General features: G+C 38.8%; 4 non-coding genes across 4 annotated transcripts; 2 read left to right on the top strand and 2 right to left on the bottom strand.

Moving 5' to 3' along the window:
• Positions 1-4,862: 4,862 nt before the first annotated feature.
• Positions 4,863-4,970, top strand: LOC148573610 (small nucleolar RNA R71). Its single transcript, XR_015905671.1, has one exon. It is a non-coding gene; the product is annotated as a small nucleolar RNA R71 (small nucleolar RNA).
• Positions 4,971-40,389: 35,419 nt separating this feature from the next.
• Positions 40,390-40,497, top strand: LOC148573609 (small nucleolar RNA R71). The gene has a single exon (XR_015906000.1). It is a non-coding gene; the product is annotated as a small nucleolar RNA R71 (small nucleolar RNA).
• A 9,908-nt stretch (positions 40,498-50,405) lies between these two features.
• Positions 50,406-50,513, bottom strand: LOC148573608 (small nucleolar RNA R71). Its single transcript, XR_015906483.1, has one exon. It is a non-coding gene; the product is annotated as a small nucleolar RNA R71 (small nucleolar RNA).
• A 15,499-nt stretch (positions 50,514-66,012) lies between these two features.
• Positions 66,013-66,120, bottom strand: LOC148573607 (small nucleolar RNA R71). Its single transcript, XR_015906441.1, has one exon. It is a non-coding gene; the product is annotated as a small nucleolar RNA R71 (small nucleolar RNA).
• Between the last annotated feature and the right edge of the window lie 5,969 nt (positions 66,121-72,089).

Raw genomic sequence — 72,089 nt, 5'->3', positions numbered from 1 at the left:
AATTGTTGCTTGTCCCCAAGCAACTGAAAATCAAATAGGATAAAAAGAAGAGAATATACTACAATTTCCAAACTATCAATGAAACAGAGCTTCAATCATATGAGCGGGACTTATAGCTTTTTGCCTCTTGAATAGTTTTGGCATCTCACTTTATCCATTGAGGTTCAGAATGATTGGCATCTATAGGAACTTCAGATTTTGAATGGTGTTATTGACTTTCCTAGTTCAGTATGATGATTCTTGAACACAGCTTCTTTATGAGTCTTGGCCGTGGCCCTAAGCACTTTATTTTCCAGTATTACCACCGGATAAATGCCACAGACACATAATTGGGTGAACCTTTTCAGATTGTGACTCAGCTTTGCTAAAGTCCCCAATTAGAGGTGTCCAGGGTTCTTAAGCACACTCTTTTTTTGCTTTGGACCTTGACTTTAACCGCTCAGTCTCAAGTTTTCACTTGACACCTACACGCCACAAGCACATGGTTAGGGACAGCTTGGTTTAGCCGCTTAGACCAGGATTTTATTCCTTTAGGCCCTCCTATCCACTGATGCTCAAAGCTTTGGGGTCCTTTTTATTTGCCCTTACCTTTTGGTTTTAAGGGTTATTGGCTTTTTGCTCTTGCCTCTTGGTTTTAAGAGCTTTTGGCTTTTTCTGCTTGCTTTTTCTTTCTATTTATTTTTTTTTCTATTTTTTTGCCTATTTTTTTTTTCTGCAAGCTTTGTTCTTTGCTGCTTTTTCTTGCTTCAAGAATCATTTTTATGATTTTTCAGATTATCAAATAACATGTCTCCTAGTCATCATTCTTTCAAGAGCCAACATATTTAACATTCTCAAACAACAACTTCAAAAGACATATGCACTGTTCAAGCATACATTCAGAAAACAAGAAGCATTGTCACCACATCAATATAATTAAACTAAGTTCAAGGATGAATTCGAAACTCATGTACTTCTTGTTCTTTTGAATTAAAACATTTTTCATTTAAGAGAGGTGATGGATTCATAGGACATTCATGTCTTTAAGACATAGTTACTAACTACTAATGATCATGTAATGAAGACACAAACATAGATAAGCACATAACATAGAAAACGAAAAACAGAAGAAATAAGAACAAGGAATGAATCTACCTTAGTGATGGTGGCGTTTTCTTCTTGAGGAACCAATGATGTCCTTGAGCTCTTCCTTGTCTTTGTTGCTCCTCCTTCATTGCTTTTTGATCTTCTCTTATTTCATGAAGCATGATGGAGTGCTCTTGATGTTCCACCCTTAGTTGTCCCATATTGGAACTCAATTCTCCTAGGGAGGTGTTGATTTGCTCCCAATAATTTTGTGGAGGAAAGTGCATTTGAGGCATCTCCGGGATCTCATGGAAATGAGCTTCTTGCGCCTCTTGAGCTCCATGACTGGGCTCTCTTGCTTGCTCCATCTTTTTCTTAGTGATGGGCTTTGTCCTCTTTAATGAGGATATCTCCCTCTATGTCAATCCCAGCTGAATTGCATAGGTGGCAGATGAGGTGAGGAAAGGCTAACCTTGCCATAGTGGAGGACTTGTCAGCCACCTTGTAGAGTTCTTGAGGTATAATCTCATGAACTTCCACCTCTTCTCCAATCATGATGCTATGGATCATGATGGCCCGGTCTATAGTAACTTTAGACTGGTTGCTAGTGGGAATGATTGAGCATTGAATGAACTCCAACCATCCTCTAGCTATAGGCTTGAGGTCCAATCTTCTTAGTTGAACCGGCTTGCCTTTGGAGTCAACCTTCCATTGAGCTCCTTCTACACATATGTCCATAAGGACTTGGTCCAACCTTTGATCAAAGTTGACTCTCCTTGTGTAGGGGCGTGCGTTCTCTTCCATGTTTGGCAAGTTGAACGCCAACCTCACATTTTCCGGACTAAAATCTAAGTATTTCCCCCGAACCATTGTAACATAGTTCTTTGGATCCGGGTTCTTACTTTGATCATGGTTCTTGGTGATCCATGCATTGGCATAGAACTCTTGAACCATTAGGATGCCGACTTGTTGGATGGGATTTGTTAGAACTTCCCAACCTCTTCTTTGAATTCATGTCGGATCTCTGGATACTCATTTCTTTTAAGTTTGAAAGGGACCTCGGGGATCACCTTCTTCTTGGCCACAACATCATAGAAGTGGTCTTGATGGGCTTTGGAGATGAACCTTTCCATCTCCCATGACTCGGAGGTGGAAGCTTTTATCTTCCCCTTCCCCTTTCTAGAGGATTCTCCGGTCTTAGGTGCCATCAATGGTAATGGAAAAACAAAAAGCTTATGCTTTTACCACACCAAACTTAGAATATTGCTCGTCCTCGAGCAATAAACAAAAGAATAGAAGAAGAAGAAGAAGAAAGATGGAGAGGGAAAGGGAGATGTGGTTTCGGCCAAGAGGAGTGTAGAGGGATGTGTTGTGTGAATTTGATGAAGAATGGAGGTCTTTATATAGGGAAGGGAGGGGGGAAAGGTTTCGGCCATATGGGTGGGTTTGGGTGGGAAATTGGTTTTGAATTTTGAAGGTAGGTGGAGTTTATGAGGTAGGTTTATGGGGAAGAGTGGATGGATGTGAGTGGTGAAGAGGTGATGGGGAAGAGAGTTTGAGGTGATTGGTGAAGGGTTTTTGGGGAAGAGTGTTTATGGGGTTGTGTGAAAGAAAGTGGTGAGAAGAAGTGAGTGGAGGTAGGTGGGGATCCTGTGGGGTCCACAGATCCTGAGGTGTTCAAGGATTTACATCCCTGCACCCATTAGGCATGTAAAAATGCCTTTGTACCCAACTCTGGGCGTTCAGCACCAGGTTGGTGGCCATTTTGGGCGTTCAACGCCCATTTGTGTGCCATTTCTGGCGTTGAACGCCAGAACCATGCCTGTTCTGGCGTTCAGCGCCCAGAAGCTGCCCATTTTGGGCGTTCAGCGCCAGCACCATGCTCTGTTCTGGCGCTGAACGCCAGACAGATGCTCCTCCAGGGTGTGATTTTTCTTCTGCTGTTTTTGATTCCGTTTTCAATTTTTATATTTATTTTGTGACTCCACATGATCATGAACCTACAAAGACATATAACTAAGGAAAATATAGTTAGATAAATAAAAATTGGGTTGCTTCCCAACAAGCGCTTCTTTAGTGTCAATAGCTTGACAGTGGGCTCTCATGGAGTCTCACAGATGTGCAGAGCATTGTTGAAACTCTCCAACACCAAACTTAGAGTTTGGATATGGAAGTTCAACACCAAACTTAGAGTTTGGTTGTGGCCTCCCAACACCAAACTTAGAGTTTGACTGTGGGGGCTCTGGTTGACTCTGCTTTGAGAGAAGCTTTTTCTGCTTCCTCTCCATGGTTGCAGAGGGAGATCCTTGAGTTTTAAACACAAGGGAGTCCTCATTCCATTGAAGGACTATTTCACCTCTGTCAACATCAATCACAGCTCTTGCTGTGGCCAGGAAAGGTCTTCCTAGGATGATGGATTCATCCTCTTCCTTTCCAGTATCCAGGACTATGAAATCAGTAGGGATGTAAAGGCCTTCAACCTTTACTAACACGTCCTCTACTTGTCCATAAGCCTATTTTCTTGAACTGTCTGCCATCTCTAATGAGATTTTAGCAGCTTGCACCCCATAGATTCCCAGTTTCTCTATTACAGAGAGGGGCATGAGGTTTATTCCTGAACCAAGGTCACACAAAGCCTTAAAGATCATGGTGCCTATGGTGCAGGGTATTATGAACTTTCCAGGATCCTGTCTCTTCTGAGGCAATGTCAGTTGATCCAGATCACTTAGTTCATTGATGAACAAGGGAGGTTCAACTTCCCAAGTATCAATGCCAAATAATTTGGCATTCAGCTTCATGATTGCACCAAGAAACTTGGTAGTTTGCTCTTCAGTAACATCCTCATTCTCTTCAGAAGAGGAATACTCATCAGAGCTCATGAAGGGCATAAGGAGGTTCAATGGAATCTCTATGGTCTCTAGATGAGCCTCAGAGTCCTTTGATTCCTCAGAGGGAAGCTCCTTATTGATCACTGGACGTCCCAGGAGGTCATCCTCCTTGGGATTCACTTCCTCTCCTTCCCTTACAGGTTCGGCCATGGTGCTTATGTCAATGGCCTTGCACTCTCCTTTTGGGTTCTCTTCTGTATTGCTTGGGAGAGTACTAGGAGGGATTTCAGTGATCCTTTTACTCAGTTGGCCCACTTGTGCTTCCAGATTTCTAATGAAAGACCTTGTTTCATTCATGAAACTTACAGTGGCCTTAGATAGATCAGAGACTAGATTTGCTAAATTAGAAGCATTTTGTTCAGAGTTCTCTGTCTGTTGCTGAGTTGATGATGGATAAGGCTTGCTATTGCTAAACCTGTTTCTTCCACCATTATTAAAGCCTTGTTGGGGCTTTTGATCCTTCCATGAGAAATTTGGATGATTTCTCCATGTTGAGTTATAGGTGTTTCCATAAGATTCACCTAAGTAATTTACCTCTGCTATTGCAGGATTCTCAGGATCATAAGCTTCTTCTTCAGAAGATGCCTCTTGAGTACTGTTGGATGCAGCTTGCATTCCATGCAGACTCTGAGAGATCATATTGACTTGCTGAGTCAATATTTTATTCTGAGCCAATATGGCATTCAGAGTATCAACCTCAAGAACTCCCTTCTTCATAGGCGTCCCATTACTCACAGGATTCCTTTCAGAAGTGTACATGAACTGGTTATTAGCAACCATGTCAATGAGTTCTTGAGCTTCTGCAGGCGTTCTCTTTAGGTGAATGGATCCACCTGCAGAAGTGTCCAGTGACATCTTTGATAGCTCAGATAAACCATCATAGAATATATCCAGGATGGTCCATTCTGAAAGCATGTCAGAAGGACACTTTTTGGTCAACTGTTTGTATCTTTCCCAAGCTTCATAGAGGGATTCACCTTCTTTCTGTCTGAAGGTTTGAACATCAGCTCTAAGCTTGCTCAGCTTTTGAGGAGGAAAGTACTTGGCTAAGAAAGTCGTGACCAGCTTATCCCAAGAGTTCAGGCTGTCTTTGGGTTGAGAATCCAACCATAATCTAGCTCTGTCTCTTACAGCAAAAGGGAAAAGCATGAGCCTGTAGACTTCAGGATCTACTCCATTAGTCTTAACAGTATCACATATCTGCAAGAATTCAGTTAAGAACTGAAAAGGATCTTCAGATGGAAGTCCATGAAACTTGCAGTTCTGCTACATCAGAGAAACTAATTGAGGTTTCAGCTCAAAGTTGTTTGCTCCAATGGTAGGAATAGAGATGCTTCTTCCATGTAAATTGGAATTAGGTGCAGTAAAGTCACCAAGCATCTTCCTTACATTATTATTATTTTCGGCTGTCATCTCCTCTTCCTGTTCGAAAATTTCTGAAAGGTTTTCTCTGGATTGTTGTAATTTAGCTTCTCTTAATTTTCTCTTCAGAGTCCTTTCAGGTTCTGGATCTGCTTCCACAAGAATGTTCTTATCCTTGCTCCTGCTCATATGACAAAGAAGAGGGCACAGAAAAATAATAATAATAATAATAATAGAAATCCTTTATACCACAGTATAGGGATCCCTGTGTGAGTAGAAGAAGAGGGAGAGACAAAGAACGTAATATAATGGAAGAAACACAACTGTGAGGATGGCAGAGATGTGAGATGAGATGTTAGTAAATGAATAAATAAATAGAATAAGATGAGAGAGAAGGAATTTTCGAAAATAGTTTTTGAAAAATGTTAGTAATTTTCGAAAATTAAGATTTAAAAATTTAAAATTAAAATAATTAATAAATTAAAAAGAAATTTTGAAAAAGGGGGAAGATATTTTCGAAAATGAGAGAGAGAGAGAGAGAGAGAGAGAGAGTTAGTTAGGTAGTTTTGAAAAAGTTAAGAAACAAACAAAAAGTTAGTTAGTTAGTTGAAACAAATTTGAAAATCAATTTTGAAAAGATAAGAAGTTAGGAAGTTAGAGAAGATATTTTGAAATCAAATTTTTGAAAGAGATAAGAAGATATTTTTGAAAAGATATGATTGAAATTGTTTTTGAAAAAGATTTGATTTTTAAAATCACAATTAATGACTTGATTCATAAGAAATCACAAGATATGATTCAAGAACTTAAAGTTTGAATCTTTCTTAACAAGCAAGTAACAAACTTGAAATTTTTGAATCAAAGCATTAATTGTTATTGTTATTTTCGAAAATTTGGTATAAAAATAAGAAAAATATTTTTTGAAAAATATTTTTTTTTTTGAATTTTTGAAAATAACTAAGAATTTAGAAAAAGATTTGATTTTTGAAAAAGATTTTGAAAAAGATAAGATTTTCAAATTGAAAATTTGATTTGACTCATGAGAAACAATTTGATTTTAAAAATTTTTGAAAAAGTCAATCCAAATTTCGAATTTGATGAGAGAAAAAGGGAAAGATATTTTTTTGATTTTTGAAATTTTTATGAAAAACATGAAAATTAGATCAAAACAATGAATGCATGCATGAATGATATGAATGTCAAGATGAACACCAAGAACACTTTGAATGTCAAGATGAACATCAAGAACATAGTTTTGAAAAATTTTTAATGCAAAGAAAACATGCAAGACACCAAACTTAGAATTCTTTAATGCTTAGACACTAAGAATTCAAGAATGCATATGATAAACATGAAAAGACACAACAAAAAATCATCAAGATCAAACAAGAAGACTTACCAAGAACAACTTGAAGATCATGAAGAACACCATGAATGCATGAGAATTTTCGAAAAATGCAAGATGCACATGCAATTGACACCAAACTTATGATATGACTCAAGACTCAAATAAGAAACAGAAAAATATTTTTGATTTTTATGATTTTCTAATTTTTTTGGTATTTTTCGAAAATTATATGAAAAAGAAAAAATAAGGATTCCAAAATTTTTAACATGAATTCCAGGAATCTTGCATTCTTAGTCTAAAGCTTCAGTCCAGGAATTAGACATGGCTCACTAGCCAGCCAAGCTTTCAAAGAAAGCTCCAGTCCAAAACACTAGACATGGCCAATGGCCAGCCAAGCTTCAGCATTTAACACCAGAGTATATTGCTCTTGATAACAAATTGCTGCTCATTATTTATCAAATATGTAACTTGCCTCTGATGGTTTGGAAGCCTCAGTCCAAGAGAATTTAGACATGGCTTTACAGCCAGCCAGGCTTCACATGCTTCATGAAACACTAGAATTCATTCTTAAAAATTTTGAATAAAATTTTTGAAAACATTTTTATTATTATTATTTTATTTTATTTTTTTTTTTTGAAAAACAGATGAGAAAATTTTAGAAATATTTTTGAAAAATTTTTGAAAAGAAAATAAAAAGAAAATTACCTAATCTGAGCAACAAGATGAACCGTCAGTTGTCCAAACTCGAACAATCCCCGGCAACGGTGCCAAAAACTTGGTGCACGAAATTGTGATGTCCAGGCTCGAACAATCCCTGGCAACGTGAGCAACTTGGAACGCGTAATCGTGATTACACTTTAATTATGTAAATTTCATGGCTCTTTCTTTCCCTGGCAATGGCGCCAAGAACATGGTGCCAATACCATGGTTCACAACTTCGATACAACTAACCAGCAAGTGCACTGGGTCGTCCAAGTAATACCTTACGTGAGTAAGGGTCGAATCCCACGGAGATTGTTGGTATGAAGCAAGCTATGGTCACCTTGTAAATCTCAGTCAGGCAGATATAAAGTGATAATGATGTTTTCGAATATTATATAATAAAATAGGGATAGAGATACTTATGTAAATCATTGGTAGGAATTTCAGATAAGCGAATGGAGATGCTTTTCGTTCCTCTGAACCTCTGCTTTCCTGCTATCTTCATCCAATCAGTCTCACTCCTTTCCATGGCTGGCTTTATGTGATACATCACCACTGTCAATGGCTACTTTCGGTCATCTCTCGGGAAAATGATCCAATGCCCTGTCACGGCACGGCTAATCGTCTGGAGGCATCACCCTTGGCAATGGCTTCATCTTATCCTCTCAGTGAATAATATGTTCACGCACCCTGTCACGGCACGGCTATTCATCTGTCGGTTCTCGATCATGCTGGAATAGGATTCACCCTCCTTTTGCGTCTGTCACTAACGCCCTGCAATCGCGAGTTTGAAGCTCGTCACAGTCATTCAATCATTGAATCCTACTCGGAATACCACAGACAAGGTTTAGACTTTCCGGATTCTCTTGAATGCCGCCATCATTCTAGCTTATGCCACGAAGATTCCGATTAAGAGATCTAAGAGATATTCATTCTAGCTTATTTCATGTAGAACAGAAGTGTTTGTCAGGCACGCGTTCATAAGGGAGAAGGATGATGAGCGTCACACATAATCATCACCTTCATCACGTTCTTGGGTGCGAATGGATATCTTAGAAGCGAAATAAGATGAATTGAATAGAAAACAGAAGTACTTTGCATTAATCTTTGAGGAACAGTAGAGCTCCACACCTTAATCTATGGAGTGTAGAAACTCTACCGTTAAAAATACATAAGTGAAAGGTCCAGGCATGGCCGAGATGGCCAGCCCCCAAAACGTGATCAAAGGATCATAAGGTAATCCAAAGATGTCTAATACAATAGTAAAAGGTCCTATTTATAATAAACTAGCTACTAGGGTTTACATGAGTAAGTAATTGATGCATAAATCCACTTTCGGGGCCCACTTGGTGTGTGCTTGGGCTGGGCTTTGAGTGTTATACGTGTAGAGGTCTTCCTTGGAGTTGAACGCCAGTTTTAGTGCCAGTTTGGGCGTTCAACTCTGGTTTTGGCTCCTTTTCTGGCGCTGGACGCCAGATTTGGGTAGAAAGCTGGCGTTGAACGCCAGTTTACGTCGTATATTCTTGGCCAAAGTATGGACTATTATATATTGCTGGAAAGCCCTGGATGTCTACTTTCCAACGCAATTGGAAGCGCGCCATTTAGAGTTATGTAGCTCCAGAAAATCCACTTTGAGTGCAGGGAGGTCAGAATCCAACAGCATCAGCAGTCCTTTTTCAACCTCTGAATCTGATTTTTGCTCAAGTCCCTCAATTTCAGCCAGAAAATACCTGAAATCACAGAAAAACACACAAACTCATAGTAAAGTCCAGAAATGTGAATTTAACATAAAAACTAATGAAAATGTCCCTAAAAGTAACTAGATCCTACTAAAAACATACTAAAAACAATGCCAAAAAGCGTATAAATTATCCGCTCATCAGAGTTCGATCGGATGAAGGGTTTGAAGGAAGAGCTCGAGGTGAAAGTGGCCAAGTTGGAGAAAGAGTTTGAAGGGGAGAAGACTTGGGCTATTGCCTTGGCGGCTTCTGCCAAGTTATCTGAAGATATGGCGTTGAAGCATAAGGAGAGCTATGTCACAACTTATAGGGAGATGATAGGTTTTAGGGAGGATTTGGAGTCAACCCGAGCTGACTATGCCGAGCTTTAGGGTCATCTTGTAGGCAGTGTAAATGCTGCTTATAAGAATTTGAAGGATAAAGTTCGAGTTCTTACACCCGAGCTTGACCTTACTCTCTTTAGCTTGGATAACGTTGTAAAGGATGGTAAGATTGTCCCTGATGACCCTGATGATGATGATGTCGAACCTCCTCCTGTACCTTCTGCCAAAGTCTCTGTTGCCCCACCTTCTTCAACTCTGGCAACTGAAGTCGGTCAACCTGAGTCTGATCTTGATGTTCAGATCCTGAACCGGGATGATGTGACAGTAGATGCGGTACCTCTTGAGACTCGTCCTCCTTCACCTCAGGATGCAGCTACTGGGAAGTCCTTGGATCCTCTCTAATTATTTCTGATGCATTTGTGTATAGCCTGACCTGTGGGCTTTGAACTCTTTTTGTAATTTGTAGTCTTGACTTCTAGATATTTTGGTTGTTTTTCTGTTAGCAACTTTATTTTTAGAAAAAACAAAGTATTTTTTCAGGCTCTTGGGGTCAACTTCAGGTGGCCTCTTGAATCTTACTATTATAACAACCTTGTTTCTTTTTGTGATATGCTTGTCTGCACCTTTCTAACACCTTCTGGAATCTTGAGAGTGTTGGAGCTTTGTTGTCCAATCTCTTTTGATTGCCTTTTGTGTTTTATTTTCTATTTTAGTTGAGGTTAGCTTCGTGCAACTAGTCTTCTTTGTATTCTCTGATATGGTGCCTGTAATTTGATTTTCTTGAGGTCATGGCTTTCTGGGTCCGACTTGGGTCCCTTATAGCGCCTGCCTTTTGTTGTCCGACTTCTTAAACTTGGTCATATTTTAAAGCTATTTCTAGTAATCCCTTCTGCTTGGACCTTGGCAGGTCTCTTCCTATGGATTATAACTTTTAGTAGCCTTGCTGAGTCGACTTTTTGTGTCGGTCTCTTCTGAGTTATTTCTAGTAATCCATTTTTTCTTGGACCTTGGTCAGATCTCTTTTATGGATTACTTTTTCATAACTTTTGGTTTGGGTCAACTTCATCATGTCGGTCCCTTCTAAGTTATTTCTAGTAATCCATTTTTTCTTGGACCTTGGTCAGGTCTCTTTTATGGATTACTTTTTCATAACTTTTGGTTTGGGCCGACTTCATCATGTCGGTCCCTTTCTAAGTTATTTCTAGTAATCCATTTTTTCTTGGACCTTGGTCAGGTCTCTTTTATGGATTACTTTTTCATAACTTTTTTATTTTGGCCAACTTTATCATGTCGGTCCCTTCTAAGTTATTTCTAGTAATCCTCTTTTCTAGGGCTGGCCAGACCTCTTTCCAGGGATTTACTTTTTAAAACTTTGGTTATTATGGTCGACTGGTCCGACTTCTTTACATTGCCCTGTCTTTAAGTTATTTTTAGCAACCCATTTTTATTAAGACCTCGTCAGGTCCTTTCTATGGATCACTTTCGATAACTTCTTGCATTATTCTATTTTTGTCACTTTTTCATCTTTCCCGATTTTGTAAAAATTGGGTTTGATCCCCGTTTAGTCAACCTTTTGATGAATTTGGTTTTCATCTTTATTGGTCTTTATTGTGATCGAGCGGTGAATTTAGTTTTCACTTTCTGCCGATCTGTAGCTTTATAATTGGGCGATGAATTTTTTGCGTTTCAGATTAATGCATCTTGATAAGAGGATTTGTAGAAAATCTAAAAACATTATTCAAAATAAAGAGAATGCAAACATATACATGTGAGCATTTTATCCCTCTCAGTCAGGCAGTTCATGGATCTTGGCTCGGTGCCTCGTTAAAAAACCTTTTTTAGGAAAAAGAGTGTACCTCGTCCTAAGATCTTTATTACCTCCTAACTGTAGTACCTTCTTAAGTTGCATCCATGCCATGACCTTGGAAGCTCTCGCCCTTCAAGTTCGGTCAGCCTGTAGTACCCCTTTCCGAGTACTTCTACTACTCGGTAGGGTCCTTTCCAGTTTGCTACCAGCTTTCCTTCTCTAGGTCGACTTGTTCCGATATCATTTTGGATTAGGATGAGGTCGTTCTTGGTAAAACCTTGCTGTACTACCTTTCAGTTGTATCTTGAGGCCATTCGACGTTTTAATGCCTCTTCCTTGATCCGAGCTCTTTCTCGGATCTCTGAAAGTAGGTCGAGTTCTTCCTTTTAAATTTGGGAGTTGGCCTCTTCACTGTAGTGGATTACTCTGGGCGATCCTTCTTCAACCTCCACTGGGATCATTGCTTCCATTCCATAAGCTAATCGGAAATGTGATTCCTTTGTGGTGGAGTGTGGAGTTGTTCGATATGCCCAAAGGACTTATGGGAGTTCTTCAGCCCAGGCTCCCTTTGCATCCTGTAATCTCCGTTTTAGCCCGGCTAATATAACTTTATTGGCGGCTTCTGCCTGTCCATTGGCCTGGGGATGCTCTACGAATGTGAATCGGTGCTTTATTTTCAAGTCTGCCACCAATTTTCTGAAGCCTGCGTCTGTGAATTGAGTGCCATTATCTGTTGTGATGGAGTATGGGACCCCAAACCTTGTGATGATATTTCTATATAGGAATTTTCGGCTTCTTTGAGCAGTGACGTTGGCTAAGGGTTCTGCCTCAATCCATTTTGTAAAATAATCTACCCCGACGATGAGGAACTTGACCTGTCCTGATCCCTGAGGGAATGGCCCAACGAGGTCGAGTCCCCATTTTGCAAATGGCCAGGGTGAGGTTACGCTGATGAGCTCCTCTGGTGGGGCAATATGAAAATTAGCATGCTTCTGACATGGTGAACATGTCTTTACAAATTCCATTGCTTCCTTTTGTAAAGTTGGCCAATAGAATTCGGCCCGAAGTACTTTTTGACGCGGGCTTGTGCTCCAAGATGGTTGCCACAGATGCCATTGTGTACTTCTTCTAAAACTTCTCTTGTGTTGGACTCGGCACACATTTTAACAGTGGTGTTGAAATCCCTCTCTTGTATAGAGTATTGTTTATGATGGTGTAGTATTGTGCTTCCCGTTTTAACCTCTTTGCTTCCTTCTTATATGTAGGGAGTGTTTCTGTTTTGAGGTAATTAATTATGGGATTCATCCATCCTTCATCCAAACTTGTTATGGCTAGGACCTTTTCTTCTTCCGAGATTGACGGGTTTTGCAACATCTCTTGGATGAGGCTTCTGTTGTTGCCCCCTGGTTTGGTGCTGGCTAGTTTTGAGAGTGCATCAGCCCGAGCGTTCTGTTCCCGTGAGATGTGGCGGACTTCATATTCCCCGAGTTGTCCGAGCTGTTCCTTGGTTTTGTCCAAGTATTTTTTCATGATGGGATTTTTGGCTTGGTAGCTCCCTACTATTTGTGAGGTGACTACCTGTGAGTCACTGAAAATGATAAGCTTTTGAGCTCCAACTTCCTTAGCCAACTTCAAACCAGTTAGTAGTGTCTCATATTCGGCTTGGTTGTTTGAGGCGAGGAACCCAAATTTGAGGAAAAGTTCGATTTGGGTTCCCTGGTCGCTTTCTATTATCACGCCTGTGCCACTTCCAGTTTTGTTTAAGGAACCGTCTACATAGAGATTCCATTCTGTAGGAATTTTTGGGGTGTCCGTAAACTCTGCGATGAAGTCGGCCAAATATTGTGATTTGATGGTTGTCCGAGCTTCATATTGAAGATCGAATTTGGACAACTCGACTGCCCATTGCAAGATTCTTCCTGCTAAATCTGTTTTCTGCAAAAATACCTTTTATGGGCTAGTTGGTCCGAACCCTGATGATGTGGGCTTGGAAATATGAACGGAGTCATCGAGATGTTAGTATGAGAGCATAACCGAATTTTTCTATCTTTTGATAGTTCAATTTGGACCCTTGTAATGCTTTGCTGATGAAGTATATAGCTTGTTGTCCACTGTCATCTTCTCGGACCAGTGCTGAGGCTATTGCCCGATTTCCTACTGCGAGGTACAATACAAGTGTTTCTCCTTCCCGTGGCCGAGTTAGAATAGGTGGTCGTCCCAGGAACCTTTTGAAATCCTGGAATGCCTGCTCGCACTCTGTTGTCCATTCAAACCTCTTTCCCTTCCTTAGAGTGGCATAGAAGGGGAGAGATCTTATTGCCGATCCAGCTAAAAATCTGAACAAGGCTGCCAATCTTCCATTGAGTTGTTGTACCTCTTTGACGCTGGTCGGACTCTTCATGTCGAGTATAGCCTTGCATTTGTCCGGGTTGGCTTCAATTCCCCTTTGTGTGAGCATAAAACCCAAGAATTTGCCAGCTTCCACTGCGAAGGTGCATTTTGCAGGGTTAAGCCGCATGCCATGCCTTCTTATAGTGTCGAATACTTGGGTGAGGTCGGATAGTAACGACTCCTCACTTTGTGTCTTTATTAACATGTCGTCCACGTAAACTTCCATGACTTTCCCGATGTGGTCTTTGAAGACCTTATTCATTAATCTTTGATAAGTAGCTCCTGCGTTTTTGAGTCCGAATGGCATGACGATGTAGCAAAAGTTTGCCTTTGGGGTTAAGAATGAGGTTTTTTCTTGATCGGGAGGGTACATCCGGATTTGGTTGTATCCTGAATAGGCATCCATAAACGAGAGGTACTTGTATCCGGAGGAGGCATACACCAGAGCGTCGATACTTGGGAGTGGATAAGGATCTTTTGGGCAGGCTTTGTTAAGATCAGTGTAGTCGGTGCACATTCGCTACTTTTCGTTTGATTTTTTCACCAAGACGACATTAGCTAGCCATAGTGGGTACTTGACTTCTCTTATGAATCCTGCCTCCAGTAGAGCTTGTACCTTCTCTTCTACAGCTTGGGATCATTCTGGTCTGAGTTTTCTACGTCTCTGCTATACTAGCCAAGATCCTGGGTAAACTGCCAACTTGTGGCACATTAACTTGGGGTCTATGCCCGGCATGTCTGTGGCCTTCCATGCAAAGTGGTCGATATTATTTCTTAAGAACTGTATAAGTGACTCCTTTACGTCTCCTTTTAAGATTGTGCCGATATTGGTTGTTTTATCTGGGATATCTCCGATCTGGACTTTTTCTATTTCGCCTTCGGGTTGTAGACGGAGTTCTTCCCGCCCCCGAACTCCCTCGAGTTCGATGGTGTGGAATTCTTCACCTCTGCCTCTAAGGTTTAAACTTTCGTTGTAACAGTGGGGCGCCGTCTTCTGGTCTGCTTTTATCGTAGCTATTCTTTCTGTGGTTGGGAACTTCATGCACAGGTGTGGGGTCGAGACTACTGCGCCGAGCTGATTTAACGTTGTCCGACCTATTAGGGCATTGTAGGCTGAACTCACGTCGACCATGATGTAGTCTATGTTGAGTGTCCTTGACCGATTTCCTTTTCCAAAGGTTGTGTGTAGTGAGATGTATCCAAGTGGTTGGACTGGAGTGTCTCCCAGCCCGAATAGGTTGTTCGGATATGCTCTGAGTTCTTTTTCTTCCAGGCCGAGTTTGTCGAAGGCGGTTTTGAATAAGATGTCAGCCGAACTTCCCTGGTTTACCAGTGTGCGGTGGAGATTAGCGTTGGCCAATATGATAGTGATGACCATGGGATCATCATGTCCCGAGATGATGCCAGCTGTGTCCTCTTTAGTAAAAGTGATAGTGGGGATGTCGGGTGCTTCTTCTCCTCCCTCAACATGATATACTTCTTTAAGATGTCTTTTGCGAGATGATTTGGAGATCCCTCCTCCCGCAAATCCTCCGTGTATCATATGGATATGTCTCTCTGGTGTACGAGGTGGTCATTCAGTTCGTCCGACATCTTCGTCCCTTCTTCTTTTTCTTGGTTCGTCTGCTCGGCTGGCTAAGTACCGATCTAGTTTTCCCTCTCTTACTAATTTTTCTATGACATTCTTCAGGTCAAAACATTCATTGGTAGGATGTCCATAGATTCAATGGTATCTACAATATTCAGTCTGATTTCTTCCTCCTATTTTGCTTTTGAGTGGGCGAGCTGGGGGTATCTTTTCAGTGTGGCACACTTCTCGATAGACATCTACAAGAGACACCCGAAGAGGGGTATAATTGTGGTACTTCTTGATCTTTTCTCCATGATGATCTTTTTTCTTGGACTCTTTGTCCTTATCTCGGGAGGAGTAGGAGAATCCGGACTTTGAGGTCTCTCCTAGTCGAGAGTTTTCCTCCATGTTGATGTATTTTTCTGCTCGTTCTTGCACTTCATTCAGGGATGTGGGATGTTTTTTTGATATTGAGTGACTAAAAGGTCCTTCTCGTAAGCCATTGATGAGACCCATAATGGCTCCTTCTGTTGGTAGACTTTGTATGTCCAGGCATGCTTTGTTGAATCTTTCCATGTAGCTGCGGAGACTTTCACGATCTCCTTGCTTGATCCCTAATAGACTTGGGGTGTGCTTAGTTTTGTCTTTCTGGATGGAGAATCTGGCCAGAAACTTCTTGTCTAAGTCGTCAAAGCTTGCAATGGATCTTGGGGGCAAATTGTCGAACCATTTAATTGCTGTTTTTGTTAAGGTAGTCGGGAAGGCCTTGTAGCAAACTGCATCTGAGGCGTTAGTGAGGTACATTCTACTTCTGAAATTACTGAGGTGATGGCTGGGATCTGCTATGCCATCGTATAGAGTCATGTCGGGAGGTTTGAAGTCCTTTGGGATTTTGGTCTTCATGATCTCTTTGGTGAATGGGTCTTGGTCCTTACGGGACCTATCTTCGTGGCCGGAGCGAGTAGTTTTGGCTTTGAGATCTGCTTCGAGTTTTAGGAGCTTGTCCTCTAACTCGCGGCGTCGCCTAGCTTCCCTTCGTAGGTCTTTTTCGGCTTCCCGTTGATACTCGACCTCTTTTTCAAGTTGTTTTAGGCGATCCTGAAGTGCCTCCATGGCTCCCTTGTTTAGTGAATTCTTGTCTTTGTTAGGTTGAGAAGCATCGTCTATTATGACCTCTGCATTCTTGTGTGGCGTTCTGTTCTCTAAATCAGAATTGTGGTCGTTGTCAAGGTTGTCCACCATGATGATGGGATGACTTCCAGGGTCCTCGGCAACGGCGCCAATGTTCCGAGGGTTACCTGAAACTGTAGGTCGATCTCAGACGAGATCTTCTGTACTGGTCGGAGATGACGCGTCCGGCTAGTGGGTGGCGGCTGGAACTGTCGTGTCCGACTTGTTGGACTGGCTATGCTGCTGATCCTTTGTCACCGGAGGGTGGGAGTACCTGTAAGGGACTCCGATGCTTAAGTTAGTAAGGGTATTAAGCAGGTTTTTTTAGTAGAATCAGAGTATGAGTTATACCTGGGTGCTCCAGTATATTTATAATAGTGAGGAGTGACCTTTCTGGGGATAAGATAGTTTATCTTATCTTTATCTTATCTTTGAGTGAAGTTATCTTATCTTCAAGGAAACTGCCCTTATCTCTATAGGCTTGGGCTGCCTTTGGATTTAGGTCGTGTTCCTCTGTTTGGGCCCTTTTTGGGCTTTCTTGCTGATTTGGTCGAGCTCTTTGAGAAGAGGTAGCGTAGTCCTGATCTGAAGAGGTCGGTCGTCTTGTCGTCAAACAACCCGGGTCGGACAGCTCGACCCAGGGTATGAACACCCACCATCTTAATCCAATAGTAATTACCGATGTAAATATAGCAATATAACATAGCAACAATAATACAGAGCAAATAATCAACTATCACAAGAGCTATGAAAAAGATGCAGCAGCAAATTTATAATGAACACATAAGGCAAAAGATAGCATAACACATGCAATAAACATCATCGAAAAGCCTAAGCCAAGCCTAATGTGTCCTTTCTTTTATCCCCCTTTTTGTCTTCAAGGAGGGAAAGTAAAGAACCTGCAAAAAAGTTGCTAGTTGCACAATAGAAGTAGCCAGAAGTAGCAGTCAAGGTAAACATTTAAAGTGTATACAGTCATCCAACATAAGAAAAATAAAGAAAGTTTAAAAAAGTTTGTAAACAACGTTAGACAAAGTTTCAAGTTGCTAGATCAGAGATGGGATAATCTAGGCATCAGAGTTGGAGTTAGCCGAGGCATCATCATCCTCATTGTTAGTAGCGTTGGAACCAGCCTCAATCTCTTCGACATAGTTTCTGAGAATACAAATGCGGCCTTTTGTCTTCTTGAGTGCTGTCTTTTCCATTCCTTTAACTGTAACACCCTACCACATAGAGTTTTATGCTGAAGCCATAAAATAGAAGTGGTGTAGTATTACGCTTAAGCCATATATATTACGTATAGTAATTGAAAGAAAGTAATATACAAGGAGCCCTAAAGGAATATGTAAAACAAAACTGTAAAATTAAAAGCGCAATGCTCAAGAATAATGTTAACTTGCGCACTAAGAAAACCAAGGTTCATAAGTTTAACTAAACCGAAAGCAGGATTAGAAGGTCAAGAATACAAGATAACAAACCCCCTAACTCAGCCTGCGAAGCTAAGGCTGGTCGGAGAATATTTATATACATATATACATAGCCCGAAGTCCAAAATACATAAACATAAAACCCTAAATCTCCATAAACCTCTAAGAGGTAAAAAATAAAGAAGTTGTTCGGAGAGTTAAATACATAAGATTATATATTAAATATACACCAAAATAACATCCTATAAACTACTCCGCTGCAGAACTCCAGTTGCCTACCGTGGTGCCTCTCGTCCTACATCTAAAAAATAACAACACAGTATGGGATAAGAACCGGAGGTTCTCAGCATGGTAAAGGTGCCACGCACATAAGATATAAGGTCCTGGGAATGCCAAAGGCAATCCTAGAATGCAAATACTCAGATTAATAAACTTAAAACTTAAAGAATTAACACGGTAAAGCATAAGCAGGATAGTTATCTAAGGTTCATAAGGGTCTAACTCAATCCTAACCTAATCCCTCAATTTACAATCCACTTGTTGTCTCATAAAACTCTAACTCTACAATCCACCTTCTACCTCTTCCAACCTTCCAAATTCACTAGTGCACAGACAAGTAATACAGACAAAGCAATCACAGGTAGAATTCAGATACACAGGTAGCAAGTATAGCAAATAAGCATAGTAATTCACAAAGGCAAACCCAAATAATGCACAATCAAACAAAGTAAACATATGCATATGATGTATGCCTACCCTATAGCTGATGAGTTTCATCTGTCGTTTATAAAGAAAAATGAATGGTAAAGGAAAATGATCCTTTCTGGTGGCTGTATTGAGCCTTCTATAGTAAATACACATACGCCACCATGTAACTGTTCTTGTAGGAACCAGTTCATTCTTTTCATTGTGAACCACTGTCATGCCTCCCTTTTTGGGTACAACGTGGACAGGGCTCATCCAGGGGCTATCAGAAATAGGATAAATAATCCCAGCCTCTAATAATTTAGTGACCTCTTTCTGTACCACTTCCTTCATGGCTGGATTCATCCGCCTTTATGGTTGGACCACTGGCTTAGCATCATCCTCTAATAGGATCTTGTGCATACATCTGGCTGGGCTGATTCCCTTAAGGTCACTTATGGACCACCCAAGAGCTGTCTTGTGTGTCCTTAGCACCTGAAGTAGTGCTTTCTCTTCCTGTGGCTCTAAGGCAGAGCTTATGATCATAGGAAAAGTGCCATCCTCTCCCAGAAATGCATATACAGGGATGGTGGTAGTGGTTTGAGCTCGGGTTTAGGAGGCTTATCCTCTTCCTGAAGAGTTTTTAGAGGCTTTTTTATTTCCTCTGGTTCCTCCAGATCAGGCTGAACATCTTTAAAGATGTCATCTAGCTCTGATTCGAGACTCTTAGTCATATTGATCTCTTCCACCAAGGAGTCAATAATATCAATGCTCATGCAGTCATTTGATGTGTCTGGATGCTGCATAGCTTTGACAGCATTTAGCTTGAACTCATCCTCATTGACTCTCAAGGTCACTTCCCCTTTTTGGACATCAATGAGAGTTCGTCCAGTTGCTAGGAAGGGTCTTCCTAGAATGAGAGTTGCACTCTTGTGCTTCTCCATTTCCAGCACTACAAAGTCAGTGGGAAAGGCAAATGGCCCAACCTTGACAATCATGTCCTCAATTATGCCTGATGGATATTTAATGGAGCCATCAGCAAATTGAAGACATATCTGGGTTGGTTTGACCTCTTCAGTCAAGCCAAGCTTTCTGATAGTGGATGTAGGGATTAGGTTGATACTTGCCCCAAGGTCACATAGAGCTGTCTTAGTACAAGCACGCACCCTCTAATGTGCATGGTATCATAAAGCTTCCGGGATCTTTAAGCTTCTCTGGTAAGCTTTTCAGAATGACTGCACTGCATTCTTCAGTGAGGAAAACTTTTTCAGTTTCTCTCCATTCCTTCTTATGACTTAAGATCTCTTTCATGAACTTAGCATAAGAGGGTATTTGCTCGAGTGCTTCTGCAAACGGGATCTTTATTTCAAGAGTCCTAAGATAGTCTGCAAAGCGGGCAAATTGTTTATCCTGTTCTGCTTGGCGAAGTTTCTGAGGATAAAGCATTTTGGCTTTATATTCTTCAACCTTAGTTACTGCAGGTTTATTTCCTACAGAGGCAGGTTGATAACCCTTTTTGAGGGAGTTATTATCAGCACTTGCAGGTGTCTGATCTCTCATTGGCGTTTGAATGCCAGGATAGGGAGATGGATGGGCATTTAACACCAATTTTCCACCCTTTTCTGGTGTTTGAACGCCAGAACTGGGCATGGGATGGGCGTTTAACGCCAGTTTTTCACCTTTTTCTGGTGTTTGAACGCCAGAATTATTTCTTTCTGGGCTCTTAGTGTCCTCAGAGGGATTTTGGGCAGTGGTCTGGTCATCCTCTGTCAGTTGTTCCTTTCTTGGCATTCTGCTACCTTGAGCTGAATTATTCAATGTCTTTCCACTCCTTAGTTGAACAGCTTGGCATTCTTCTGTTATCTGTTTAGATAGCTACTGTCTTGTCTGATTCAATTGTGCTTCCATATTCTTGTTAGCATCTTCTTTCATGGAGGACTAGGATCAGTGGATATTGTCCGAGCTTCTTCTTTCATGGAGGACTCACTGCTTGAGTACAGATGTTGATTTCTAGAAACTGTATCAATGAGCTCTTGAGCCTCTTCAATTGTCTTTCTCATGTGTATAGATCCACCAGCCGAGTGATCTAGAGACATTTGAGATTTTTCTGTAAGCCCATAGTAAAAGACGTCTAACTGTACCTATTCTGAAAACATTTCAGAGGGGCATTTCCTTAACATTCCTCTGTACCTCTCCCAGGCATCATAAAGGGACTCATCATCCTCTTGTTTAGAGCCTTGGATGTCCAGCCTTAGCTGTGTCATCCTTTTTTGAGGGAAATATTGATTCAGGAACTTGTCTGATAACTGTTTCCATATTCTTATGCTTGTTGTGGGTTGGTTATTTAACCACCTCTTAGCTTGATCTTTTACAGCAAATGGAAATAGTAATAATCTGTAGACATCCTGATCCACTTCCTTATCACGTACTGTGTCAGCAATTTGTAAAAATTGTGCCAGAAACTCAGTTAGTTTTTCCTGTGGAAGACCGGAATACTGGCAATTTTGTTGTACCATGATAATGAGCTAAGGATTTAGCTCAAAACTGCTTGCTTTGATGGGAGGTATACAAATGCTACTCCCATATGCAGCCGTAATGGGGTTAGCATATGACCCCAGAGTCCTTCTAGACTGTTCATTTTCACTTTGGTCCATGATGGAAAAAAGGGAATTGATGTGAATTGCAACGAAAATATATTTTTATTTTTATTTTATTTAATTAAAAGCAAACCGAAAAAAATAAAATAAAAAAATACAATAAAATACTTAGAAACTAAAATATGAATTTTGAAAACTAAAAAAAGGAAAATAAATTCGAAAACTAGAATAATTACTTAATTAAGAAGATTTGAAAAACTTTGGATATGATTTTTAAAAGGGATTTTGAATTTAATGAGAAAAGAGAAAAACAATAAAATGACACCAAACTTAGAATTTTTATATCAAAACAAAGAAAGCAAACAGGAAAACTTTGAATATCAATATGAACACTGAGAGTAACTTTTGAAAATTTTTTAAGAAAATTAAAACACAAAGGACACCAAACTTAAAATATAAAACTAAATTCAAACAAAAGACTAAATTATGAAGTTATTGGTTTTGAAAATTTTTGAAAATAATTTAGAAAAATAAAATAAGAATTTTAAAGTTTTTAACCAAAAATAATAATAGAAGACTCTAAACCAAAAAGAAAAAATTTTCCTAATCTAAGCAACAAAATAAACCGTCAGTTGTCCAAACTCGAACAATCCCCGGCAACGGCGCCAAAAACTTGGTGCATGAAATCACAATCACACTTTTGCAATTTCGCACAACTAACCAGCAAGTGCACTGGGTCGTCCAAGTAATACCTTACGTGAGTAAGGGTTGATCCCACGGAGATTGTCGGCTTGAAGCAAGCTATGGTTATCTTGTAATTCTTAGTCAGGATATCAGTATTGATTCTTAGTTTTAATTGTAAAAAGTAAAAGAACATAAAATAAATACTTGTTATGCAGTAATGAAGAACAGGTTGAGGTTTTGGAGATGCTCTGTCCTCGAAATCTTTTCTTTCCTACTGTCTTCTTTTTCACGCACGCAAAGCTCCTTCCATGGTAAGCTGTATGTTGATGGATCACCGTTGTCAATGGCTACCATCCATCCTCTCAGTGAAAATGGTCCAAAAACACTGTCACCGTACGGCTAATCATATGTCGCTTCTCGCTCATGTTGGAATAGGATCCATTGATCCTTTTGCGTTTGTCATTACACCCAACACTCGCGAGTTTGAAGCTCGTCACAATCATCCCATCCCAGATCCTACTCGGAATACCACAGACAAGGTTTAGACTTTCCGGATCTCAAGAATGGCCGCCAATAATTCTAGCCTATACCACGAAGGTTCTAATCTTAGATTAGAAACCCAAGAGATATGCACTCAAGCTATTGTAGATAGAACGGAGGTGGTTGTTAGGTACGCGTTCATAAGTGAGAATGATGATGAGTGTCACGGATCATCACTTTCTTCAGGTTGAAGTGCGAGTGAATATCTTAGAATAGAAACAAGCGTGATTGAATGGAAAATAGTAGTAATTGCATTAATTCATCGAGACACAGCAGAGCTCCTCACCCCCAACCATGGAGTTTAGAGACTCATGCCGTAGAAGATACAAAATACAGATGTAAAATGTTATGAGGTATAAAATGAATCACTAAAAGTGGTTTTTATAATGAAGCAGTAACCCAGGTTTACAGAAAATGAGTAAGCTAAGATAGATAATGCAGAAATCCACTTCTGGGGCCACTTGGTGTGTGTTTGGACTGAGCATTGAAGATTTCACATGTAGAGACTTTTCTTGGAGTTAAACGCCAGCTTTTGTGCCGGTTTGGGCATTTAACTCCAACTTTTATGCCAGTTCTGGCGTTAAACACCAGAAAAGGGTAGAAAGTTGGCGTTTAGACGCCAGTTTGCGTTATCAAAACTCAGGCAAAGTATGGACTATTATATGTTGCTGAAAAGCCCAAGATGTCTACTTTCCAACTCAATTGAGAGCGCACCAATGGGGCTTCTGTAGCTCTAGAAAATCCATTTCGAGTGCAGGGAGGTCAGAATCCAACAGCATCTGCAGTCCTTTTTCAGCCTCTGAATCAGATTTTTGCTCAGGTCCCTCAATTTTAGCCAGAAAATACCTGAAATCATAGAAAAACACACAAACTCATAGTAAAGCCCAGAAATATAATTTTTGAATAAAAACTAATAAAAATATAATAAAAACTAACTAAATCATACTAAAAACTACCTAAAAATAGTGCCAAAAAGCGTATAAATTATCCGCTCATCAGGTTCATAAACTTCTTTCTCTCTTCAGCGTTCCTTGCTAAATAAATGATGAAGAAGGAGATTCATTAAGTGTGTATGGCTGAATGAGTTGGGCCTTGGGCCCATTTTGGGTCTGATTCGACCGATTCGGCCCATTCGGCTCAATTTTGGGCCGAATTCTTTGAAATTAGAGTCAAAATTTTTGTTTTAATTAGCTCTATCTTATTTTACTATAAAATTTATATTTCTGATTTCTTTTATTAAGAATTAATTTATTGACTATTTATTCGCTAATTTTGCGGGGTTTACATTCTACCCACCTAATTAAGAATTTTGTCCTCAAAATTTAGATTTAGTTACCTGAAAAGAGGTGGGGTTGTCCTTCTGCATATTCGATTCGAGTTTCCAAGTGTGATCTTCGATCTCAACCTGATTCCAGGCAACCTTTATTATCGATACTATTCTCCTGCCTAGTTACATACACTGGTATTGTCAACCTTAACCGAAGTTACTCAATACGTCAAATCTCCTCTTCAACTAGATTAACTCAGACCGTAAAACGTGGTTTATCTCAGAGGCATACTGCTGGCGTGGTGGAATGTGAATATGTCGTGCAGGTTCAAAAGATACAGTGGGAAAACTGCTAGATAAATCACCGGTCCCTAATCTGTCTTAATACTTCAAACTGTTTGACACATCTTGATTTTAGTTCCTTAGTTTTGATGGCTCACCGATTTTAGTCTGCTGAAGTAACTCCTAAGAATGCGTAACTTATTTGTAGGCTTTGTGCAATTATAGTCTCAACCTGGGACTCATAATACCTAATACTTTTGGGTTATTATAGTACAAGGGTGATCAATACACCATGAAACCTTACAAACCTTTATGATAAATTAGTCTCATTTGATAGGTGAAAAATAGGTAGACTTGTCATTCAATTCCTTAATTTCCTTACGACAGTAAATCCTTCGATCATTGGTCAGAGTCTCCATGCTGAAGCGTCCATCACCACATTATGATGTTGCATTTGATCACCTCCTAAGCCCTTTAATAATGCATCGCCAAAAAGTTCCGAATAGATTATTAGGTTCAAGTATCACAAACACTGGCACTGAGGTTACCCTTGCCACTCAAGGTTCAAAAACTTTTTGCATTCAAGCATCTAATAAATAGTACATCCTATCATGTTAGCTAACTACGGGCAATACGATCGTCAAGAATTAAAGTTCTGAATCCACTCTTGATGTTGCCTAATTGCACGCTTCATCTACCTCATCCCGAAACCTCGTTCTTAGGAATTAGTATCTTGGTAATTGCATCGAGGAATTGTACACAATACCAACTAAGCTCAAGGTGATTTTCAAAAGGATTCTAAGTTCAAAGGATGTACGAACAACATGAATGGTGTTCGCAAGGAAACAGAAGGATGTCTTGAAGGTGATCAGACAAAACTATAGGAAGATGACGAAATGCACAAGAAGAAAACTGAGGTGAATCCAAGGGAAGGTAACTCAACTCACAGTGAGTTTTCAATATTCAAGGATTAATTGTTCATAGTAAAATAAGTTCAGGCTTATCTCGAAGAGGACGAATTCATGTCTGGACATGCGCGCGTAAGAAATATAATTGGGAACATGGTCAAGAAGAATTCTGAGATAGAATTTCAATACAATTTACAAAAGAAGGCTAGATTAATTCGCAAAGATTCATTGGCATCCTCTCTCTCCCGCATAAAGGATTCAGTTTAGGCCTTGTTTAGTACTTACAATCTATCAATCAAAAGGGTAATTTCAAGACATTCCTTTCCACTACGTACCACAATTACTGAATTCAATTAATCACTCTATGCACCCATCTGAATTTCTGACCTCTCAAGTACAATCCAAATTGAATGTTTCAAAATAAACCAACCTACTTCTGTTGCATCACTCTGATCGCTCGTCATTAAGAACTTATCTATCAATCTATAATAATCAAACTTCTTTGTCTAATTAACTCAAAGTCATCTACCAATAATTTACCTAGGAAACATGGTTATTACAACTGAATTAGGTGTTGTAAATGAGTGTCGTATGTTAATAGTATGCAAGGTGGTTAAAGTTAGTTTACCGGTTTCGCCATTATCTTGGATGAGAGATCCATGACCTTGTCGCTAAGATTGTTCTACCTTCTTCTTTCTTTTCTCCGGGCAGTTCCAAGACTTGTGCCCCTGATTTTCGCATGTAAAACATAACCCTGTACCCAGCAGACGCGACATATCTAGATGAAAATTCCCGTACATGCAGCACCTCAAGTCCTCTGAGTATTTCCTCCTTTGCTTCCCTTCTCCATTTCCCTAATAGCTGCCACCTTTCTCATGACTATTCCAACCTTGGAAGGGTCGAGGTCTGTAACCATTCCTCTTAAACTCTTGGCTCCTTGGGGTTAAATTCGGGTTGTACTCCTTTCGGTAACTCTCCCGACGGTCATTCTCTCCCACAACAGCCTTCCTTAGACATTCTTCTGCGACCCTACTCTTGTTTACTAGGTCTAAGAAAATTCTGATCTCCATCGGGCCCACAGAACTCAATATATCACTCCGGAGTCCTCCTTCATATTTGATGCACTTCCATTCCTCAAAGTCTCCTGGAGCTCCTTGACAAATTTTGGAGAATCGGCACAGTTCCTCAAACATGTTCGTGTACTCAGCGACAGTCATTTGACTGTGCTTTAGCTACAACAGTTCAAGTTCCTTAGCTGTTCTGACCAAATTTGGGAAGTATTTCTTGTAAAACTCAGTTCAGAAAGCATCCAAGGGTATAGCTGCATCACACTGCTGTAGAAGGCGTCGCGTCCCTTGCCACCAATAATGGGCTTCACCCATCAATTGATAAGTTACAAATTCAACACGTTGATCTTCAGGGACTTGCTGTGTGTGTAAACCCTACTCAATCGCTTGAAACCAATTGTCAGCCTCAGTAGGGTTCGTGGTTCCTCCAAATGTTGGTGGATGTATCTTTAGAAAAGTGGCGAGCATCATCGGCCCATTTCCACCATTATCGCCATTCCCATTATTGGTTTGATTGCCTAACGCCTCAGCAGTCGCATGCATTTCTGCAGCCATATTTTCCAGGGTGGCCATGATGTTCACAGGGTCATTTCCTGCCGTTTCAAGGTTTGCATTTCCTAGTCTACCTCTTCCTCATTCACGACCGCGTCCACGAGTCGACATCTAGTTCCTATACATACCAAACAAGTGATATCAAGTTGATCAGTCTCAATATCGTAAGTCTAGTGCTTCAAAGTCCCAAATGATTGCTCATGAATGTTTATGCCACATATATCAGTTAGATATCCTAATAGCACAAAGACACACACACAGAGTATGCACAGAAGCATAGTCAGTCCGTCCCTCAGGCTCAACAGGAACGACCTGCTCTGATACCATAATGTAATATCCTACCACACAGAGTTTTACGCTTAAGTCATAAAATAGAGGTGGTGTGGTATTACGACCTCTAAAATAAAATATATATACGTATAGTAATTGAAAGAAAGTAATATATGAGGAGCCTTAGAGGAATAGTTAAAACAAAACTGTAAAATTAAAAGTGCAACGCTCAAGAATAATGTTAACTTGCATACTAAGAAAACCAAGGTTCATAAGTTTAATTAAACCAAAAGTAGGATTAGAAGGTCAAGAATACAAGATAACAAACCCTCTAACTCAGCCTGCGAAGCTAAGGCTGATCGGAGAATATCTACTTACATATATACATAGCCCGAAGTCCAAAATACATAAACATAAAACCCTAGTTCTCCATAAACCTCTAAGAGGTACGAAATAAAGAAGTTGTTCGGAGAGTTAAATACATAAGATTATATATTAAATATACACCAAAATAACATCCCATAAACCACTCCGCTGCAGAACTCCAGGTGCCTACCGTAGTGCCTCTCGACCTGTATCTGAAAAACAACAACACAGTATGGGATGAGAACCGGAGGTTTTCAGCATAGTAAAGGTGCCACGCACATAAGATATAAGGTCCAGGGAATGCCAGAGGCAATCCTAGAATGCCAGTACTCAGATTAATAAACTTAAAACTTAAAGAATTAACACGGTAAACCATAAGCAAGATAGTTATCTAAGGTTCATAAGGGTCTAACTCAATCCTAACCTAAACCCTCAATATACAATCCACTTGCTATCTTATAAAACTCTAACTCTACAATCCACCTTCTACCTCTTCCAACCTTCCAAATTCACCAGTGCACAGACAAGCAATACAGACAAAGCAATCACAGGTAGAATTCAGATACACAGGTAGCAAGTATAGCAAATAAGCATAGTAATTCACAAAGGCAAACCCAAATAATGCCTGCCCTATGGCTGATGAGTCTCATCTGTCGGTTATAAAGCCAACTCGACATGTTCGGTAGCAAACCCTGGACAGAACACCACAACATGGAACATGTATTATTCGTCTTTCTATGCCGGTGTTTCAGCCACCCCGTAATAGGTATACTCGTCTACTCAGGTAGGTGCCACAACCATAACCCGGGTAGGAATTACTCGTCTAACCACATGCTATGACTCGGATAGGAATTACTCGCCCATCCACAAAGTCCTAACTTGGATAGGGATTACTTGTCTATCCTCAAAATCATAACTCATCATCTCAACATTCATAAATATATATTCATGCATAATTCTCATCAAACTTATAATATCAATTGATGAGCGGATATTTTATACGCTTTTTGGGGTTAATTTCATGTAGTTTTTAGGATGTTTTAGTTAAGTTTTTAGTATATTTTCATTAGTTTCTAGGAAAAATTCATATTTCTAGACTTTATTATGAGTTTGTGTGCTTTTCTATAATTTCAGGTATTTTCTGGCTGAAATTGAGGGAGCTGAGCAAAAATTTGATTCAGGCTGAAAAAGGATTGCTGATGCTGTTGGATTCTGACCTCTCTGCACTCGGAATGGATTTTCTGGAGCTACAAGAGTCCAATTGGCGCACTTTCAATTGCGTTGGAAAGTAGACATCCAGAGCTTTCCAGCAATATATAATAGTCCATACTTTGCTCAAGGATAGATGACGTAAACTGGCGTTCAACGCCAGTTCTATGTTGCAGTCTGGCGTCCAGCGCCAGAAACAGGTTACAAGTTGGAGTTCAACACCAGAAACAGGTTACAACCTGGCGTTGAACGCCCAAAACAGCCCAGGCACGTTAGAAGCTTTAGTCTCAGCCCCAGCACACACCAAGTGGGCTCCAGAAGTGGATTTCTGCACTATCTATCATAGTTTACTCATTTTCTGTAAACCTAGGTTACTAGTTTAGTATTTAAACAACTTTTAGAGATTTATTTTGTATCTCATGACATTTTAGATCTGAAATTTGTACCTTTTGGCAGCATGAGTCTCTAAACCCCATTGTTGGGGGTGAGGAGCTCTGCAGCGTCTCGATGAATTAATGCAAGTACTTCTATTTTCCATTCAAACATGCGTGTTCCTATCTAAGATATTCATTCGCGCTTAATTATAGAGAAGGTGATGATCCGTGACACTCATCACCTTCCTCAACCCATGAATGTGTGCATGACAACCACCTCCGTTCTATATTAGATTGAATGAGTATCTCTTAGATTCCATAATCAGAATCTTCGTGGTATAAGCTAGAATTGATGGCGTCATTCAGGAGAATCCGGAAAGTCTAAACCTTGTCTGTGGTATTCCGAGTAGGATTCTGGGATTGGATGACTGTGACAGGCTTCAAACTCGCGAGTGCTGGGCGTAGTGACAGACGCAAAAGGATAGTAAATCCTATTCCAGTATGATCGAGAACCTCTAGATGATTAGTCGTGCTGTGACAGAGCATTTGGACCATTTTCACTGAGGAGATGGGAAGTAGCCATTGACAACGGTGACACCTTACATAGAGCTTGCCATGGAAGGAACTTTGCACTTTTGCATGCATGAGGGAAGAGGAATATAAGAGAAAAGCTGAAATTCAGAAGACAAAGCATCTCCAAAACCCCAACATATTCTCCATTACTGCATAATAAGCATTTATTTCATACTCTCTTATTTTTCGTAATTCAATTTGATAAGTGAATTATTTTCCTGACTAAGAGTTACAAGATAACCATAGATTGCTTCAAGCTAACAATCTCCGTGGGATTCGACCCTTACTCACGTAAGGTATTACTTGGACGACCCAGTGCACTTGCTGGTTAGTTGTGCGAAATTACATAGTGTGAAGTAATTTTCGTGCACCATCAATCAACATCGCATTATTCTCAATCCTGCCTTATTCATCACTTTCAGCATCTTCCTTCAGTACCAAGTTACCCCCCTTTCATAGCTTAATCTCTTCACTATACTTAAAACTAATATTTTTGGTATAAAAGAGTAAAAATAGAGGTTTAGAAGTTTAAAATCATGTTTAAAATACAAAAACTGAGCTTGCTGAAAAATAGGACTCCGCGTATGCGCCACCTTCATTTTTCTTAAAAGCTGATAAAGTGCAGATTTCATAATTCACATTACCAACTTCTGGCGTCCATAACTTCCTCTACTAAATTCCAATTTTCACAAAATTTGTACCGTTTTAAAGCTCTTGAAATTATCTTTAATTTGAAATAGATTTCATTTAAATCCAAAATCTGAGGCTCAAGTTATGGATCACTGAATTTCATTAAAAAGCAACTTTTCCAAAGATCACCAAACCCCTATTTTTACCAAAACCTCATTTCATACCCAAACATTTAACAACCAAAGCATCTCCAAAACTCAACTCCATACCTCCCATTCATTTTACAACACACCACACTAAATACTTTCAATTATTCAATAATTCCCTGCATATACACATACATATTCACAATTCCTCAACCCAAATCAATAACAAATATACTCATATATATATATATATATATATATATATATATATATATATATATATATATATATATATATATATATATATATATAGTTCCCATGCCACAAATACCAACATACGCATTTAACCCTTTCATTCAACAATCACCAACAATAAATACTTCACCCCACTATCATAAATGGCTCAACATTTACATCAAGAATTGCTAATCTATATCAAGTACACTAATTCAACTTCCATCAAACTCAATCAAATTTATCATTAAACACTAACACCACACTTTTAACAAAATCATCAATCACTACTCATTCTCAATATCATTTAATAATTCTATCAAAGTTACTAAACATTAACATAATTACACATTTCAACTTATCCTATGGTCATCTAGCCTAAGTTTTCACAAGACATTATATATTACATACGAGAAACCAAAACCATACAATGGCTGATTTTCATGTATTTCCCAAGGCAACCCACAAGGAAAAATTGTAAGCCTCAATCACTAAAATCCAGCAACTCGATCTCACTCCAAGCTTCCAATTAAGCTTCCAACATATCCAATTGCCTCATATCATATATTTACATGCACCTAACAAAATTATCACAAACATATTCCCAAATTTCAATACCCAAAACAAAAAATAAATGAAGTAGCTAGAGTTCTAGGATTCTCACCTTACACAAGCACCAAAGAAGCAAGATTGAACGTTCTCCTCAAGCTAATTCGAGCCTAAACACCGAAATCAAGCAATTTTCAGCATAATTGCTTATATAATTTGAATTTTAGGGAGAAATAAACTGAAACACATCAATGGTTTTCATACCTTGTGATATACTGGGCTTTGTAGAGCTCGACGCTGTAGACGCGTGGCCGCAAACGGTGCGGCGATCGGAGCTCGGAGCAAGAAGATATATGAGATTGAAGATTGAATGTAAATTTGAGTTAGGGTTCATAAACTTCTTTCTCTCTTCAGCGTTCCTTGCTGAATGAATGAGGAAGAAGGAGATTCATTAAGTGTGTATGGCTGAATGGGTTGGGCCTTAGGCCCATTTTGGGCTTGGTTTGACCGATTCGGTCCGTTCGGCCCAATCTTGGGCCAAATTCTTTGAAATTAGAGTCAAAATTCTTGTTTTAATTAGTTCTATCTTATTTTACTATAAAAATTATATTTTTTATTTCTTTTATTAAGAATTAATTTATTGACTATTAAGCATTTTTTGAACTATCACAATCATGCATGTGCCTTAACAACAGATAAGCAAATAAAATGAAAATTTTAGATAGAAGAGCAAACATAACCAGTGTGTTGCAGAATGAAACACGCTGAAAACTGCCACTCTGAGGCAGAATAATGTGATTCCCAATCTTGTCAAACTGGGTACGGACTGGACCAAGCAACTTGTGAGTGGGAGTGGTACCTTCAAGATGGTGAATATTAGTCCCTAGGGTCTCAAAGTAGGACACTTTTAGAGTCTTGTCCTACTTACAAGTGATGAACACATTGATTCTCTTCTCCTGGTAATCTAGGACTTTGCTGAGATGATATTTGTCAAGAATAATGGTACGACCCTTAACAAATGAAGTAATCTTCTCTTCTTTGTAGGACATGTTATTGTAGAACTGTCTCACAACATCAGGGTAGGCCTTTTCACGAATGGAGAGGATGGGAATCTATCTTTGAAATGCAAACAGTGACACAAAGTTTAGACCTTTTTGACGAATATCATCAAGATTGTCAAGTTTAGGAGGACAAATAGATTGCTCAATAATGTCTTTGTAGAAAAACATGTAGTTCATGAAGGAATTGTAGCGATAAGAATCATAGGAAATTTTTGAAAAATCAGCATAAAAAGATTTATAAGCAATGGGATTTGGAAGCTTTGGTTCAGAAATAGGATGAAGTTGAAATTCAATAACCATACTACGACTAGGGTGAGTAGGAGAGTGAAGAAGTTCATCTTCTTCCTCGCTAATCTTGCATTTTCCATGTAAGGGACTTGGCTGTGATGAAGGTGGCCTAGGAGCCACACCAGGGGAGCGAGCAGTGATCTTGGTGCAAGCCATTCCTTCAGGGTCTGTGTTGGAAAGAGGAGAAGGAGGAGAGTCATTTGGAGAGGGAGAAGAATAAAAGTTAATGGAAATGGTAGTGCGTGGAAGGAGCAGAAGGAGAAGTTTGAGCACTACTCTGAGTTCCTCCGCGAATAGCTCTTTTCTTGCGAGCCATACTTAGAACACTGGTTAGTTTCTTAATGAGAAGAGTAGGCTGTATGAATGGAGAGTAGTGTGTGTTAAATGGTGCATGTAGTGCTGCATTAATATATCCCTAGAGTAGTGCGAAGGTCTAAGCTTTGAATGAGTAAAAAAATTTTGAGAAGAATTTATTTTTACTACTGTAACCAAATATACATTTAGTACACTATGTTTCAGAAAATGGACCCTTTTTTTTAAAAAAAATTAATGTAAATAGCAAATATTTTAAATGCAAGTCTAAAATTGGCTTAACAAGAATCAGACAATTATGGCCCATCTGAGTATAAAGAAACAAAAAAAAGGGTCCACACAATCTGATATGTCCACTAGGTTCCACATTACCAACATAGCAAAATTAAACCCACTTATCATCTGTCCAAAATTATCTCATAATGACTTGCGAGCAAAATACTGAACCAGAGCATTAGAAAGATAAAGAAAAATTAGAAGAATTAATAATACCCAAAGCAATACGCAGTTTGTAGAATCTCTCTTCAATTAATAGTTTAGTGAAAATATCAACCAGCTGATCTTCAGTTTTAATATATCGAATGTCTAAATTTTCATTTTGCATATATTCTCTAATAGACTGAAATCTAACTTCAATGTGCTTAGTTTTAAAGTATAAAATAGAATTTTATGAAATATTTATGATACTCATATTGTCATAGAATAATGGAATATTAGATGCATTCAACTTGTAAGCAGCCAACTGAGTTTTCAAACATAGTAATTGAGAGCAACATGTAGAGGCTGCAATGTAATCAGCTTCAGCAGTCAACAAGGCAACAGTTTCCTGTAACACAGGCACTGTTGTTGTAACCTCAAGATAAAGATTCCATAACCAGCACATAAATTCTGTTACCAAATAGTGATCTAGTACGGATGATGATCTCTTGGAGTTCTGTGGTTGTGTTTTGTCATCCATTATCACTCGCAAAGGATCTAATGCTACATATTATGGGATTGAAATTTTTAGATAAATTTTTGTAACAACGGCACAATTGCATTAAGCTCATGACAAAGATTTTGTCAACAGCGCACAATATCTATAACCAATTAGCAATGTGAGGATATTCGTTGAATTTCTCATGAACCCAATACAAAAGCTCGGACGACGATCTTCTAGAGTTCTGTTACCAAATTATGTTATCAATATATTGTCATTAAACTTTATTTTATTCGGGTGAAAAATTATGTGATCGATATATTGGAATTAAACTCTGTTGTTTTATACGGTTTCAAGTACCGTAGTATAAAAAGTGTTACAGGATCAAATAAGTTAAGAAAATTCTTTGTGATGTTAATTTGGTTACAAGAATTATGCCATAATTATATTATCTTGAAATAGAAAAAATAGAAAATACACTAAAACACTTAATGACTCTCTTTCTTACTTTTCTTTTCGCATCATTGTTACCCTAAACAATTCAAAAAAAATTTTACTATTAACTGTTGCACCTAAACCGTCCAAAATCACAAACACTAATCACCGTTGCCTAATCTGAGTCCTGTAGCCAGTGACTGGACTTCACTATTTTCGCATTGCTCCCGGGTTTTTTGTGATGTTCTCCACGGGCCGTGAAAGTATCGTCCTTGGTGTCGGTGTCTTGCCGAAGAAGAGTCCACGGGACATGCTGTGTTGTTGGCCACGGCCAGCGAGGAAGGAGGAAACTTCATTGACGGAATACATGAGCTGTCAATAAGGGTTCGATCATCTACACGGGTGGAAGAATTGGGGTTTGGTGCCCTACTTTCTCTCGATGTCAAAAGGATAGATCTGAAGTTATTACTCCATAATGTGGAAGCATTTTGCTTAAAAAAAATGTGCGTTAAAACTAACTCACTCACAATCCCCGTGTGAGTGGGCAATGTTTTTCACGTTTTTAGATTTCTAACTGAGGGTAAGTATTTCACTTTGGTGTATGAATTTTTTTTATTAGAAGTCATCTAATAGGATAGCTGTGAAATGTTCTTTTGGTGTTTAAGAGCACGATGAGTAATGTGCAGATTGTCAGGTCTAGCTGTTCTAAAATTCAAAAACTTGAATCTAGCAGAGAAGGCTGTGTTGGAGGAGTTTAAGCATCTTGATATTCCTGCTCTAGGCCAGATCATATAGGAAGCAGGGGTGGATGATTGGTCGAGGCATGCTTTTTTGTTGCATGCCATTGGAGCCTTTCTATGTTCGACAAACAAGAACAAGCCAAGCACCGAATTGCTAGGAGCTTTGCTCCATGTTAGGAGGTGCAGAGAGTACATTATTGGTAAACAGATCTACGTCCATTGAATACATCGTTAGTTCTTTGTTAGGTGCTTCATGAAGATGTAATAGTTAACCATGTTTAACACAGGAGTTTATGTCTGTAAACTTTTATTTATAGGTTCTGTACTTGTAGTGGCAAAGGTTCGGGGCAACAGCTAATAGAGGTAAGTTTCCACTTGTGTCCTTTTGGAATAACAAGCTGATGAGGAAATAGATACACACTGATAAGTTGTCTCTCACGGTAAGCATTTTTTAGTTCACGTTGCTCCATCAAAGACCATATTTTCACATACCAGTAAGTTGGATGGATAAAACCTAGTGTCCATAATTGAAAGTTGGATCATATTTGCAGGGATTCTTATATCCAAATGATAAAAATGTTGAGTCTGTCTTCTTCATCCCCTCACACTGAAAGAATCTGGTAGGTTAAAACCTACTCTATTGTACATATTTCTAGTGATGTCGGATGACTTAAAGTGTCCATTTGTTTTTGTTTTAGTTTATTCATCGTATAGTCGAGGACGAATATCGCATCTTTAAGGAAAAGATAACCAGGATGATGCAAGAGGATGCTAAGTCAAGAGACCCTATTGTTAGTAAGGGATCCAAGTGGCAAAGGAGGTATGTTGTATGGAACAAGGTGAGCGAATATGCCAAGGAAGATGACAAGGTTGTGAGGGGGAATGGACAGAAGAATATTAATGAGGACCCCAAAAAGAGTTATAAAGAGGCTCAAGATATTTATATTGACTGTCATTTTGAGGACAGTGATCAAGCTCCCGTGGAGGGAAAAATGGCTACTCGGGGTAGCGAAAAGAATGTTGCATCCAACGATAACAGCAGCCCTGTATCTGGATCGGAAGGTGATGATGTAACCCATGTTTCCTTGACTAATCACAAGGCAGGCAAAACAGGAGAAGATAAAACAATTATCTCCCATTGTAATGGAAGCCGCCCCTTTGTGTCACAGGAGTTGGTTCTCTACGAGGCCCCAGAGCGTTCTCTAGATAAGCTCAGAGACAAGGTTTGTGTATACTGTGTTGCCATGGATGATGATTCGTCAATCATGAGGCTTGAACCTACTGAGTATGTTTTACTTTTGCTGCATTTTTAGTAATCACGATTAAACATATCAACTCCTTATTGGAGAACTCCTTCAATATGGCATCTCACTTTATTCCTTGAAGTTCAGAATGATTGGCATATATAGGAACTCAGAATCCAGATAGTGTTATTGATTCTCCTAGTTAAGTATGTTGATTCTTGAACACAGCTACTTTATGAGTCTTGGCCGTGACCCTAAGCATTTTGTTTTCCAGTATTACCACCGGATACATAAATGCCACAGACACATAACTGGGTGAACCTTTACAGATTGTGACTCAGCTTTGCTAGAGTCCCCAATTAGAGGTGTCCAGAGCTCTTAAGCACACTCTTTTTGCTTTGGACCACGACTTTGACCGCTCAGTCTCAAGTTTTCACTTGACACCTTTACGCCACAAGCACATGGTTAGGGACAGCTTGGTTTAGCCACTTAGGCCAGGATTTTATTCCTGTGGGCCCTCCTATCCACTGATGCTCAAAGTCTTGGATCCCTTTTTATCACCCTTGCCTTTTGGTTTAAAGGGGTATTGGCTTTTTCTGCTTGCTTTTTCTTTTTCTTTCTCTTTCTCTTTTTTTTTCTACAAGCTTTTCACTGCTTTTTCTTGCTTCAAGAATCAATTTTATGATTTTTCAGATCATCAGATAACATTTCTCTTTTTTCCATCATTCTTTCAAGAGCCAACAATTTTAACATTCTTTAAACAACAAATTCAAAAATATGCACTGTTCAAGCATTCATTCAGAAAAACAATAGTATTGCCACCACATCAAAATAACTAAACTGTTTTAAAATTTGAAATTCATGCACTTCTTTTTCTTTTTCAATTAAAAATATTTTTCATTTAAGAAAGGTGATGGATTCATTTTCATAGCTTTGAGGCATAAACACTTAGACACTAATGATCATGTAATAAAGACACAAACATAAATAAACATAAAGCACAATTTTCGAAAAATAGAAAATAAAGAACAAGAAAATTAAAGAACGGGTCCACCTTAGTGATGGCGGCTTGTTCTTCCTCTTGAAGATCTTATGGAGTGCTTGAGCTCCTCAATGTCTCTCCCTTGCCTTTGTTGCTCCTCTCTCATGGTTCTTTGGTCTTCTCTAATTTCATGGAGGAGGATAGAATGCTCTTGGTGCTCCACCCTTAGTTGTCCCATGTTGGAACTTAATTCTCCTAAGGAGGTGTTGATTTGCTCCCAATAGTTTTGTGGAGAAAAATGTATCCCTTGAGGTATCTCAGGAATTTCATGATGAGGAGTTTCCTCATGCTCTTGGTGAGGTTCTCTCACTTGCTCCATCCTTTTCTTAGTGATGGGCTTGTCCTCATCAATGAGGATGTCTTCCTCTATGTCAATTCCAGCTGAATTGCAGAGGTGACAAATGAGATGAGAGAAGGCTAACCTTGCCATAGTAAAGGACTTGTCCGCCACCTTGTAGAGTTCTTGGGATATAACCTCATGAACTTCTACTTCCTCTCTAATCATGATGCTATGAATCATGATAGCCCGGTCTATAGTAACTTCAGATCGGTTGCTAGTGGGAATGATAGAGCGTTGGATGAACTCCAACCATCCCCTAGCCACGGGCTTGAGGTCATGCCTTCTTAGTTGAACCGGCTTCCCTCTTGAATCTCTCTTCCATTGAGCGCCCTCTTCACATATGTCCATGAGGACTTGGTCCAACCTTTGATCAAAGTTGACCCTTCTAGTGCATAGGTGTGCATCTCCTTGCATCATGGGCAAGTTGAACGCCAACCTTACATTTTCCGGACTAAAATCTAAGTATTTCCCTAGGACCATTGTAAGCCAATTCTTAGGATCCGGGTTCACACTTTGATCATGGTTCTTGGTGATCCGTGCATTGGTATAGAACTCTTGAACCATTAAGATTCTGACTTGTTGAATGGGGTTGGTGAGAACTTCCCAACCTCTTCTTCGGATCTCATGTCGGATCTCCGGATATTCGCCCTTTTTGAGCTTAAAAGGGACCTCGGGGATCACTTTCTTCTTGGCCACAACTTCATAGAAGTGGTCTTGATGCACCCTTGAGAGGAATCTCTCCATCTCCCATGACTCGGAGCTAGAAGCTTTTGCCTTCCCTTTCCTCTTTCTAGAGGTTTCTCCGGCCTTTGGTGCCATTTAATGGTTATGAAAAAACAAAAAAGCTTTAGCTTTTACCACACCAAACTTAGAAGGTTGCTCGTCCTCAAGAAAAAAAAGAAAGAAGAGAGTAGAAGAAGAAGAAATAGAGGAGATGGAGGGGGCTTTGTGTTTCGTCCAAGGGGGAGAAGTAGTGTTTAGGTTGTTTGAATTTGAATGGTGAGGTAGGTGGGGTTTTATGAAGGATGGATGTGAGTGGTGAAGAGAATGGTGGGATTTGATAGGTGAGAGGTTTTTTTGGGGAAGAGGTATTGAGGTGATTGGTGAATGGGTGAAGAAGAGAGAGAGAGGTGGGGTAGGTGGGGATCCTGTGGGTCCATAGATCCTGAGGTGTCAAGGATTTCTCATCCCTGCACCATGTGGCGTGTAAAACGCCCCTTGCTGCCAATCCTGGCGTTAAACACCAGTCTGCTGCCCATTTCTGGCGTTTAACGCCAGCTTCTTGCCCATTCCTGGCGTTAAACGCCAGTCTGGTGCCCATTTCTGGTGTTAAACGCCCAGAATGGTGCCAGACTAGGCGTTTAACGCCCATTCTGCTACCCTTACTGGTGTTTAAACGCCAGTAAGTTTCTCCTCCAGGGTGTTCTGTTTTTCATTCCGTTTTTTTTCTTTTGTTTTTGCTTTTTCAATTGTTCTTGTGACTTCACATGATCATCAACCTATAGAAAACATAAAATAATAAAAGAAAATAGAAATTTAACATAGATAATTAAAGATTGGGTTGCCTCCCAACAAGCGCTTCTTTAATGTCAATAGCTTGACAGTGGGCTCTCATGGAGCCTCACAGATACTCAGAGCATGATGATGGCCTCTCAACACCAAACTTAGAGTTTGGTTGTGGCCTCCCAACACCAAAATTAGAGTTTGAATATGGGAATTTTGTTTGACTTTGTATTGAGAGAAGCTTTTCATACTTCCTCTCCATGGTTACAGAGGGAGATCCTTGAGTTTTAAACACAAGGGAGTCCTCATTCACTTGAAGGACTAATTCTCCTCTGTCTACATCAATCACAGCTTTTGCTGTGGCTAGGAAGGATCTACCAAGGATGATGGATTCATCTATACACTTCCCAGTGTCTAGGATTATGAAATCAGCAGGGATGTAGTGGTCTTCAACCTTTACCAAGACATCCTCTACAAGTCCATAAGCCTGTTTCTTTGAATTGTCTGCCATCTCCAGTGAGATTCTAGCAGCTTGTACCTCAATGATCCCTAGCTTCTCCATTACAGAGAGAGGCATGAGGTTTATGCTTGACCTAGGTTACACAAAGCCTTCTCAAAGGTCATGGTGCCTATGGCACAAGGTATTGAGAACTTTTCAGGATCTTGTCTCTTCAGAGGTAATCTCTGCCTAGTTAAGTCATCCAGTTCTTTGGTGAGCAAGGGGGTTCATCCTCCCAAGTCTCATTGCCAAATAACTTGGCATTTAGCTTCATGATTGCTCCAAGGTACTTAGCAGCTTGTTCTTCAGTAACATCTTCATCCTCTTCAGAGGAAGAATACTCATCAGAGCTCATGAATGGTAGAAGTAGATTCAATGGAATTTCTATGGTCTCAATGTGAGCCTCAGATTCCCATGGTTCCTCATTAGGGAACTCCATGGAGGTCAGTGGACGTCCATTGAGGTCTTTCTCAGTGGAAATCACTGCCTCTTCCTCCTCTCCAGGTTTGACCATGTGAGACGTGTTTATGGCCTTGCACTCTCTCTTTGGATTCTCTTCTGTATTGCTTGGGAGAGTACTAGAAGGGAGTTCTGTAATTTTCTTACTCAGCTGACCCACTTGTGCCTCCAAATTTCTAATGGAGGACCTTGTTTCAGTCATGAAACTTTGAGTGGTTTTGGTTTGATCAGAGACAATGGTTGCTAAGTTAGAGTGGCTATGCTTAGAATTCTCTGTCTGTTGCTGAGAAGATGATGGAAAAGGCTTGCTATTGCTAAACCTGTTTCTTCCACCATTATTGTTGTTGAAACCTTGTTGAGGTCTCTGTTGATCCTTCCATGAGATATTTGGATGATTTTTCCATGAAGAATTATAGGTGTTTCCATAGGGTTCTCCCATGTACTTCACCTCTTCCATTGCTGGGTTCTCAGGATCATAAGCTTCTTCTTCAGGGGAAGCTTCCTTAGTATTGCCTGTTGCTGCTTGCATTTTAGACAGACTCTGAGAAATCATATTGACTTGTTGGGTCAATATTTTATTCTGAGCGAATATGGCTTTCAGAGTATCAATCTCAAGAACTCCCTTCTTCTGAGTTGTCCCATTATTCACAGGATTCCTTTCAGAAGTGTACATGAATTGGTTATTTGCAACCATTTCAATGAGTTCCTGAGCTTCTGTAGGCGTCTTCTTCAGATGAAGAGATCCTCCAGTAGAGTTATCCAATGACATCTTGGATAGTTCAGACAGACCATCATAGAAAATACCTATGATGCTCCATTCTGAAAGCATGTCAGAAGGGCACCTTCTGATCAATTGCTTGTATCTTTCCCAAGCTTCATAGAGGGATTCACCTTCCTTCTGTCTTAAGGTTTGGACTTCCACTCTAAGCTTGCTCAATTTTTGAGGTGAAAAGAACTTTGCCAAGAAGGCATTAACTAGCTTTTCCCAAGAGTTCCGGCTTTCTTTAGGTTGTGAGTCCAACCATGTCCTAGCTCTGTCTCTTACAGCAAAAGGGAAAAGCATAAGTCTGTAGACTTCAGGGTTAACCCCATTGGTCTTGACAGTGTCACAGATTTGCAAGAATTCAGCTAAGAACTGATGAGGATCTTCCAATGGAAGTCCATGAAACTTACAATTCTGTTGCATTAGAGAAACTAATTGAGGCTTAAGCTCAAAGTTGTTTGCTCCAATGGTAGGGATTGAGATGCTTCTCCCATAGAAGTCGGGAGTAGGTGCAGTAAAGTTACCAAGCACCTTCCTTGCATTGTTGGCATTGTTGTTTTCGGCTGTCATGGTTTCTTCTTCTTTGAAAAGCTCTGTTAGGCCCTCTAGAGAGAATTGTGCTTTAGCTTCTCTTAGTTTTCTCTTCAAGGTCCTTTCAGGTTCAGGATCAGCTTGAACAAGTATGCCTTTATCTTTGTTCCTGCCCATATGAAAGAGAAGAGAACAAGAAAGTAGGAAATCCTCTATGTCACAGTATAGAGATTCCTTGAGGTGTCAGAGGAAAAGAAGAATAGAAGGAGGAGGTAGATAGAAGAGAATTCGAACATATAAAGAAGGATAGAGTTTGAATTGCACCTTGAGGAGGAGTCTTAGTCCCTTAAATAGAAGGATGTGAGAAGAGGGGAAGAATTTTTGAAAATTAATTAAAAGATTTTGAAATAATTAAAAGAAATTTTTAGAAATTTGATTGATGATTTTTGAAAACTAAGATTGGGAAAGAAATAAAGTGATTTTTGAAAAAGATTTTGAAATTAGAAATTAAAAAGATATGATTGAAAATTAATTTTAAAAAAGATGTGATTGAAAAGATATGATTGAGAAGATATCATTGAAGATCAAATTAAAAAGAGAAAGTTAAAATTAAAGTTGATTACTTGACTAACAAGAAATTAGAAGCTATGATTAAAACTTTTGATTCTTTCTTAATAGGCAAGTAACAACTAGAAAATTTTGAATTAAATTATTAATTGTAGCAAGGATTTTCGAAAATAGTAATAAATAAAAAAATTGAAAAGAAATTGATTTTGAAAAGATATGATTGAAAAGATATGATTTGAAAAAGATCTGAATTAAAAACAAAATCTTCCCTCTAGTGTCATCCTGGCGTTTAACGCCCAAAATCCTACCTTTTTGGGCGTTAAACGCCCAATCAGGTACCCTGGCTGGCGTTTAAACGCCAGTTTTCCTTCTTCACTGGGTGTTTTGGATGCCCAGCATTTTCTGTTTGATTCCTCTGCTAAATGTTCTGAATCTTCAATTCTCTGTATTATTGACTTAAAAAGACACAATTTTGAAAATATTTTTAGATTTTTAATGATGAGAAACAATAAAAATTGCAACTAAGATCAAATAAACAATGCAAGCAAGACACCAAACTTTAAAATTTTCATATAAGAGACACTAACGAATTGAGAATGCATAGGAGAAACAACAAAGCACACAAAACAAGGGAAATTAAAGATCAAAGCACTGAAATCATCAAGAACAACTTGAAGATCAATGAAGAACATATTGCATGTTTTCGAAAAATGCAAGAAGAATGCAATTGACACCAAACTTAAAAATTGATACTAGACTCAAACAAGAAACATAAAATATTTTTTATTTTTATGATTTTATAAAAAAAATTTTGTGATTTTCGAAACTTATATGGAAAAGAAAATAAAGGGATTCAAAACTTTTAATAAGAATTCCAGGAATCATGCAATGTTAGTCTAAAGCTTCAGTCTAAAAAGATTAGACATGGTTGGCCAAGCTTCAGCAGGACATTACATTCAGCAGCTAAATTGATGAGAATCAATCAGCTTTTGTGATGGTAAGAACATCACCTTGAAACTCTAGAATTCATTCTTAAAAATTCTGAAAAATAAAAAGAAAAAAATACCTAATCTAAGCAACAAGATGAATCGTCAGTTGTCCAAACTCGAACAATCCCCGGTAACGGCGCCAAAAACTTGGTGCACGAAATTGTGATCATCAACAATGGCGCCAAAGGACTTGGAGCTCTTAAACGTGAATCACACTTTGTCACAATTCCGCACAACTAACCAGCAAGTACACTGGGTCGTCCAAGTAATAAACCTTACATGAGTAAGGGTCGATCCCACGGAGACTGTCGGCTTGAAGCAAGCTATGGTCACCTTGTAAATCTCAGTCAGGCAAATTCAGATGGTGATGGAGAATTGATAATTAAATAAAACATAGAATAAAGATAGAGATACTTATGTAATTCTTTGGTTGGAATTTCAGATAAGCGTATGAAGATGCTTTGTTCCTCCAGAACCTCTGCTTTCCTATTGCCTTCTTCCAATCATTCATACTCCTTTTCATGGCAAGCTTTATGTTGGGCATCACCGTTGTCAATGGCTACTTCCCGTCCTCTCAGTGAAAACATTTCAAATGCGCTGTCACCGCATGGCTAATCATCTGTCGGTTCTCGATCATGTTGGATCCTTTTGCATCTGTCACACACCCAACAATCGTGAGTTTGAAGCTCGTCACAGTCATCCCTTCCCAGATCCTCAGGAATGGCCGCCAATAATTCTAGCCTATACCACGAAGGTTCCAATCTTAGATTAGAAATCCAAGAGATACACATTTAAGCTTGTTTGCATGTAGAACGGAAGTGGTTGTCAGTCACGCATTCATAAGTGAGAATGGTGATGAGTGTCACATAATCATCACATTCATCATATTCTTGGGTGCGAATGAATATCTTGGAGAAGAAATAGACTTGAGTTGAATAAAAAAATAATAGTACTTTGTATTAATTCATGAAGAACAGCAGAGCTCCACACCTTAATCTATGGTGTGTAGAAACTCCACTGTTGAAAATACATAAGTGATAATGGTGTAAGCATGGCCGAATGGCCAGCCTCCAAGGCCTAGGGACTAAACGTCCAAAGATGAAAATACAATAGCAAAAGGTCCTATTTATAGAGAACTAGTAGCCTAGGGTCTACAGAAATAAGTAATTAATGTAGAAATATTTTTCCGGGCCCACTTGGTGTGTGCTTGGGCTGAGAATAGAAGCTTCCATGTGTAGAGATTTTTCTTGGAGTTAAACGCCAGCTTTTGTGCCAGTTTTGGAGTTAAACGCCAGAATTCTTGAGCTGACTTGGAACGCCTGTTTGGGCCATCAAATCTTGGGCAAAGTATGGACTATTAGATATTGCTAGAAAGTCCAGGATGTCTACTTTCCAACGCAATTGAGAGCGTGCCAATTGGGCTTCTGTAGCTCCAGAAAATCCACTTCGAGTGCAGGAAGGTCAGAATCCAACAGCATCTGCAGTCCTTTTTCAGCCTCTGAATCAGATTTTTGCTCAGGTCCCTCAATTTTAGCCAGAAAATACCTGAAATCACAGAAAAATATACAAACTCATAGTAAAGTCCAAAAATTTAATTTTTAAATAAAAACTAATAAAAACATAATAAAAACTAACTAAAATATACTAAAAACATACTAAAAACAATGCCAAAAAGCGTATAAATTATCCGCTCATCAGTCACGTTGCCTAAAGAGTCTTTGTTTGCCTATGTTAGGGTGATTGCGATTGGATTTGACCACTACTTGACTCAGGCGGATACCACAAGTGCAAAACCTAGACTTTGGATAAGCAACCATGTTTGTATTAATAAAAAGAATTTATTTTGTCTCGTCATTGCATTGCATCCCACTGTAATAGTTTCTACTGCTATGTCAGCTTATGCATTTTGTCACCGAGGTTCTTAATGTCAAAGGCTCAAACGCTCAATTAGAAGAATGTGTTTGCCTCAGCCCGTACTTGATGGTAATCATTGTCCAAAACTCTTTGTTCCAATTCTCTAGCTTTATCATTAATGTCGATATTTTACCTAAAGATTCAATTTGGGTGTTTAAGGTGTCACTAGCATTGAACCTTAGCCAATATCAGTTAGGGGCATACCAACCACTGTAGGGACTAGAAGATCATCCTTACTTCAGGTGCATTCGAATAGCGGACAAAAATTTGTTAAAAGCACCATAATTTCTGTCGTTTTATGCATTGTGAACACTTTTTTTGCATGGACCATGTAATGGGTATTTGTTTGTAGATTATGGGACCCTTTTTGTGGAACTAGCACTGACGGGCTTATGCACTCGATTGTAGGAGTATAGTAGTCTACGTGCTTGAATCCATCCACCGAAAGTGCCCAAATTTTAAAAGGAGGCAACTAGACTCCCTAATGGAGAGTATGATATGTGAACTTTGTCAACTTGCGTATCTGTTCAATTAACCTCTATTTGTAATATAATGGTGATTGATTGTGTGCAGTTGGTGCACGAAACTGGTTCCGCAAAATTCGCACAGATAGATCGGCAAGTATACCGGGTCGTCCAAGTAATACCTTAGGTGAGTGAGGGTCGATCCCACAGAGATTGTTGGTTTGAGCAAGCAGTGGTTACCTTACAGATCTTAGTTAGGCGGATAGAAAATATATTTTGTCACGGAGAACGCATAAAAACGGATAAATAAAGTTAGAAATACCAGATTGATTGTGAAAACAGTAATGGATAATTAGTTAAGGCTATAGAGATGCTTTTTCCTTCCGGATTAATCTTTCTCACTGTCTACTTCAATAGCCTTCTGATTCATTCAATGCCAGCCGTAAGTGATTAACTCATGTCCTCTAATCAAGTTAACCTCTTCCACTGCAGCAATCCACCATGTTGCAAGTGACTCATGTCCTCTCGTCAAGCCACTGCTAGGTTTCTCACTGTAACAGAAAAGGAAGCTCTAAACAGTCCACTCCCCTTCACGATCCTACTCAAGGTTCTACAGACAAGGCAGATCTTTCAGATCAGAAAGTGCTGCTTCTCTAACTCTAGCCTTGCACCACAGAGACCTCACGCACCCATAGTCAACGGGATTTCATGTCATGTTATCCAAAGTTGCTCAGATGCTCTATTGGAATCCGCAATGCAATCTCTAGCTTTGGTTCAACGCTATCCGGGTCAGGACTCGCACAGAACCCATGTAGAACAAGGGTGATTGTCATAAGTCACCGTCAATTCATGAGATGAAGAATAAGAATGCATAAGAGAATAGAATCAGAATTGTAGTGAAATAGAACAGTAATATTATTAATCCATGAAACTCAACAGAGCTCCTAACCCTAACTTAGGAAGTTAGTTATTTATGCTGATAGAAAAATACAATGGAAACGTAAAAGTGGGTGTAACACCCCAATTACCCTAAGCCTTACCTCTAGCCGTAAGGCAAAGGTTAATCAAAGGTTACGACAATTCTAAGGCTTATACATATTTATATAGAAGGAAATAATATATTCTAGAAGCCTGATGAAGGATTGAGCTCAAAAACAGGATTACAAAAGCGCGAAATATTCACACGAAGCTAATGCATAAGATACAAGATATAGATGCAAAGGAATGGAATATATATAGATATAATAGTGTAATAATCATAGGGGACTAGTCGCGACTTGCGGAGTTTAAGCCGACTATTATATACAGACATATAGATTTTGGAGTTAAAAACAGCTTATGCAACTATTTTCTCAAATAAGCCTCTAAGGCCATAAAGATAAATATACAAAAGATGTGAGAGCAACTATAACAAAGAAAAACATAAATAAACCAAGGAGGAATCATACTCCGCTCTGTCACTGATGAGCGAATAATTTATACGCTTTTTGGCATTGTTTTTAGTTTGTTTTTAGTAGAATCTAGTTACTTTTAGGGATGTTTTCATTAGTTTTTATGTTAAATTCACATTTCTGGACTTTACTATGAGTTTGTGTGTTTTTCTGTGATTTCAGGTATTTTCTGGCTGAAATTGAGGGACTTCAGCAAAAATCAGATTCAGAGGTTGAAGAAGGACTGCTGATGCTGTTGGATTCTGACCTCCCTGCACTCAAAGTGGATTTTCTGGAGCTACAAAACTCGAAATGGCGCGCTTCTAATTGCGTTGGAAAGTAGACATCCAGGGCTTTCCAGAAATGTATAATAGACTATACTTTGCCCAAGTTTAGATGACGCAAACTGGCGTTCAACGCCAGCTCTCTGCCCAATTCTGGCGTCCAGCGCCAGAAACAAGCTGCAAAGTGGAGTTCAACGCCCAAACTGGCGTTCAACTCCAGGAATGACCTCTACACGTGTAACACTCAAGCTCAGCCCAAGCACACACCAAGTGGGCCCCGGAAGTGGATTTATGCATCAATTACTTACTTCTGTAAACCCTAGTGACTAGTTTATTATAAATAGAACTTTTTATCATTGTATTCACAGTCTTGGTTACTCCGGTTCCCCTCTGGGGTCGAGACCAATGAACTCCATTATCACTTATGTATTTTCAATGGTAGAGTTTCTGCACTCCATAGATTAAGGTGTGGAGCTCTGCTGTTCTTCAAAGATTAATGCAAAGTACTACTGTTTTCTATTCAATTCATCTTATTTCGCTTCTAAGATATTCATTTGCTCTTCAACCTGAATGTGATGAATGTGACAATCATCATCATTCCCTATGAATGCGTGCCTGACAACCACTTCCGTTCTACCTTCGACTGAATGAGTATCTCTTAGATCTCTTAATCAGAATCTTCGTGGTGTAAGCTAGAATGATGGCGGCATTCAAGAGAATCCGGAAAGTCTAAACCTTGTCTGTGGTATTCCAAGTAGGATTCAATGATTGAATGACTGTGACGAGCTTCAAACTCGTGATTTCTGGGCGTAGTGACAGATGCAAAAGGATAGTAAATCCTATTCCAGCATGATCGAGAACCGACAGATGAATAGCCGTGCCGTGACAGAGTGCGTTGACCATGTTCACTGAGAGGATAGGATGTAACCATTGACAAGGGTGATGCCTCCAGATGATTAGCCGTGCCGTGACAGGACATTTGGATCATTTTCCCGAGAGAAGACCGAAAGTAGCCATTGACAATGGGACGCATTACATAAAGCCAGCCATGGAAAGGAGTAAGACTGATTGGATGAAGATAGCAGGAAAGCAGAGGTTCAGAGGAACGAAAGCATCTCTATTCGCTTATCTGAAATTCTCACCAATGATTTACATAAGTATTTCTATCCCTATTTTATTATTAATTTCGAAAACCCCATTATTATTTTATATCCGCCTGACTGAGATTTACAAGGTGACCATAGCTTGCTTCATACCAACAATCTCTGTGGGATTCGACCCTTACTCACGTAAGGTATTACTTGGACGACCCAGTGCACTTGCTGGTTAGTTGTGCGAAGTTGTGAACCATGGTATTGGCATCATGTTTTTGGCGCCATTACCAGGGAAAGAAAGAGCGATGAATTTTACATAATCAAAGTGTAGTCACAATTTCTGCGCACCAAGTTTTTGGCGCCGTTGCCGGGGATTGTTCGAGTTTGGACAACTGACGGTTCATCTTGTTGCTCAGATTAGGTAATTTTCTTTTTGTTTTATTTTCAAAAAAAATTTTTCAAAAATATTTCAAAATTTTCTCACCTGTTTTCGGAAAAAAAAATGTTTTCAAAAATATATTTTTATTCAGAATTTTTAAGAATGAATTCTAGTGTTTCACGAAGCATGTGAAGCCTGGCTGGCTGTAAAGCCATGTCTAAATTCATTTGGACTGAGGCTTGCAATTTGTTATCAAGAGCAAGTTAGTTGTTGTTAATCCATCTATTGTTGTTCCTGATTTACATGCTGAAGCTTGGCTGGCCATTGGCCATGTCTAGTGTTTTGGACCGGAGCTTTCATTGAAAGCTTGGCTGGCTAGTGAGCCATGTCTAATTCCTGGACTGAAACTTTAGCCTTACATGGCAAGATTCCTGGAATTCATATTAAAAATTTTGAAATCTTTATTTTTGTTTTTCAAATAATTTTCGAAAAAAATCCAAAAAAAAATTAGAAAATCATAAAAATAAAAAATATTTTTCTGTTTCTTGTTTGAGTCTTGAGTTATGTTATAAGTTTGGTGTCAATTGCATGTGCATCTTGCATTTTTCGAAAATTTTCATGCATTCATAGTGTTCTTCAAGATCTTCAAGTTGTTCTTGGTAAGTCTTCTTGTTAGATCTTTGCATTTGCATATTTTGTGTCTTATCTTGTTTTTCATATGCATTCTTGAATTCTTAGTGTCTAAGCATTAAAGAATTCTAAATTTGGTGTCTTGCATGTTTTCTTTGCATTAAAAATTTTTCAAAAAACGTGTTCTTGATGTTCATCATGATCTTCATAGTGTTCTTGGTGTTCATCTTGACATTCATAGCATTCTTGCATGCATTCATTGTTTTGATTCACAACTTTCATGCATTGCATCATTTTTCTTGTTTTTCTCTCTCATCATAAAAATTGAAAAATAAAAAAAAATATCTTTCCCTTTTTCTCTCTCATAAATTCGAAAATGAGATTTGACTTTTTCAAAAAATTTTAAAATCTAGTTGTTTTCATGAGTCAAGTCAAAATTTTAAATTTAAAAATCTCACCTTTTTCAAAATCTTTTTCAAAAATCAAATCTTTTTCAAATTTCCTAATTATTTTCAAAAATTCCAAAAATTTTTTTCAAAAATTTTTTTCTTATTTTTATATCAAATTTTCGAAAATAACATCATCAATTAATGTTTTGATTCAAAAATTTCAAGTTTGTTACTTACTTGTTAAGAAAGATTCAAACTTTAAGTTCTAGAATCATATCTTGTGATTTCTTGTGAATCAAGTCATTAATTGTGATTTTAAAAATCAAATCTTTTTCAAAACTAATTTCAATCATATCTTTTCAAAATATCTTCTTATTTATCTTTTTCAAAAATTTGATTTCAAAATTTTTTTTCTAACTTCCTAACTTCTTATCTTTTCAAAATTTGTTTCAACTAACTAACTAACTTTTTGTTTGTTTCTTATCTTTTTCAAAACTACCTAACTAACTCTCTCTCTCTCTCTAATTTTCGAAAATATCTTTCCCCTTCTTCAAAAATTTCTTTTTAATTAACTAATTATTTTTTTTTATTTTAAAAATTTTCGAAAAAAAAATTACTAACATTTTTCAAAAACTATTTTCGAAAATCACTAACTCTTTTTCAAAAATTATTTTCGAAAATTTCCCTTCTCTCTCATCTTCCTCTATTTATTTATTCATCTACTAACACTTCATCTCACCCAAATTCGAACCCCCTCTTCCATTTGTGTTCGAAATTCTTATTCTTCTTTTCTTCTAACTCACACTGGGACCTCTATACTGTGGTAAAAAGGACCCCTATTATTATTATTTTTCTGTTCTCTCTTTTTCATATGAGCAGGAGCAAGGATAAGAATATTTTTGTTGAAGCAGATCCAGAACCTGAAAGGACTCTAAAGAGGAAATTAAGAGAAGCTAAATTACAACAATCCAGAGAGAACCTTTTAGAAATTTTTGAACAGGAAGAGGAGATGGCAGCCGAAAATAATAATAATGCAAGGAGAATGCTTGGTGACTTTATTGCACCTAATTCCAATTTACATGGAAGAAGCATCTCCATTCCTGCCATTGGAGCAAACAATTTTGAGCTGAAAGCTCAATTAGTTTCTCTGATGCAGCAGAACTGCAAGTTTCATGGACTTCCATCTGAAGATCCCTTTCAGTTCTTAACTGAATTCTTGCAGATCTGTGATACTGTTAAGACTAATGGAGTAGATCCTGAAGTCTACAGGCTCATGCTTTTCCCATTTGCTGTAAGAGACAAAGCTAGAATATGGTTGGACTCTCAACCTAAAGACAGCCTGAACTCTTGGGATAAGCTGGTCACGGTTTTCTTAGCCAAGTTCTTTCCTCCTCAAAAGCTGAGCAAGCTTAGAGTGGATGTTCAAACCTTCAAACAAAAAGAAAGTGAATCCCTCTATGAAGCTTGGGAAAGATACAAACAGTTGACCAAAAAGTGTCCTTCTGACATGCTTTTAGAATGGACCATCCTGGATATATTCTATGATGGTCTGTCTGAGTTATCTAAGATGTCATTGGATACCTCTGCATGTGGATCCATTCACCTAAAGAAAACGCCTGCAGAAATCACAAAATTCTGCAACTCTGTAGAATTTCAGATTTTGACACCAAACTTTGAATAATCATAACTTCCTCTACAAAAATCCAAATTTTACAAACTTTATATCAATTTGAAGATTTTCAATGAACTTTAATTTAACTCAAATCTCAACAAATTTCGAAAATCGGGGCTCAAGTTATGATCTATCAAAGTTCACCAAAAATCCATTTTTACCTAAAAACCTCATAACCTCAATTTAACCAACTTTCAAACCAAAACCAATCTAATCACTACCCTAACAATACCAAAACAATATAAAAGTCCATACCACTCATTCCTCAATCTCAACCATCCATAATCTTCCATTTTTACTATTCCACACTATCAAAATCATTATTCTCCAACAAACCAAAAATCATCACATACAAACCTAATTCTCCTCATTCATCAATAACATTTCCAAACCATCACTCACTCAACAACCCACCAATTCTTCCACATTTAACCAAATCTCAACTCAATAATTATATTCACAATCACATTTCCTATCTCAATTTCCCAAACAAATATTCAAGCATCATAATATATATATATATAAAGTTGAGGTTCTTGTTGGTGAGTAGGACTTGGTGTGTGGTAATAATATATATATATATATATATATATATATATATATATATATATATATATATATATATATATATATATATTATTACCACACACCAAGTCCTACTCACCAACAAGAACCTCAACTTTACCACCAATTAAATATACCAATCCATATCATATACAACTATTACATACTCTACCAATAATTTTCACCATTCACAATCATTCTATCATCATTCACATATCTTCAACTTAATCCACATCATCTAACAATCCTATCAACATTTCACAAGCCACTACACATATACATAACAACACAATTATCTCAATCAATCAACAACATCAATAGTTCAAATCCTATCTTAGGGTCAACTAGCCTAAGTGTCCATAAACATTACATATTACATAAAGAAAACCGAAACCATACCTTGACCGATTCCCAAACGCTCCAAACACCAAAACGAAGCCACCAAACTTGATCCAAAGCCTCAACCAACTCCAACAAACACCAAAGCTCAAACTAACAACACATATATCACCAAAATCAAAACCTAAAATAGACAAAACAACTAAACACAAGGGTTTAGTGAAACCTTACCTTACCCAACGAGATTAGAGGTAAAATTCAACAATTATCCGCTATTAGAGATCGCTTAAACAAGCAAAATGACAAAACTTGCTAAGAAACCAAATCCAAAAACATGCAGAAACTTAGGGCACGAAACTAGAGAGTGAACAGCAATTTCTTACCAGTTTCTTTAGATAAAAAGGAAGAGCTCGTCGAGAGCTTAACGTGACTGCAAACGGCTCGTCAATCGGAGCTCCGGATCAAAAGTTATGACTCCCGGAAGGTGGAGGTGAATAGTGTCACCCCCTTCCTTCTCCCTTCTCTCTTCTCACCGCCCCTCTCTCTTTCTTTTCTAAAAAATGAGCTCAAAGCTCATTAAATGAGCTTATATATGTTGGACCTTGGACCCGGTTTGGACCCGGTCCAATCTGTTATTATTTTTAGCCTGTTTGGCCCCACTTTAGGCCAAAACATTTAAGATTAGTGCCCGGTTTTCAATTCTAAATTATTTTCATCCTTTCAAAACAATAAATCAATTTTTCAAAATATTATTTTTCTCAAAACACAGTATCGGACAGGCTTAAACCGGTTCGACCAGTTTGGCTACCGGTTCTCTTGCTTTCGTAGAAAATACATTTTCTGACTCAGAAAAATTCACTGAAACCAAATTTCACCTTTATATTTTCAAATTAAAACTTCTAAATTTTGAATCCATCTCGGGCACTTAAAATTATTATTTTATCAAAACGGTTTTACGTGAAAACCCCGGTTCTTACAGTGGACAAGAGTCCTCAACAAGGGTAAACTCTTGTCTATATATACTAATCTAATGACCAAGGATTACAGAAATAAGGTAAACTAAGTTGATAGTGCAAAAATCCACTTCTGGGGCCCACTTGGTGAGTATTTGGGCTAAAATTGAGTGTCTCCCACGAGCTAGGGTCCCTTAGGGGCGTTAAACACTGGCTAGGGACCCCCTTTTGGGCGTTGGATGCCAGCTACTTGATGACAAGTCTTCTTATACCATTTTTTCAAGCATTTTTCACTTGTTTCATTAGTTTTATGTACTTTCTTGCATTGTAAGTTAGCAATTTGGAGTGGAATTGCATAGTTTCTTTGAATCAATCAACCACCCTTTAATTGACACAAAATCATGAAGTTTAAGCTAAAATTAATTGGTTTTAAATGAATTTTAAGCTTTGTGAATTTGGTGATACTTTGATTGGTTGTTTTGATTACTTGTAGGTGAAGAAAAGAAAAAATAAGGAAAGCGTAGCCTAAGGAGCATGATCTAAGGAAATAAAGAAAGCGTGCACAAGGAAAAGAAGCGTGGCCCAAGGAAGGAAAAGCGTGGATGCATTCAATGAACAAGGGCATAAAGCTCTTGCCAAGAGCTTAAAGCTCTTGTGGAGAGCTTTCCTTCAAATAATCAAAAGCCAAGCTCTTGCCAAGAGCTTTATTAAAAACACATGGAAGAAGGAAGCAAGGCAAGCTCACATTCAAAGCTATTGCCAAGAGCTTTGCCCAAGAGCTTTTTCGGACATTCCAAGGGAAAAATCAAGGAGAAAAAGCTCAACTATGCACTCACCAAGACTTGAATCCATGACCAAGGGGAGGGGGTCAGTGCTATTCCACAAGGAAAAACAAGCCAAAATTGGCTTATTTTCATTCAGCAAGGTTCGAACAGGGAGCATCAAGGAAGCAAGGCCTTGTGCGCTACTCTTGTGCCAAGGAAAATAGCCACCAAGTGCTTCACCCAAGGCTTGAACCAGGTACCTCAAGGACAAGTAAAGCTCTTGCCAAGAGCTTTTAAGCTCTTGCAAAGAGCTTTGTTCTCTTGTCACAAAGAAAAGGCGCGTAACACTTTGGCAAGGAAGGGAACCAAAGCTCTTGGCCAAAGCTCTTGCCAAGAGCCGAACTTTCCCCTGGGAGGTGCACCATGGGCCAAAAATTCATCAAAAATCCAAATTAATTCATTTCTTCACCAATTATGAGAGCCCACCCAAATTCTTAGATCCACATTAGGAAGTGTATAAATAGATGTTAGTTAGATGTAGAAAGGACCTTTGCTTTGACTTTTGGATTTTTTTGTAATTTGCTTTCTGTTTTGAATTCTGCTTGCTCTTTGGGAAACCTCTGCTTGAATTGGAAGGAGAATTGAGTTCTCTTCCTTTGGGAATTTTTTTCCTTCTCTGCAAAGCTTTGTTTGAGTCTTAAGTGTGAAGAATTGAGGAATTTCTGTCTCACTCTCCTCTTAAGATCTCTCTGTTTAATCTGCTGCATAATTCAAGAATTTGAGTTCTTTTACTGATTTTCATCTTCAATTCTCTTTAAATTGCCTTCTAGATTGGATCAAGGAAGGTGGTGAGATCTAGACTTGGATTTCTAGTCTCTTGATTCCTGAGATCTGCATTTTCATTCTAGTTCATCTGCTGAATGCTTCTTCAAGCTAATTTACTTTTCTGTTTGAGATCTACTTCAATTCAATTTATCTTCTACTCTTCTGCTGGTTGCAACTTACTTGTGATTATTTAAATTCTGCATTCCCAGTCCCAAAATCCTTTTATTATTCAAGCCATTTACATTTCTTGCACTTTAAGCTTCAGTCATTTACATTTCTTGCAATCTAAGTTTCTGCAATTTATATTACTTGCAATTTAAGATTCAGCTTCTTTACTTCCTTTGCTCTTTAATTTACTGCAATTCTTCCCTCTCCCTTTACATTTCATGCAATTTAGCTTCTGCCAATTACAAACCACTCAACCCAATATTTGATTCGCTTGACTAAATCAACCACTAAACTAAAATTGCTCAATCCTTCAATCCCTGTGGGATCGACCTCACTCATGTGAGTTATTATTACTTGATGCGACCTGGTACACTTGCCGGTGAGTTTTGTGTTGGATCATTTTCCACACGTCACTACTCCTCTGTGGGCGTTAAACGCCAGGAATGGGGCAGGTGGCTGACGTTGAATGCCAGTTTTGGGCCTTCATTTCCGAAGCAAAGTATAAACTATTATATATTTCTGGAAAGCCCTGGATGTTAGCCTTCCATAGCCATTAAGAGCGCGCCATTTGGACTTCTGTAGCTCTAGAAAAGCTCTTTCGAGTGCATGGAGGTTAGATCCTGACAGTATCTGCAGTGCTTTCTCTGTCTCTGAATCAGACTTTTGCTCAATCTCCTCAATTTCAGCTAGAAAATACCTGAAATCACCATAAAACACAGAAATTCAAAGTAAAATCCAAAAATGTGAATTTTGCACTAAAACCTATGAAAACATAATAAAACTTAAACAAAACATAATAAAAACTATATGAAAATAATGCCAAAAAGCGTATAAAATATCCGCTCATCAGAACACCAAACTTAAACTGTTCCTTGTCCCCAAGCAACCAAAAACAAAGTAGGATAAAAAGAATAGAAGGACATAATAAAACTCAGAGTTCTCAATAAAGCTCAGTTTCAATTAGATGAGAGGGAGTAGTAGCTTTTTGCTTCTGAATAGTTTTGGCATCTCACTATCCTTTGAAGCTCAGAATGGTTGGCATCTTTAATAACTTAGAATCCAGATGATATTATTGACTCTCCTAGTTTAGTTCTTTTTTACTCTTGAACACATCTTCTTTTGAGTCTTGGCCGTGACCCTAAGCACTTTGTTTTCCAGTATTACCATCGGATACATAAATGCCATAGACACTTAACTGGGTGAACCCGTTCGGATTGTGATTCAGCTTTGCTAGAATCCCCAGCTAGTGGTGTCCAGAGTTCTTAAGCACACTCTTTTGCTTTGGATCATGACTTTAACTGCTCAGTCTCAAGCTTTTCACTTGACACCTTCACACCACAAGCATATAGTTAGGGGAGGAGTTCATTTGAACTTTTTAGGCCAAGATTTTTTCTTTTAGGCCCTCCTAATCATTGATGCTCAAAGCCTTGGATCCTTGCTCTTGCCTTTTAATTTAAAGAACTATTGGATTTTTCTTTCTTTTTCTTTTTCTGCTTTTTTTTTTTTTGCATATATATATATTTGCTTTTTGCTGCTTTTTCTTGCTTCAAGAATCAATTTTTAGATTTTTCATATTACCAATAATACTTCACTTTCATCATCATTCTTTCAAGAACCAACATTCTTTAACTCCAACATCAAATATGCACTGTTCATTCATACATTCAGAAAACAAAAGCAATGCCACTACATCAAATAATTGAACTATTCTTAATATATAACTCGAAATTCATGCATCTTACTTTTCTTTTTCTATTAAAATTTTTTCTTTTAAGCAAGGTGAGAAATGCATGGAATATTCAATAGCTTTAAGACATAAAGATGATCATGTACTAAAAACAGATAATAAGATAAAATACAATGAAAACAGATAAATGACATAAGTAGAGGGAATTAAGGGAACGAATCCACCTTAGTGATGGCGGCAACTACTCCTTTTGGAAGATCCAATGGAGTTCTTGATTTCTTCTATGTCATGCCCCTGCCTCTGTTGTTCTTTCCTCATAACTCTTTGATCTTCCCTCATGGCCCTTTGATCTTCTCTTATGTCATGGAGGACGGTGGAATGTTCTTGATGTCCCATCCTTAGTTGATCCATGCTAGAGCTCAATTCTCCTAGAGAAGTGTGCAGTTAGTCCCAATAGCCTTGGGGAGGAAAATGCATCCCTTGAGGCATCTTAGGGATTTCTTGTTGAGGTAGCTCCACATGCTCTTGTTGTGTTCCATGTGCTGGCTCTCTAGTTTTCTCCATCCTTCTTTTAGTCATGGGCTTGTCTTCCTTAATGGGAATGACTCCTTCTATGACAATTCCAGCTGAATTGCATAGATGACAGATAAGGTGAGGGAATGCCAACCTTGCTAAGGTGGAAGACTTTTCAGCCTTCTTGTGCAACTCTTGAGGTATTACCTCATGCACCTCCACCTCACTCCCAATCATGATGCAATGAATCATGATGGCCCTGTCAATAGTTACTTCTGATCGATTGCTAGTAGGGATAATAGAGCGTTGGATAAATTCCAACCATCCTCTAGCTACAGGCTTGAGGTCAAGCCTTTTCAGTTAGATAAGCTTGCCTTGAGTATCCCTCTTCCACTGAGCTCCTTCCACACAAATATCTGAAAGGACTTGGTCCAGCCTCTGATCAAAATTGACTCTCTAGTGTAAGGATGTAAGTCTCCTTGCATCACTGGCAAATGGAGCACTAACCTTACACTCTCCGAGCTGAAATCCAAGGGTTGCCCTCGGACCATGGTGCTCCAATTTTTGGGATGAAGGTTCATACTAGTGTCATGGTTTTTAGTGACCCATGCATTAGCATAGAACTCTTGCACCATCAAGATTCCAACTTCCGAGATAGGATTGGTTAGGACTTCCCAACCTCTCCTTTGTATTTCTCTTAGGATCTCCGGGTACTCATTCTTTTTTAGCTTAAAGGGGACTTTAGGAATCACCCTCTTCTTTGCCACTACTTCATAAAAGTGGTCTTGATGGGCTTTGGTGATGAATCTTTCCATCTCCCAAGATTCAGAGGTGGAAGTAACTGCTTTCCCTTTCCTCTTTCTAGAGGTTTCTCCGACTTTGGGTGCCATAAGTATGAATGAGAAGAAAAAAGCAATGCTTTTTCAGCACCAAACTTAAAAGTTTTGCTCGTCCTCGAGCAAAATATGAAGAAAAGAGGAGAAGAAGAAGAGAATAGAGGAGATGGAGGGATATAGTGGGTTTGACCAAGTGGGGCTATTAGTGTATGAATGGTGTGTGTATGAAGGGTAGGAAGAAGGGGTATTTATAGAGGTGGGATTGGGTAGGGTTCGAATGAATGGATGGGAATTAGGTGAGAAATTTTGAATTTAAAGTGGGTGGGGGTTGGTGGGAGTTATGATGGTTTTAGGAAGAGATATAGATGTGAGTGGGTTAGGGTTTATAGGGAATAATGTGTGGAGAAGAGTGAAAGTAAGAGAGAGAAGAAGGTGGGGTAGGTTAAGATTATGTAGGACCCACTGGTCCTGAGGGGCTAGGGACTTCGAGTTCCCTACCCCCTTGTGGGCATTGAATACCCAGCTCTTGCTCCTTGCTGGCGTTCAACGCCAGCAATGTGCCTCTTATTAGGCATTGAACGCCCATCGGGGTGTTCCTACCTAGCGTTCAACGCCAGGTCTCTGCCTCCTAGCTAGCATTCAACGCCAGCTTCAGACTCCATGGCTGGTGTTCAACACCAGCAATGCTGCTCCTCATGGGCATTGAACGCCCACTCTGGCCTCCCTGGCTGGCGTTCAACGCCAGAAGGATTCATTCTCCAGGGTGTTCTGTTTCCAGCTTTGACTGTTTCTGTTTCTGTTTTAACTACTACACATGATCACAAACTTAATGAAAACATGAAAATTAAACTGTTAAAACTTAAATAAACTTAATGAAAAACAGAAATAACTTTAATTATGGTTGGGTTGCCTCCCAACAAGCGCTTCTTTAACGTCACTAGCTTGACGGTTAGCTCCTTACGGATATGGATAGGGGCTCAGAATTTTGCCCCTTATAGTGAACTTCTTGCTTGTGCTCTCCTGGATAAGTTCCACATGTTCTAGAGACAGGATCCTGTTCACAGTGTATGGAATGACTGGATTATCAGTAAAGACAACTCTCATCCCAAGTGAGAGGCTTTCAGTGGGAATTTTCCTATCCCTCCAGCCTTTAGGCACTTTCTTCTTAGTACCAATGTTTTCAGTGCTTGATAATGGCTGCCCAACACCAAACTTAGAGTTGATGTCTGGGGGCTCTATATAGCTCTGCACTGAGAGAGAGGGTTGGAACACTAAGTGTTGTACAACTATCTTTTTTCTATCAGAGGGAGAGTTGGGGTTAGGCATCTTGAACAAGATGTGGTCCTCCCATAACTGTAGAATCAATTCTCCCTTTGCTACATCAATGATGGCATTGGCAGTGGCTAGGAAGGGTCTTCCAAGGATGATGGCTGACGAATAGGATTCTAGCTAGTTTAGAATTTTTATAAAAAATATAATCGCGTTGGTAGTATAGTTTCTAAACCAACAGAAAATCCTTTCGTACAAAAGTTTTGGTTGTCACAAGTAACAAACTCCTTTGAAATTGATAACCGAAGTATTTAACCTCGGGTCGTCTTCTCAAGAAATTGCAGGGAGGTGTTCTTATTATTGGTTGTGAGTTTGTAAATTGGGGGTTTTTAATGTATAAGATAAAAAGCGAGAATAGTAAATGGCAAGAAAGTAAATTGTAAGGAATTAATTTAAATAAATAATAAAACTCTTGGCAAGGTGTAAGAACTGGAAGTCCTATCCTAGTTATCCTTATCAATTGTGATGAGAATTGGATTTTTCTCCCACTTTGTTAACCTCTAACTATGAAGGTAAGTTAAGTGGATGAATTAATTTGAATCCTCAAGTCCTAGTCTTTCCTTGGGAAGGGCTAGAGTTATTGGAACTCGAATTAATTCTTGAAGAATTCCAATTTTCAGTCAACACCTCGAGGTTGATAACTCAAGCGTCACCAATTATTTAACCAAAGCCAAAAGGGGAAAATCTATTTGAATGAAAATAATTTGGATAAATTGAAAGCATTCATAACATAAATAAAACAATCTTAAATCTGAAATACCCCAATAATGTGTATTAAATAAGAAAATCATAACATGAATGTAGCAAAAGTCAAGTTGAAAAGATAAATAATAATTAAAGTAATAGAATAAATAAAAATAGAAAATAAATTAAAGGAATAGTGAACCTGTACTTGAAGAGAAGTAATCCTAAAATTAAGAGAAATCCTAATCCTAAATCCTAAGATAGAGGAGAGAACCTCTCTCTCTAAAACTACATCTAAAACCTAAAATTATGTGAATATGAGTTGGTGATTATGAATGAATGGACTCCTCCACTTTATAGCCTCTGATCTGTGTTTTCTGGACCGAAAACTGGGTCGAAAACAGCCCAAAAATCGCTGGAGAAGAAATCTGCCACGCTTATTTTCGTCACTGCGACGCGTCCGCGTGGAGCGCACGTTCGCATTGCTTAGCGTCAGGAAAACTATGGCATATTATATATCAAATCGAAGCCCTAGACGTTAGTTTTCCAACGCAACTGAAACCGCATCGTTTGGACCTTTGTAGCTCAAGTTATGACCGTTTGAGTGCGAAGAGGTCAGGCTAGACAGCTTAGCAATTTCTTCAACTTCTTGTATTTCTTCTACTTTTGTATGCTTTCTTTCCATCCTCTGAGCCATTCCTGCCCTATAATCTCTGAAAACACTTAACACACATATCAAGGCATCTAATGGTAATAAGAGAGGATTAATAATAAGCAATTTAAAGGCCAAAGAAGCATGTTTTCAATCATAGCACAAAATCAGGAAGGAAAACGTAAAACATGCGAATAGTATGAATAAATGGGTAAAGAGTTGATAAAAACCACTCTATTGAGCACAAGATAAACCATAAAATAGTGGTTTATCAATGGCTTCATCCTCTTCCTCCCCAGTATCTAAGATTATGAAGTCTGCAGGGATGTAAAGGTTCTCAACCTTTACCAAGACATCCTCTACCAGATCATATGCCTTCTTTATTGACTTGTCTGTCATCTCTAGTGAGATTCTTGCAGCTTGTACCTCAAAGATTCCCAATGTCTCCATTACAGAGAGTGGCATGAGGTTTATGCTTGACCCTAGGTCACACAGAGCCTTATCAAAGATAATGGTGCCTATGGTGCAAGGAATCAGGAAGCGTCCGGGATCCGGCAGCTTCTGAGGTAGTTTTTGCTGAACCAAGGCATTGAGTTTCTTGGTGAGCACTAGAGGTTCTTCTTCCAATGTCTCTGTGCCAAACAACTTGGCATTCAGCTTCATTAGAATTCCTAAGTACCGAGCAACTTGCTCCTCCCTAGTTTCCTCTTCCTCATCAGACGAAGCATACTCTTCAGATTCTATGATCTTCAACCAAGCACTCAAGGGAACCTCAATGGGTTCCTCATGAACCTTGCATGTTATCAGCTCTTCAATAGGGGAGTGCTCAGTGGGCTTAGAAGTCTCCATCTGTTGCTAAGAAGATGGGAATGGTGGTCTATTGTTGAACCTATTTTGAGTTCTTGATAAACCCCAATTAAGTGGTTTATCTTGTGCTTATTTTGGGAGATTTTATCACCTTTTTCCACATTTATTCAATGAAATAGCATGGTTTTGTAATTCTCCCTTAATTTGTGCTTAAGTGTAAAAACATGCTTTTTAGGCCCTTAAATTGGTGATTTTAATTCACTTTAATTCCATTCGATGCCTTGATGTGTTTGTTGAGTGATCTCAGGTTCATAAGGCAAGTATTGGATGGAAGAAATGAAGAGAAAAGCATGCAAAGTGGAGAATGCATGAGGAAACAAGGATTGGGAGCACATCAATGGACGCGCACGCGCCGCAGACGCGCGCGCGTGGAAGTGAAGTTGCATGGCGACGCGTACGCGTACATGGCGCGTACGTGTGGATAGGAAAATTGCCAAGCGACGCGTACGCGTCAAGCACGCGTACGCGTCGATGCTCGCACGTGACTCACTTAAAGGCAAAACGCTGGGGGGCGATTTCTGAGCTGCCCAAGCCCAATTCCAACTGATTCCTAAGGCTATTTCATGCAAAATTCAAGCTAGAGCAAGGGGGAGCACTTAGTTAGTCAACATGAGCCTTTAGTTAGTTTTCTAGAGAGAGAAGCTCCCTCTTCTCTCTAGAATTAGGTTAGGATTAGGTTAAATTCTTTTTTATCTAGATTTGATTACTTGATTTCATCTTGTTTCCTCTACAATTTCTTGTTTCTACATCTTGATTCTCTTAGTTTGTAATGTTAATTTCCCCTTTTATACTCTCTTTTATGTTGATGAACCATTGTTGGATCTTGATTTCTTCTAATGCAATTTTATGTTTCCATGTCTTCTTTTATGTTTATCTTCATTGCTATTGTTAATTTCTTGCTCATGATGGTTATGGATCTTGTTAATTCCTGTATTTTGTGATGTTTACTTTTATTGCACACTAGGTGTTTGATAGAATGTTCCCTTTAGTTTTTGAGTAGTTCTCTTTACTCTTGGCCTAGTGATGAGCGGATAATTTATACGCTTTTTAGCATTGTTTTTAGTATGTTTTTAGTATAATCTAGTTACTTTTAGGGATGTTTTCATTAGTTTTATGTTAAATTCACATTTCTGGACTTTACTATGAGTTTGTGTGTTTTTCTGTGATTTCAGGTATTTTCTGGCTGAAATTGAGGGACTTGAGCAAAAATCAGATTCAAAGGTTGAAGAAGGACTGCTGATGCTATTGGATTCTGACCTCCCTATACTCAAAGTGGATTTTCTGGAGCTACAGAACTCAAAATGGCGCGCTTCCAATTGCGTTGGAAAGTAGACATCCAGGGCTTTCCAGAAATATATAATAGTTTATACTTTTGCCGAGTTTAGATGATGTAAAAGGGCGTTGAACGCCAATTCTACGCTGCTGTCTGGAGTTAAACGCCAGAAACACGTCACAAACCAGAGTTGAACGCCAGAAATACGTTATAACCTGGCGTTCAACTCCAGAAAGAGCCTCTGCACGTGTAACATTCAAGCTCAGCCCAAGCACACACCAAGTGGGTCCCGGAAGTGGATTTATGCATCAATTACTTATCTCTGTAAACCCTAGTAACTAGTTTAGTATAAATAGGACTTTTTACTATTGTATTAGACATCTTAGGATCATCTTTGATCAGTTTTATGCTATCTTAGACTTTCATGGGGGCTGGCCATTCGGCCATGCCTGAACCATTATCACTTATGTATTTTCATACAGTAGAGTTTCTGCACTCCATAGATTAAGGTGTGGAGCTCTGCTGTTCCTCAAAGATTAATGCAAAGTACTACTGTTTTTCTATTCAATTCAACTTATTCCGCTTCTAAGATATTCATTCGCACTTCAACCTGAATGTGATGAACGTGATAATCATCATCATTCCCTATGAACGCGTGCCTGACAACTACTTCCATTCCACCTTAGATTGAATGAGTATCTCTTGGATCTCTTAATCAGAATCTTCGTGGTATAAGCTAGATTGATGGCGGCATTCATGAGAGTCCGGAAAGTCTAAACCTTGTCTGTGGTATTTCGAGTAGGACTCTGGGATTGAATGACTGTGACGAACTTCAAACTCGCGAGTGCTGGGCGTAGTGACAGACGCAAAAGGAGGGTGAATCCTATTCCAGTATGATCGAGAACCTCAGATGATTAGCCGTGCTGTGACAGAGCATTTGGACCATTTTCACAAGAGGATAGGATGCAGCCATTGACAAGGGTGATGCCTCCAAACGATTAGCCATGCAGTGACAGTGCATCGGACCATTTTTCAGAGAGGATTAAAAGTAGCCATTGACAACGGTGATGTCCTTACATAAAGCCAGCCATGGAAAGGAGTAAGACTGATTGGATGAAGACAACAGGAAAGTAGAGGTTCAGAGGAACGAAAGCATCTCTATACACTTATCTGAAATTCTCACCAATGATATACATAAGTATTTCTATCCTTATTTTCTATTTATTATTAATATTCGAAAACTCCATAACTATTTTATATCCGCATGACTGAGATTTACAAGGTTACCATAGCTTGCTTCATACCAACAATCTCCATGGGATCGACCCTTACTCACGTAAGGTTTATTACTTGGACGACCCAGTGCACTTGCTGGTTAGTTGTATCGAAATTGTGAATGAAAAATGATTTATTAAGACGTGTGTACAGAGTTTCTGGCGCCGTTGCCTGAGATCACAATTTCGTGCACCAAGTTTTTGGCACCGTTGCCGGGGATTGTTCGAGTTTGGACAACTGACGGTTCATCTTGTTGCTCAGATTAGGTAATTTTCTTTTTGTTTTATTTTCAAAAATTTTTCAAAAACCTTTCAAAAATTTCTCATCTGTTTTCGAAAAAAAAATCTTTTCAAAAATATATTTTTCTTCAGAATTTTTAAGAATGAATTCTAGAGTTTCATGAAGCATGTTGAAGCCTGGCTGGCTGTAAAGCCATGTCTAATTCTTTTGGATAGGGGCTTCCAACCATCAGCATAGAGGCAAGTTAATTGGAATGTCAGCCGTGGCATGTCTGAGTTACATACTAAAGCTTGGCTGGCTATTAAGCCATGCCTAACCCTCGGATTGGAGCTTTAGACTAAGAATACAAGATTCCTGGAATTCATATTAAAAAATTTTGAAATCCTTATTTTCTTTTTCCTATATGTTTTTTTTGAAAAAAATATACAAAAATCCAAAAAAAGTAATAAAAAAAATTCATAAAAATCAAAAATATTTCATGTTTCTTGTTTGAGTCTTGAGTCAAGTTGAAAGTTTGGTGTCAATTGCATATTCATCTTGCATTTTTCGAAAAAATTCATGCATTCATAGTGTTCTTCATGATCTTCAAGTTGTTCTTAGTAAGTCTTCTTGTTTGATCTTGATGTTTTCTTGTTTTACATCTTTTCTTGTTTTACATGTGCATTTTTGCATTCATAAGAGTCTATACATGAAAAATTTTTAAGTTTGGTGCCTTGCATGTTTTCTTTGCATTAAAAATTTTTCAAAAATAAATTCTTGATGTTCATCTTGTCATTCAAAGTGTTCTTGGTGTTCATCTTGACATTCATAGCATTCTTGTATGCATTCATTGTTTTGATCTAAAAATTTTCATGCATTGCATCATTTTCATGTTTTTCTCCCTCATCAAAAAAATTCAAAAATCAAAAAAATATCTTTCCCTTTTTCACTCATAAATTTCGAAAATTTGAGTTGACTTTTTCAAAAATTTTTAAAATCTAGTTGTTTTTATGAGTCAAATCAAATTTTCAATTTAAAAATCTTATCTTTTTCAAAATCTTTTTCAAAAATCAAATCTTTTTCATTTTTCTTATTTATTTTCGAAAATTTTAAAAAATATTTTTCAAAAATATTTTTCTTATCTTTATCTCCTAATTTTCGAAAATAACATCATCAATTAATGTTTTGATTCAAAAATTTCAAGTTTGTTACTTGCTTGTTAAGAAAGATTCAAACTTTGAGTTCTAGAATCATATCTTGTGATTTCTTGTGAATCAAGTCATTAATTGTGATTTTAAAAATCAAATCTTTTTCAAAACTAATTTCAATCATATCTTTTCAAAAAAATATCTCTTTATCTTATCTTTTTCAAAATTTGATTTTAAAATATCCTTTCTAACTTCTTATCTTCTTATCTTTTCAAAATTGATTTTCAAATTTGTTTCAACTAACTAACTAACTTTTTGTTTGTTTCTTATCTTTTTCAAAACTACCTAACTAACTCTCTCTCTCTCTCTAATTTTCGAAAATATCTTCGCTCTTTTTCAAAATTTCTTTTTAATTAACTAATTATTTTAATTTTTGATTTTAATTTTCGAAAAATTACTAACCTTTTTCCAAAACTATTTTCGAAAATCACTAACTCTTTTTCAAAATTAATTTTCGAAAATTCTCCTTCTCTCTCATCTCCTTCTATTTATTTAGTCATCTACTAACACTTCATCTCACCCAAATTCGAACCCCCTCTTCCATCTGTGTTCGAATTTTTTCTTCTTCTTTTCTTCTACTCACACAGGGACATCTATACTGTGGTAAAAAGGACCCCTATTATTATTATTTTTCTGTCCCTCTTTTTCATATGAGCAGGAGCAAGGACAAGAAAATTCTTATTGAAGCAGATCCAGAACCTGAAAGGACTCTGAAGAGGAAACTAAGAGAAGCTAAATTACAACAATCCAGCAAGCACCTTTCAGAAATTTTCGAACAGGAAGAGGAGATGGCAGTCGAAAATAATAATAATGCAAGGAGGATGCTTGGTGACTTTACTGCACCTAATTCCAATTTACATGGAAGAAGCATCTCCATTCCTGCCATTGGAGCAAACAATTTTGAGCTGAAACCTCAATTAGTTTCTCTGATGCAGCAGAACTGCAAGTTTCATGGACTTCCATCTGAAGATCTTTTTCAGTTCTTAACTGAATTCTTGCAGATCTGTGATACTGTTAAGACTAATAGAGTAGATCCTGAAGTTTACAGGCTCATGCTTTTCCCTTTTGCTGTGAGAGACAGAGCTAGAATATGGTTGGACTCTCAACCCAAAGATAGCCTGAACTCTTGGAATAAGCTGGTCAAGGCTTTCTTAGCCAAGTTCTTTCCTCCTCAAAAGCTGAGTAAGCTTAGAGTAGATGTTAAAACCTTTAGACAGAAAGAAGGTGAATTCCTCTATGAAGCTTGGGAGAGATACAAAGAACTGACCAAAAAGTGTCCTTCTGACATGCTTTCAGAATGGACCATCCTGGATATATTCTATGATGGTCTATCTAAATTGGCTAAAATGTCATTGGATACTTCTGCAGGTGGATCCATTTACCTAAAGAAAACGCCTGTAGAAGCTCAAGAACTCATTGACATGGTTGCTAATAACTAGTTCATGTACACTTCTGAGAGGAATGTTGTGAGTAATGGGACGCCTATGAAGAAGGGAGTTCTTGAAATTGATACTCTGAATGCCATACTGGCTCAGAATAAAATATTGACTCAGCAAGTCAATATGATTTCTTAGAGTCTGAATGGAATGCAAGCTGCATCCAACAGTACTCAAGAGACATCTTCTGAAGAAGAAGCTTATGATCATGAAAACCCTGCAATAGCAGAGGTGAATTACATGGGTGAACCTTATGGAAACACCTATAACCCCTCATGGAGAAATCACCCAAATCTCTCATGGAAGGATCAACAAAAGCCTCAACAAGGCTTTAATAATGGTGGAAGAAATAGGTTTAACAATAGTAAACCTTTTCCATCATCCACTCAGCAACAGACAGAGAACTCTGAACAAAATACCTATAATTTAGCAAACTTAGTCTCTGATCTATCTAAGACCACTGTGAGTTTCATGAATGAAACAAGGTCCTCCATTAGAAATTTGGAGGCACAAGTGGGCCAGCTGAGTAAAAGGATCACTGAAATCCCTCCTAGTACTCTCCCAAGCAATACAGAAGAAAATCCAAAAGGAGAGTGCAAGGCCATTGACATAGTCAACACGGCCGAACCTGGAGAGGAAGGGGAGGACGTAAATCCCAGTGAGGAAGACCTCCTGGGACGTCCAGTGATCAATAAGGAGTTTCCCTCTGAAGAACCAAAGGAATCTGAGGCTCATCTAGAGACCATAGAGATTCCATTGAACCTCCTTATGCCATTCATGAGCTCTGATGAGTATTCCTCTTCTGAAGAGAATGAGGATGTTACTGAAGAGCAAGTTGCCAAGTACCTTGGTGCAATCATGAAGCTGAATGCCAATTTATTTGGTAATGAGACTTGGGGAGATGAACCTCCCCTGTTCACCAATGAACTGAGTGATCTGGATCAACTGACATTGCCTCAGAAGAAACAGGATCCTGGAAAGTTCCTAATACCTTGTACCATAGGCACCATGATCTTTGAAAAGGCTCTGTGTGACCTTGGTTCAGGGATAAACCTCATACCCCTCTCTGTAATAGAGAAACTGGGAATCTTTGGGGTACAAGCTGCTAAAATCTCATTAGAGATGGCAGACAATTCAAGAAAATAGGCTTATGGACAAGTAGAGGACGTGTTAGTAAAGGTTGAAGGCCTTTACATCCCTGCTGATTTCATAGTCCTAGATACTGGGAAGGATGAGGATGAATCCATCATCCTTGGAAGACCCTTCCTAGCCACAGCAAGAGCTGTGATTGATGTTGACAGAGGTGAACTAGTCCTTCAATTGAATGAGGACTCCCTTGTGTTTAAAATTCGAGGTCATCCTTCTGTAAACATGGAGAGGAAGCATAAAAAGCTTCTCTCAAAACAGAGTCAACCAGAGCCCCCACAGTCAAACTCTAAGTTTGGTGTTGGGAGGCCACAACCAAACTCTAAGTTTGGTGTTGAACTCCCATATCCAAACTCTAAGTTTGGTGTTGGGAAGTCTCAACAATGCTCTGAACATCTGTGAGGCTCCATGAGAGCCCACTGTCAAGCTATTGACATTAAAGAAGCGCTTGTGGGAGGCAACCCAATTTTTATTTATCTAATTTTATTTTTCTTGTTCTTTCATGTTTTATTAGGTTCATGATCATGTGGAGTCACAAAATAAATATAAAAATTGAAAACGGAATCAAAAACAGCAGAGAAAAATCACACCCTGGAGGAAGACCTTACTGGCGTTTAAACGCCAGTAAGAAGCATCTGGCTGGCGTTCAACGCCAGAACAGAGCATGGTTCTGGCACTGAATGCCCAAAATGGGCAGCATCTGGGCGTTTGAACGCCAGAATTGCACCCTGGAGAAGAGCTGGCGCTGAACGCCCAGAACAAGCATGGTTCTGGCGTTCAACGCCAGAAATGGGCACCAAATGGGCGTTCAACGCTCAGAACAAGCACCAATCTGGCGCTGAACGCCCAGAGTTGTGTGCAAAGGCATTTTGCATGCCTAATTTGGTGCAAGGTTGTAAATCCTTGAACACCTCAGGATCTGTGGACCCCACAAGATCACCTCAGGATCTGTGGACCCCACAAGATCACCTCAGGATCTGTGGATCCCACAGGATCCCCACCTACCTCCACTCACTTCTTCTCACCCCTCTTTCACACAATTCCATAAACACTCTTCCCCAAAACTCTTCACCAATCACCTCAATCCACTCTTCCCCATAAACCTACCTCATAAACCCCACCTACCTTCAAAATTCAAAATCAATTTCCCACCCAAAACCCACCCTTATGGCCGAACCTTACCCCCCCTCCCTTCCCTATATAAAGCCCTCCATTCTTCTTCATTTTCACACAACACAACCCTCTCTTCCCCTTCTTGGCCGAATACACCCCTCCCCTCTCTCCTCCATATTTTCTTCTTCTTCTTCATCTATTCTTTCTTTTCTTGCTCGAGGGCGAGCAATATTCTAAGTTTGGTGTGGTAAAAGCATAAGCTTTTTGTTTTTCCATTACCATTGATGGCACCCAAGACCGGAGAATCCTCTAGAAAAGGGAAAGGGAAGACAAAAGCTTCCACCTCCGAGTCATGGGAGATGGAAAGATTCATCTCCAAAGCTCATCAAGACCACTTCTATGATGTTGTGGTCAAGAAGAAGGTGATCCCCGAGGTCCCTTTCAAGCTCAAGAAGAATGAGTATCCAGAGATCCGACATGAAATCCAAAGAAGAGGTTGGGAAGTTCTAACAAACCCCATCCAACAAGTCGGCATCCTAATAGTTCAAGAGTTCTATGCCAATGCATGGATCACTAGGAACCATGATCAAAGTAAGAACCCAAACCCAAATAATTATATTACAATGGTTCGGGGGAAATACTTAGATTTTAGTCCGGAAAATGTGAGGTTGACGTTTAACTTGCCTATGATGCAAGGAGATGCACGCCCCTACACTAGAAGGGTCAACTTTAATCAAAGGTTGGACCAAGTCCTCATGGACATATGTGTGGAAGGAGCTCAATGGAAGATTGACTCCAAAGGCAAGCCGGTTTAATTAAGAAGACTGGACCTCAAGCCTGTGGCTAGAGGATGGTTGGAGTTCATCCAATGCTCCATCATCCCCACTAGCAACCGATCTGAAGTTACTGTGGATCGGGCCATCATGATCCATAACATCATGATTGGAGAAGAAGTAGAAGTTCATGAAGTCATCTCCTTTGAACTCTACAAAATAGCCGAAAAGCCCTCTCCTGGGGCAAGGCTAGCTTTTCCTCATCTTATTTGCCATCTATGTTACTCAGCTGGAGCTTTCATAGAAAGAGACATTCCCATTGAGGAAGAGAAGCCCATCACTAATAAAAGGATGGAGCAAGCAAGAGAGCCCATTCATGGATCTCAAGAGATGCATGAAGCTCATCACCATGAGATCCTGGAGATGCCTCAAATGCATTTTCCTCCACAAAATTATTGGGAGCAAATCAACACCTCCCTAGGAGAATTAAGTTCCAACATGGGACAATTAAGGGTGGAACATCAAGAGCACTCCATCATCCTTCATGAAATAAGAGAAGCTCAAAAAGCAATGAGGGAGGAGCAACAAAGACAAGGAAGAGACATAGAAGAGCTCAAGGACATCATTGGTTCCTCAAGAAGGAAACGCCACCATCACTAAGGTGGACTCATTCCTTGTTCTTACATTCTCTGTTTTTCGTTTTCTCTATGTTAAGTGCTTATCCATGTTTGTGTCTTCATTACATGATCATTAGTATTTAGTAACTTTGTCTTAAAGTTATGAATGTCCTATGAATCCATCACCTCTCTTAAATGAAAACTGTTTTAATTCAAAAGAACAAGAAGTACATGAGTTTCGAATTTATCCTTGAACTTAGTTTAATTATATTGATGTGGTGACAATACTTTTTGTTTTCTGAATGAACGCTTGAACAGTGCATATGTCTTTTGAAGTTGTTGTTTAAGAATGTTAAATATGTTGGCTCTTGAAAGAATGATGATAAGGAGACATGTTATTTGATAATCTGAAAAATCATAAAAATGATTCTTGAAGCAAGAAAAAGCAGCAAAGAACAAAGCTTGCAGAAAAAAGAATAGCAAAAAAATAGAAAGAAAAAAAAAAGAGAAAAAGCAAGCAGAAAAAGCCAAAAGCTCTTAAAACCAAGAGGCAAGAGCAAAAAGCCAATAACCCTTAAAACCAAAAGGCAAGGGTAAATAAAAAGGATCCCAAGACTTTGAGCATCAGTGGATAGGAGGGCCTAAAGGAATAAAATCCTGGCCTAAGCGGCTAAACCAAGCTGTCCCTAACCATATGCTTGTGGCGTGAAGGTGTCAAGTGAAAACTTGAGACTGAGCGGTTAAAGTCAAGGTCCAAAGCAAAAGAAGAGTGTGCTTAAGAACCATGGACACCTCTAATTGGGGACTTTAGCAAATCTGAGTCACAATCTGAAAAGGTTCACCCAATTATGTGTCTGTGGCATTTATGTATCCGGTGGTAATACTGGAAAAAAAGTGCTTAGGGCCACGGCCAAGACTCATAAAATAGCTGTGTTCAAGAATCATCATACTGAACTAGGAGAATCAATAACACTATCTGAACTCTGAGTTCCTATAGATGCCAATCATTCTGAACCTCAATGGATAAAGTGAGATGCCAAAACTATTCAAGAGGTAAAAAGCTACAAGTCCCGCTCATTTAATTGGAGCTATGTTTCATTGATAGTTTGGAATTTATAGTATGTTCTCTTCTTTTTATCCTATTTGATTTTCAGTTGCTTGGGGACAAGCAACAATTTAAGTTTGGTGTTGTGATGAGCGGATAATTTATACGCTTTTTGGCATTGTTTTTAGTATGTTTTTAGTAGAATCTAGTTACTTTTAGGGATGTTTTCATTAGTTTTATGTTAAATTCATATTTCTGGACTTTACTATGTGTTTGTGTATTTTTCTGTGATTTCAGGTATTTTCTGGCTGAAATTGAGGGACTTGAGCAAAAATCAGATTCAGAGGTTGAAGAAGGACTGCTGATGCTGTTGGATTCTGACCTCTCTGCACTCAAAGTGGATTTTCTGGAGCTACAGAACTCAACATGGCGAGCTTCCAATTGCGTTGGAAAGTAGACATCCAGGGCTTTCCAGCAATATATAATAGTCCATACTTTGGCCGAGTTTAGATGATGTAAAAGGGCGTTGAACACCAGTTCTACGCTGCTGTCTGAAGTTAAACACCAGAAACACGTCACAAACCAGAGTTGAACGCCAGAAATACGTTACAACCTGGCGTTCAACTCCAGAAAGAGCCTCTGCATGTGTAACATTCAAGCTCAGCCCAAGCACACACCAAGTGGGCCCCGGAAGTGGATTTATGCATCAATTACTTATCTCTGTAAACCCTAGTAACTAGTTTAGTATAAATAGGACTTTTTACTATTGTATTAGACATCTTAGGATCATCTTTGATCAGTTTTATGCTATCTTAGACTTTCATGGGGGCTGGCCATTCGGCCATGCCTGAACCATTATCACTTATGTATTTTCAGACGGTAGAGTTTCTGCACTCCATAGATTAAGGTGTGGAGCTCTACTGTTCCTCAAAGATTAATGCAAAGTACTACTATTTTTCTATTCAATTCAACTTATTCCGCTTCTAAGATATTCATTCGCACTTCAACCTGAATGTGATGAACGTGACAATCATCATCATTCCCTATGAACGCGTGCCTGACAACCACTTCCGTTTCACCTTAGATTGAATGAGTATCTCTTGGATCTCTTAATCAGAATCTTCGTGGTAT

This window comes from Arachis ipaensis, chromosome B2 (genome assembly GCF_059453495.1).
Source record: "Arachis ipaensis isolate K30076 ecotype BB chromosome B2, ASM5945349v1, whole genome shotgun sequence".
In the NCBI taxonomy this organism is placed as follows: Eukaryota; Viridiplantae; Streptophyta; class Magnoliopsida; order Fabales; family Fabaceae; genus Arachis; species Arachis ipaensis.
Note: the sequence above shows the minus strand (reverse complement) of the source record. Positions and strands in the feature narration are given on the sequence as shown.